General features: G+C 40.2%; 1 protein-coding gene across 1 annotated transcript; it reads left to right on the forward strand.

The window, feature by feature from the left end:
* The first annotated feature begins 22,170 nt into the window (after positions 1-22,170).
* Positions 22,171-60,718, forward strand: PRG4 (proteoglycan 4). The gene is made up of 14 exons (XM_029618766.1): positions 22,171-22,298; positions 27,569-27,709; positions 28,239-28,373; positions 28,644-28,796; positions 35,822-37,881; positions 37,913-37,988; positions 38,941-39,459; positions 39,646-39,951; positions 44,146-44,223; positions 49,224-49,363; positions 49,485-49,641; positions 52,821-53,018; positions 60,475-60,600; positions 60,690-60,718. The coding sequence occupies exons 3-14, from the start codon at positions 28,262-28,264 to the stop codon at positions 60,716-60,718; spliced, it is 3,954 nt and encodes a 1,317-aa protein (XP_029474626.1). The 5' UTR covers positions 22,171-22,298; positions 27,569-27,709; positions 28,239-28,261.
* Positions 60,719-61,926: the final 1,208 nt, after the last annotated feature.

The raw sequence follows: 61,926 nt of genomic DNA on the forward strand, positions 1-61,926 counted from the left end.
CAGAACAAACCAAGATGCATTGATTCCTAAATGCTAGCAGAATACCTCTCCTTGGTCACACATGCAGAACACAGGAAGACCCTCACCAAATACAGAAAAAAGAAACCATAAAATATAAATAGAGCTAATGCGGGGATCAAAATGGCCGCCACCTAGCGCACACGCTGATGCTCTCTCTGAGGGATTTCCTGATAGCTTTCCTTATACCTCTAAAATTTTGATTTCTTGTAATGCCTCATACAAAACGGAAAGCAAAGGTGAGAGATTCCCTCACATCGACTCCGATTCATGATTCCAGACAACCCCGGATAGAGATGCTGTTCACGGGGCCCATACAAGCTCTACCGGTGGGAGGTGCTGTAGGAAATAATGGTGAGAAGCAAATGCCGAGTTTCCAGACTGAAGAAACATCACTCAGACGTGGTGCGCCGTTAGCCCCACTGCCGCCATTCAAAATTATAGAAACTTTGGACAATAAAAACAACAATCGGGTGGAGGAGCAAATCGATCTAGCAAGAGTTTGGCTCTGAGAAGGAATGGTGAGACACCATTGCCTTCGAAGAGTCTTACCATTCAAGGCTCCACAGGCCCTTTGGTGGATAAACAGTTTTACCACGTCGGCAATGGAAACAGGAGGAGAAGAATCAGAGGTACGTGTGATTTGTCATCCTCCTTTAGTTAGACCACAAACTATCACCTTGGATACTATTTGGTCTGTTCTAGTATCATTGGAAAAAGCTATAAATTCATTAATAGGAATGCTGAAAGAGAATACTGCTAGATCACAGAATTTGGAATCTAAAGTTCTCTCCATAGATTCCTTAATGAAATATATGGATATAATGATTTCTCAAGTTGAATCTGTTCAGAATAATCTAGTAAGATTGGAATCTCTCTATCTGAATAAAATGGAGAATCTAGAGAATGCAATGAGAAGACCCAATTTAAGAATTCTGAATTTCCCGGTTTTGAAATTGGTGCAATCAAGAGATTTATTTAAGAATTATTTGGTGAACATACTGAAATTTCCAGAGGAAGCCATACCAACCATTACTAGAATATATTACCTTCCAACTCCTAAATAAGTGAAATCAGCTTTGCGATCTCAAGAGCAACTTCATGCTTCTTTAAATATTTCAGAAGTTTTGGAGTTAACACAAGAGACGGTTATTCAAACAAGAGCTACGCTCCTGGTCACTTTTGCATTTATTTCCGAAAGGGATTCGGTGTTGAGTTTATTTTCGAAATCAGTCCCAACATTTCCACGGTCAGAAAATATGGATATTCCCAGACATTACAAGAAGTACTCAGGAGGGAAGAAGGAAGTTTCTATTGATGAAAGCTGAAGTAATCTCGAGGGGGGCTGAGTTTAATCTGCGTTATCCATGTAAAATAAATAAATTAATGTATCAAAATACTAAATAACTGTTCACTGAACCTAGTCAACTCAGGACATATCTGGATTCACACTCCTAAAGTAATAGTTCATGGGGGGCACAGCAACTGAGATGTAATTGTAATTATGGTTTATTTTTCTTGTTATGATTGCTCCTTTACATCTTGATCTCCCCAATATTACTTATAATAATAGATATGCTTTGCCTAAATTTAGATACATATTTTCTTTGTATTGCATTATGTTCTTATACAAGTAATTGTATCTAACTTATTCTGAACAACTTTATATATATATATATATATATATATTAGAGATGTGAATCGGATCCGATATCGGATCCGATTCACATCCGATATTGGATCCGATTCACATCTATAGAGATGTGAATCGGAACCAGAATCGGATCCGATATCGGATCCGATTCACATCCCTAATATTAATATATATGTTTATATATAAAAATTCAATAAAAGTTAAAAAAATATTTATTTATTTATTTATTTATTTATTTATTTATTTAAGTTTTTTTATATACCAACATTCAAGACAGTGGTCCCATCATGCTGGTTCACAAGAAACAGGGGTGAAATTATAATAAACTTTACCATTTAAACAATAGTGCAGAAAAGCAGTTACATATAACAAGGAAAACAATAACTTGGAATGAGAAGGGAAATGAAGATTAGAAAGTTATATATGTATAAATAACATTGTGAGAGGTGGCTATTAACGCTAATACTAGCGGAGCTTGTTGCATGAAGGGAGTTAGATGGGGTTGGAGTTAGGAAAGGCCAGCGTGAACAGCCACGTTTTGAGTCTTTTCTTGAATGTTGAGATGTTGGGTTCCATTCTAAGATCCGGGGGAATGGAGTTCCATAATGTTGGACCGGCTGTGGAGAATGCCCGATCTCTAAGCGTGATGTGTCTGGTAGTTTATATATATTATATATATATAAATAGATACATGCAGGCAAACTGAAACAATGAAAAAACAGAACCATCACCAATCCTCAGCCAATAAAATTAAGAAAAATAGTAAATACATAAATCAATATAGTATAAACATACTAATAAAATAATTTTTCAAAAAAGCTGATGAATGGAAGATCCAGTAATTAAAAACTCATATAAAATTTGTTTTAAATTGCACAAATACCAATAAAATATTTCAAAATAGCAGACATTAAATGATATTCAAAAATTAAAACTAATAACTAATAAAGAAAAGGATTTATGTTCTCCATACTTGGGAATTTTTTTTATTTCCAGTCTCCCTGGGATTGTTGATTAATGGGAGAGGAATGAACAAGCTTTCTCCTCCTCCTCTCATAGATATAGCTACATAACTATATATACATACACAAATACATACATACACAAATACATACATACACAAATACATACATACATACATACATATGTTCTCTCTCATGCACAAGCTCCCTTTCAAACCCACACACCGGCTCTCTTACACATCACACACACACACATACACAAGATCCTCTCACACCTAAATGCTCAGACACACACATATGCTCTCACACATGCTCACTCTCTCAGACACACACACATGCTCACAAACACATACATGCTCAGACAGACACACCCACACCCTCTCTCTCAGACACATGTGTTCAGATACACATACAAAAAGAAGTGGCAGACCTGGAGTGCCACCCTATGCTTGGCTACCACAACCTTTCCTGATATAATCTGCATAATCTATTACTCAAAAAGGAGAGGTGGCTGTCAGTATAAGTTAGGGAAACGGACGCTCAATTTTACGAGCATCAGTTTTCCTAACCTGTGCACAGCCATGGGTTAGGAAACTGGATGCTTGTTTATTGAGTGTCCGATTTCCTAACCTGACCACCGATGACATTTTTTTTCCCCTTTCTTTTTTGGTTCCTCAGACTTAATATTTTCTGTTAACAATTTGGAGCTCCTCAAGAATTAACACCTGCTCCTGGGCAGGCATTAATTTTTGAGAGTGAAAATGTGGTTGTCGGGCACACTTTGTTTTTGTTTTTTGTTTTTGCATCGGGGGATAATATCTGATAGCCTCATTTACATGTGATAAGCGTCATTAGCTACGCACTGGTTTGGATGTGTGTTTTGGACACCCTAATCCCCTTATTGCATGAGGGGTTTTGGACGCACAACCAAGCCTGCTGAGCGCACTATATCGCATTGACCTATTAATGCTCCCTTTCACACACATACTCAGACACACACAAAACACATGCTGAGACACACATAAGACACACACACACACACACACACACACACAGATTTATTCCTGCTCATACATATATCGGCCACAAGCCCTCCTCTTCTTCACTTCCACCACGGGGCAGACTGGGAATTGCCTCATGGCTTTTTTCTTCTGGCTGCTTGGCAGGTTGGATCTACTGGGCGGCTCTGCAGCTCCTTCCTCTCAGCTTCATGGTGGCTTGGGAGCTGCCGGGCAGCAGCAGCCTCTTCCTGATCTTGGCCTCCTGGTGGGATCTGGTGGTGGAGGCATCAGAGGCGTTTCCTCTTGGCCATGCAGTGGGTTGAGAACCACCATCTTCTTGCCACCTGGCAGGTTTGGGAGTGCCAGCTTGGCAGTGGCCTCTTCCTGATCTTGGCTTCCTGTTGGAATGGGGTCTGGGGGTGGCGGCATCAGCCGTTTGTCTTCATCTTGGGGCTGACTGTGCCCCAGGCCACTGCCCCGTGTAATTGCATGGCTTGCACAGTAGGTTGTGCTGGCCCTGAGTAGGTGCCACGGGAGTTTACGGTAATTTCATTTGGAAGAACAGAAGAAAAATGATGGCGAGAAAAGAAATGGCTCGTTAATGTTATTTTAAGGAGAATACCATGTGACACAGGACACTGCAGAATTGTAAAAACATTGCATGAAAGTTATGACTATGTAATTATCCCAGCTGATTTGCAATAAAAAAAAAATGTGTGAAAAAAATATTAGCAATTGAAGGTTAAAGATAGTTGACAAATTTTGACTGAGTTTTTGTTAATCATGAATTAGAAGCAAAAACTTTTTTTTTTAATTAAATGGATAATTTTGAAAAGGATTTATGTGCATAAGTCCTCTTTGAAAATTATGGTAAAAGTCTGTGGGTACTTTGTATATGCAGATGTTAGCCCTATGTGGCTATCTCTGCTGTGCCCCCAGGTCACAAGGATATTCTTAAGCCCACAGGTGTATTAGAAAAGTTCACTGCATACAAACACGACAGCAGAAAATTCCCTTTTAATACAGAACCATGCAGTACATGGTTTGCCAATCCTTTTATGATTGAGCAAGGAAAAAGCACTGCAAATTCAGTAGCTGCTGAAGCTCGGACCCTCATTACTGGAGAATGTAATCCGCCTTGAGACCAACTTTGGGAAGAGACTAAATATCAAATGGACAACAATAATCCTCATCATAATCTCATTATCATCTTACACAAGAGAAAAGTGTGAATCGTTCTTATTATCTGTAGCTTTTGTATGATTTTTGTGTCTTGGTACTTTGCATAGATCATGAGACCTCCATGTTAAAAGCATTACATTGGCTATTTGTCGAGCTGAGGATAAAGTTGAAGATCCTTTGCTTTGTTTTCAGAGTCATTAATCAGGATGGGCCAGTTTATCTTGCCAACTTATTGACTCCATTCCCTCCCCCTGCCGGGTTTGTGCTCTGCTGGAAAGCAGCTTCTTCCGGTTCCATCTGTAAAATATGCACCCCTGCAGGCTACTCAACATCTGGCTTTCTCAGTCATAGCTCTGGCTTGTGGAACGGTTTAAGAAGACCTCCAATCCCTAAAGGATCTTTTGGAAGCTGTTTTTGGAAGCTTCTGCTTCGTATGATTCAATTGAGGCAGACTTTTGCTATTGTGCTATTGTGCGCTGAATGCATTATTTGGGTTATTACTTGCTGTTTTGTCAGTTTGTTTTTTCAGTTATCTGTGTTTCCTTTTGATATGTCTAGCATAGCTGGCCTGCTATAGGTGGAATGTAAGTGTTTTAGAATATATTCACCTTGGGTCTTTGCGAACGGGTGAATAAGAAATCAAAGAAAGGAATAAAAAATATATAACATCTGAGCAAAATGCTCCTGCAGGAGGTATTCTTAAAGTTCCTTCTTTCCCTTCTGGAAATTTTGATATTCATGTTTCTACTATTACTCCAGAGGAAACTGATAGAGAAACTCAAGCAGATCTCCCAGAAAAAGGGCAGCTCTTTGCAGAACACAACACAGGAACTACACTTTTAACTGAAACCAACAAACACTTTTACTCCCGTAAAAGAAAAAGCTAAAAATATTACTTTACTAACCACCACTGCAGTGTGTAGGCAAGGAGGTGGTAGTACTTTTACTAAAGACCCCTCCTTCAGCAGTCAAGGAATTAATATTACTCATTTCTCCAGAAAGAGAGAGAGACAAATAATCCAACATTTATCTCAGATAGAAGAGCAAAGCCTCTAGGACCAGTTTGGGAAACACTGTAATGTCATTTAGATGAAGCTACCTCTTCACTTGATTCGTAGGTGGTACTAACTGGACTCTTGAAAAGGCTTTGATCTGGCTGTTGGGTCACAACTCAATCTGCAGGGCCTGATTTTCAAAAGCCTTTACACAACAATGGGTTTTACACATGTAAATGTACTTTGCCCTTGTAAGTGGACTTTTGAAAATTGCAACAATATATGCCATTCAATTGTCCATAGGATTTACCCGCATAAGTGCACTTTACTTGGCTAAATGTCTTTTAAGAAAAGGCTTCCATAGTAGTTATATTTACCCTTGTAAATCTCTTTAAAAATTACCTCTTTGGTGTTTAGTTTATTGGAAAAAAAGGGATTATGAAAGGTAAAAAAGGTCAGGATACATGAATGAAATTCCAATGGCAAGGAAGCCTTGGGTCCCCTGATATGGTAAATACAGACTGGGAGGATCAGTGCAGGCTTGGAAACGCGTGGGCGCTGATGATATTAAAGCACTATAAGGAAAGCTGAATGTAGCAATGTACAGGGCGGATGTTCCAACTAAAACGCTCCAGAGGGGAGAAGAAAGGCACAAGAACAAGGCAAAGTTTTAGGAGAGAACAGTTTTTTATTCTGTATGGAACTAATAATTATCTACTAGGGATGTGAATCATTTTTCTAATGAATTGAAATATAGTACGATATTTCTAAATTCGTTAGAAATTGGTTAAAAGAAAGAAACAATCAATTTTAACCCCGATTTTTCATAAAAATTGTTTTTCGGGTTAGTGCGCGCTAACGGGAGTTAGCGCGCACTAACAAAAAACCATTTATTTTTGTTAATTTGTTATTTTTGTTAGTGTGCACTAACATGAGTTAGCGCGCACTAACGGGGAGTTAGTGCGCGCTAACTCATGTTAGCGTGCACTAACCCGAAAAACGATTTTTCACTAAAAAAAAAAAACGGGGAAACGCGGGAAAATGATTTTTTCCCATGGCCAGACGATCCCAAAAGCGGGAACGATTGGGCACCCAATTCACATCCCTATTATCTACGCATTGTCTTGCTCAGTGCTCTAATGAACTCTAATTAGGGTATTTTGATTTACTCCAGAGCCTCCAGAGGAACTACTTCCATCCCTATCCCCCTCTTTATCGTCATCATCATCTGATAATGGCAGCAAATCTCCAAGGCCACCTGCACCTTGGATTCCAAAGAAGAGAATAAGAAAAGTGATTTATGAAGATGATACAACAGAAGGTATAAATATCGTCTATAAGCAGTCATGAGTACTTGATCATAAGATGGCATTACTGAGGAATGATAAATACATAAATCAGATAGGTTACCAGACAGGTGGATTAGGAAGTATTTTTAAATAGTTGCTGGCTTGGTCATTAAATAGATGAGGGATTCAGGAGATGTGTCAATTGGCTGAAGTGCCTACATTTTTGGAAAAGATGTAGGTAAGCCTAGTATTGTATGGCAATTTAGAAGCTGATGTTGCCATGTATAAATAGTTCATCTTTTGTTATCTTTCTAAGACAGCATGATCAGACATTTTATAAATGAATTGCCTCCATGCATTATCGTAAATGAATTGGCATTTCAAAAAATTATCTTTATCTCCGCCATACTGAAAGACCACACTGGATAAGAGGAATTACAAGGAAGAAAAAGGCAATTTATATTCCATCTATTTGAATCATATAGGACAGGTCACACTGTGGGGCCAATGTACTAAAATTAATTAAGAAAAATCAGTGTTAATGCAGGTTAAACGTGTGCTAATATGGATTTAATATGTGTGTTAAACATGTGTTACTTTTAATGTATTCCACTTTATTCCACTTTATTCCACTTTAATGCTGTTAATGCAGACTAATGCCAAAAACAATGTTAATGTACTGTTGCAAAGCAGCTATCCATTTTCAGCTAGGGTAAACACAAATTTCATTAGGCATTGCAATTTATGTTAACCTCTTGGTAATACAAAAACTTAACCACACTTTTTTGAGATATATTTAACTCTTTGTATTCGCTTCCAGGGGCTAACAAAATGCCCAATGTGGGCCATGATGCCCCTTACACCACAGTCACAAGCATACTGAAGATTCCCCTTGTGGATTTCAGGAGCCCCACCATCCAATTGAGAGGATTCCCATATGCATGTAATAGAGCGGTTCCCATGGGCAGAGCCGTAGCCAGGCCATTTGGCGCCTATGGTCAAGTTACAACATTATGAGCTGGAAGACTCAGTGTCGCTCGTATACTCTCTAACACTACCTCAAAGGATCATATTACCCCTACCCTAAAGGGATTACACTGGCTCCCCATTCAATATCGCATACAATACAAGGCACTATCCCTCATCCACAAAGCCATCCACAATCCTGAAATGAATTGGCTCTCTAACTCCTTACAAATGCATACATCTAACAGACCAACTAGAAATCCATACCTAGCCACATTGCAAACCCCTTCTCCCAAACTATTCAACTATGCATTTACCAAAGCCCGTGTCCTTTCCTTAGCGGGCCCCATGTTATGGAATTCCATGCCTACTGAACTACGTCTTGAATTATCCCTCAAGATATTCAAACAAAAACTCAAGATATGGCTATTCACCCAAGCCTACACATGATCCCTTACATGCTCTTATTATGCCACTCGCTCATGTTCATTTTTGCTACCCTTGCACCCCATATAACCCTTTATATAATCTCTACACCCCTTAACTATGCTTTTCTCTCCATTCATAATGTAATTGCTACGCCTTCTTACTCGTGTTTTTTTCTCTTCGCTCATATGCGTTCTCCAAGTTTCAACGCCTTTCTTAGCCAGTCACCTCCAATTTATTTATTTTTCCTCCCATCCCCATCTATTCTGCCAATCTATGCTTTACACGTATTCTCTTAAACATGATTTAAGTTATAGCTCTGTTATTATTAATTGCTTTATACAAGATTTAAACTATTATTTTTTCCCTCCCAGCCTCCCCACCTTTTTCCGCTAATCTTTGCTTTATATGCTACCTTATAAATATGTTAAGTTATAGCTCTACTTTAATAGCTGCTTTATATAAGATTTAATTTGTATTAGTTGTTTTGTATAAGATTTAAACTATTATTCTTGTTCCATGTATAACGCTCCGGCGTATGTTTTTGTTCTATGTACACCGACGCAATATCTCTGATGAGCGGCGATATATAAAAACCAATAAATAAATGCATGGGGCTTTGTAAATCTACCATACTAAAACAGCATTAACTGCCAGCACCTTACCTGTGAAAAGACAATACTGCAAAATATTATACCAAGTCCTAGAACACCAGTACACCTTCTATTAGGAAAATAGAAAAAGCCAACTACAGATCCCTATGTAGAAATAACAAGCTAGCAGAATCGCTCACCTCTGTCACACCTGCAGAACATGGGGACTCTCAAATACAGAATAAAAAGACCATAAATAGAAATGTGCAAACAAACACTGAATTAGAAACCACAACAAGTAGTGCAACAATGGAAAACCAGATATATCCTCTTCATTAGACTTAGTGTACTGCCTCTACTTAGACCTTCATAATAGGCATCATCGAGATAGATATGTGCAAGACATCTATAGATCTTCTGCCTTATTTATAATCATAGGTCTCTTACCACTATATATATAGTGGTAAGCCTCTCAACCTTCAAGAAAAGACTCAAGACCTGGCTGTTCATGCAGGCTTTTCCTAACGCCAATATATTTAACTCCTAACAATCAACACACATCACCATCAATATCACTATTAGCTACCTCTTACAATGTAATTATATGTAATTAGCTGGTTTCCTTTCCTTTTTCCTTCTCACTCCAAGTTCTATTTTTCCTTGTTACATGTAACTGCTTTTCCGCACTATTGTTCAAGTTTAAGTTTATTTTGCACTCCTGTTTCATGTGAACCAGCATGATGGGACTTTGTCTTGAATGTTGGTATATAATGTTGGTATATAAATGTTTTGAATGTTGGTATATAAAATGTCTTGAATGTTGGTATATAAAAAACTTAAATAAATAAATAAATAAAAATATATATTTTTTTATAAGTTTTGTGCTGCATTTAAAACCTTGTGACATTTCCCAATGCTATTATAGTTCGGAAAAACACTTATCTTGAAATCTGAGGCTCCACACCGAACAATGCATGAATCTGCCAAATGGGAAAGCCTAGTGACGTTCCCCTTTGGCAGATTCTTGCATTATTCGGCGTGAAGCCTCAGATTTCAAGATAAGTGTTTTTCCAAACTACGGGCTGGATTTTCTAAGATTGCACCGGTTTGTGAATTGTGCGATAATGGGGGCGGGGGGGGGGGCGAAGCAGGGGGCGGGCCTGCGAAAGCCAGCAGCAATCGCACCACCGCAGTGTTATCGCTGCTGGCTTTCACACCCAATAGCGCCACCATGAAAAGTGGTGCTATTGGGCGCATACTGGTGGCGATAATGGTCTTACCTTTTTGCCGCCAGCAAAGTTTCCATGGCATCTTCCCCGATGACGCCCCAACTCTGCTTCTTCCGGTCCCGTCGCCACCACGACTCCGCCCCTATCTAGCCATCGCATGTGATAGGGATAGAAAAGGACCCCCTATATTAGTATTGGGAAATGTTGTCACAAGGTTTTAAATGCAGCACAAAAATTATAAAAAAAAATATAGTGGTCAGACCTATGATTATAAGTAAGGGAGAAGATCTATAGGTGTCTTGCACATATCTATCTTGATGCAAGTATAAAGGTCTAAGTAGAGGCAGTACACAAAGTCTAATGAAGAGGATTTTCTGTTATACTGAATACTGCTCTCTTCTACCATTGGAAAGTTTTGGATTACAAAACAGAAATATCACCATTAATCATAAAACAAACAATAAAATCAAGAAATAAAATATCAATTATAACAGTAAAACCATACTAATAAAAATATTTCAAAACAGCTGATGAATAGAACATTCAATAATTTAAAGTTTATAAAACTTTTCCAAACTCCAATAAAATATATAAAAAGAGTAGACATCAAATAACACCTAATCATTACAATTAATAAGGATTTTTTAAAAATCCCCTTTTTTCCATACCTGGGAACTTTATTTCCAGATGCCCTGATACTGTCATGGATTAACATGGGGAGAGTAGAGGAGTTGTTGCACACAAAGGGGCAGATCTTCAAACCTGCACGCAGGCATAAATTTGTTCGCCCAATCTGGCGGGAACAAATCTACGCCTGATTTTATAACATGAGCGTGCTACCACATGCATGTTATAAAATCCAGGGTCGGCACGTGCAAGAGCGTGCACAATTGTGCAACTTGCGCACTCCGAGCTGCGCAGGCTTCCTCCGTTCCTCGAGGGAACTTTCCTTCCACACCCCCCCCCCCCCCCACTTTCCCCTATCTAACCCGCCCCCAGCCCTATCCAAACCCCCCTTTCCCCTATCTAACCCGGCCCCCAGCCCTATCCAAACCCCCCTACCATTATTGTTGAAGTTACGCCTGCCTCTGGGCAGGCGTAACTTATGCGCACCGGCCAGCTGCCGGCACGCCATCCCCCAGCACGGCAGCTGTTCCAGAGGTCTTGGTCCCGGCCCCCGGAATACCCCTGGCCGGCACCCTGCCCCCGGAAAGCCTCTTTTTTCAGAGCCCTGGTACATACGTGCGTCCCGGGGCTTGCGCGCGCCGCTGAGCCTATGCAAAATAGGCTCAGCACACGCAGGGGCAGATTTTTCTCGGGTTATGCATGTAGCCTTTGAAAATCTGCCCCAAACTTTCTCCTCTCTCCCATGTTCCGTCTCTGCCGTGCTCAATCACATGCACACTCGCTCTCTGCCATGCTCAGTTTCACATGCACTCACTCGCTCTCTGCCATGCCATGCTCAGTCACACATTTTTATTTATTTGTTTGTTTTTCTATACCGATGTTCATCACATGAACATACACACACTCTGCCACGCTCAATCATCACACAAACACACATCTTTTTGCCACACCCAGTCATTACACAAATACACACTCTCTGCCATGCTCACTTGCACATACAAACAACATCTTCTCGTTGCCATGCTCACTCACACACATATATACACACACACCTCACTTTTACCTGTTTTCCCACTCTGGAAGCAAAAGGAGCAGGAGCAGCAGCCACCTCCTTCAGTACTATAGCCCAATCTTCCTCCTCCTCCTCCTAGACTCGGGCCTGCTGCTGTTTGTGGCTAAGAGAAGGCTGATGCTGCATCTTCACTGGTGGCCATGTAGCTCCTCCTGCTTCTGACTGCGGGGGACAAGTAGAATATTATTACTTTTCTGATGACCCCCAGAGATTGCAGCTGCACTACTCCTTCAGCTGAGTGCCAGGCAGGAAATGCAGACTGCTCCAACTGCAGTTGGTGGGAGACCAATGCATCTTCTTCCAGCCGAAGGGCATGGGTGGGCAATGATTCTTCTTGCAGCCCCACAAGGGCTGGCGGGACATGCCTTGCTCACTTCCTGCTGTTTAGCGTGGGACTGCGGAAGTGCCAAGTCCACTTCTGCTCCACTGAAACATTTCATTTGCTAACACTTGGAATGGGAAGCCAACGAAGCTGCCATCTGAATGCTGGTAAGATCCTTGGGTCTCCAGAGTTCCTTTTTGTAAACAAGCAGATGGAGGCATTGAAGCTGGCAGAGCCAAAATTCAAGAAGTAGGATCATAAATGGAGAAGTATTAAAAAAAAAAAAAAAGTATTGCCTGATTGAAGAGGGTCTTGCGATGGACAGCTTCATTTGCATTTTTGCCCCAATTTTACAAGGAGGGACACTAAGAGCAGGTGCAACAATTAATCTTTTCCTGCCCTCCCCCATCGATGATAGCATTCTTGAGGGACCAAGAGTTGTATCAAGAGGAAGGGAAGCAGCTTCTCAGTCCCATTGTGAGAGTGGTGGTGCCCCATGCTGGATGGTGCCCATGGCCATATTGCCCATAGACTAGCTATGGCTCTGTCCATTGAACCGATACCCTTGTATCCCCATCCTTGACTTATCTTCTCAAATGTCCAGGAAGTGCAGTGTGGGCTGGAGGAAGCTCTCCTCCATCCTGCCCCACTAGTGCCATCTGAGGAAAGTGTTTTCAATGACCTCCACATGGAAACCTCATGCACTTTGGGTCACAGATCAGTCTTTAGTGTTTGTGGGAAAGAGGGGATTAAGAAAGACAAAGCAGCCAGGATACATGAATTAAACTCCCCTGGCATTGAAGTCTTTCATTCCTTGGTATGGAACAGTAGGGAAATACTATGAATGTCAGTGCAAGCATGGAAACTTGTAGATGCTGTCCTACAGTGACAAAACTATTATTCAAGTATTGCAAGGTAACTTGAATGCAGTGGAGTTACAGGATAGACATTTCATGAGGTCACCTATGCATGATGTCACTGAATGTCATTTCATCAGATGGTGCCAGTGAGGCAGTATGAAGGCAAGCGCCGTTCTCCCAACCATACTTCCTGTACATCTAAGCCTGGGTGGTAGGATAGGGGGATTGACCCCATGGGAGTGACAACTTGACTCAGGAATATCCTTTTGATAGGAGATACTTCTGGGGTCTCCAAGGAAGGATGGAGTATTAATGTCCCCGATGAAGGGATCTCCTGAATTCTGAGGGGGCCAGGGTTTTTAGTACTTTGAGAGTTTGGTGTGGAAGACATCATGGCACACACTGGGCCTTACATACCTGGCAAAGTAATGCTAATGCATTGCCCCTGCCACTAACACATGTTAACACCTGCAAAACCCCTTGTTTAATGCATGTTTTTCCAGCAGATAATGCCCTTGGCAAAAATCAACCAATAATGCACGTTATTGAGCAATTTTATCGTGGCTTAATACTTTGGCCTCTGATTTCATTTAAATAAGCATCTGTGTTTTATATTTTTTATGCCAATAATAAGAGGTTATTTGTTTTTAGGTACACAGAACATTTATCATCTCATTTACTTGGTTGTATTATTGCAGTATTGCCTTCTAGGTTAATGTGTTGGTTCTGAAGAAGGAAGGAGAACAAAGAAAACATCAGTAATAGAAAGTATGCATTCTGGAAATAGAAAAGTTGATTTTTTGCATATATTTAATAGGACTTTAATTCTGAATTTAATAATCCTCAGAAATTGATTAGAGAAGTGCTCCTGGAATACTGACTAGAATTCTAATTAAAACAGTAAATTGTGCATCATTACAGAACCTGTGGAAGACCCATCACCATCATCTACCCCATTATCTTTATCATCTCCGGGCAGCAAGATTACAACAATGCACTCACCTAAAACCCCAAGAAAGAAAATAAAGAGAGTGATATATGAAGATGGTACAACGGAAGGTATATATTTCATAAGTTCTATGCAATTAGTACAGAGATAAGTATTCTAAAATCTCAAATAAATAAGAAAGAGTTACATCAAAACAGCAGATTTATGATATGGCAAGACATGATTTGTTGGCCATCTTGAAAGAGTTGATATTTGGTTGTTAAGGGTATGGGATTTGCAAGAGGACAGTTAGGAATTCTTGTGTTATCTGCTTATCTCAGTGCAGGGTTTAGGGAATTAAGATTTTGACAAAACATTTTTGCATATTAGTTCTTCAGTGTAAACTGAACTCTTCCATTATCCATATCAGATACCACGTTGCTGGAGATTTAGTGATCTACACACACCAGATTCCGATAATATTTTCATAGAAACTTCCCAAGAACTTATAAGAGTTACTGTAATTTCATTGTAAAGGTTAGAAGAAAAGTATGGGAAGAAATGGCTTGTTAAAGTTATTTTAAGAATACCACATGACACAGGGTACCGCTAAGTGGTGAAAAATTTGCATGAAAATTTTGACTATTTCTTCTGGTATTTATATACCACCCATTCAGATAGACTCTGGGCAAGTTTACAGTAATATATGTCATTATCTGGAGCTTTTAGATATGGAAGATTTGTCTCGGGGTAAACTAAATTTTGGCAGGCTGTGATAGCTTTTAGTGGAGTTATATAAGTATTGTCCCAAAATACTGTATGCGAGCTATTGAGACTTTATAGGACCCTGCCATTGATGTAAATCTCTGATATGACACCTGAAGAAGGAGCATATGTAGTTTTAAAAGCTCTTGTACAATATTTTTAGGTAAAGGTATTTAATTTGCAGGTATTTTTAGGCAGCCTGGCTTTACTTAATAGGTGGTGTATTGGTGTTTTAGGGCCTGATGTAATATTTGTATTGTTGCCTTTTTTATACATAAAGTTCTTATGTTTGAATGCTGGCAGGTAGTGCTGTTTCGATATGGAAATTTTACTATATTGTAATTGTTTATTCATGACTTTCTGAGTGATAAGCCCACACCCAATGAATATTACAAAAAGCCTAATTCCATGTGGGTTCCACCTGTCTTTTGTATGTTGGGGAAAGGGGTCAGTGAGAGCAAGACTGCTGAAGAGTTGGGGAGGGGGATGTGGAAGGGTAGAAGGAACAGAGGGAGGAAGATTGTTGGTGACTTGGGGGTGGGGGGGGGGGGGAGAGATGAAAGGGGAAAGTGGACTGAGAGAGCAAGACATCTCCTATGTGTCACCACATGCCATTGGCTGCTTGGAACCTAATCATCATCTGCTCATTATAATAAAACTAAGGCTCGCGTGCTTAATACTCTAATTGACCCTAAGGTATTTTGATTTACTCCAGAACCTCCAGAGGAACTGTTTCCATTCCTGTCCCCCTCTTTAACATCATTGTCACCTGATAATGGCAGCAAATCTCCAAGGCCACCTGCACCTTGGATTCCAAAGAAAGTGATTTATGAAGATGATTCAACAGAAGGTATAAATATCGTCAATAAGTAGTAAAGAGAACCACTTATTTAATTATCATAAATTGGCCTTACTGATAAATATGACAGATACATCACCAGACAGACGTTTTTAAACAGGTGATGCTTTCAGAAGACCTGTCAGCCTAATTTGAAGTGCCTAATTTTTGGGATATAAAATGGTGGTAAGCATGTTAGTGTATAAGGTAATATGGCTATGTTCCCATTATTTATAATCCCATTTCCTGGCATAATCACATATTTTATAAATGGGCTGCTTCCATACATTATCACTATTAATTGGTATTTATGTATTTACTCATTACATTTTTGTTCGCGATTTCCTTCAGTTCAATGCAGATTATATCATAAAATACAATATTTATACATACACCATAAAACCCAATAAAAGGATCATAAAAAAACTCAATCTAAATACACTTCACAAACTAAAATTTCAAAAACATTTCCTTTATATGGTCCATTTTTAAAGACAGGAATTATGAAACAACTCACGTAACTTAAACATTGCCAAAGCACATAAGATATGCCTATTTCAAAGCTTGCTTTGAAAATTATCCCTAAGAATATATACAAACTTACCCACACAAGAAGTTGCACCTGCTCTTTGCGGGGCATAACTTGACTATGTGAGTTGATGTGGATACGTTTTAAAATCGAAATTGTGCACATAGATCCCAACTCTACCCCCTCTCCTCCAGAGCAACCTCTTTTGTGCAGTAAAAGTATGTGCATGGTCAGGTCACACTCACACACACACACACACACACACACTTATGTGCACAATCCTCAGGCAATATCATAACTCGTGTTTTATGCTCGTAAATGGCTTTGAAAATTTCCAAAGACTACACTGGATAAAAGAGGACAAAGGGAACTTATATTTCATCATATGGACTTCATTTAAATAGGAAACTGTGCTTTATACTTTTCAATCCAACAATAAGTATTTTCTTGCTTTTAGACACACAGAGGATAACTTTCAAATAACTCCACACTGCCCCATATACATGCATAGGGTTTAATTTGTATCAAAAAGGAAGTGGAACTATGGCGGAGGAGTGAGATGGGCAGACTCACACTCTCACACACATACATGATTCAAAGCAATGTGACTGCCCTTGTCTCAGCCTAGGCAGCCACAATGGTACAAATGGAACTGAAGGTATATCACCAGGTATCAATACTATACGAATAATAAATTTAAAAAAATACCTGCTAAATTTACAGAAATGTAAATCAAATGTATTACAAAAAAATTGTTAAAATTCAACACAATATACAAAATCAATAAGCAAAACATACAGTGAATCTCTTATATTAAAAAACATGATATTTAGTTACCCAAACAATTTGTTACTCTTGTATTACTCAAAGGGTCCTTGTTTCGCCAAAAATACAGACTTCATCAAGGGATATTAATACATTGTTGGGCCTATTACAACAATAAACCAGTAGACATAGTATGTGTCCCAAACATAGACATGTATATTAAATGTATACTTTATTCTGAAAATTTATTTTAGTCGTGCATAGTTATCCATAGATTGCTGTATAACTGGTGTGGTGCTAGATGATTTTTATATCTCCAAACTTAAATCATTCATCCTTCCACCTACAAAAACAAACAAAATTATATTAATAAAAAATATCATTGCGTACCTAACTATAAAAATTCTTTTAAAATTGTTTTTCAATCAATTGAAAGGATATGTGTATTACTTGTGTATTTCCTTCTTCAAAAATTAAAAGCAACCATAACTTATACCATTTATCGGGACACCGTATATCAGCAATCTAAGGGAAACAAATGTAATATATTCTAATTCATTTGTCAACAATATTTAATCAGCCTCCAGAATACTCATTTAAAATGTAACAGTACTTACTTGAAAGAAAGCTTGACAACCACAGCATTCCCCAGGTTATTTCCCAATGTGGAGGCAAGGGAAATGGCGCCTACACAAAGTGAAAACATCATCCTTTACTTTATATTCTCAATCTTTTCTACATCCCTCATGACATCAATCTGATATCAACCAATCCCTACCAAAGTATATATATATATATATATATATATATATATATATATGCATACAACTCCATTCCCACTCAATGTCCCAATTCAAAACTTTTGGGTGCAAAGTATCCCATTCAAATATAAACCATTGTTCCTTTTGTATCAACACGCTGGAAATATCACCATCCCATTGTAGATCTATATGGGACAACACACGTATTCAGCAACATATTAGTTGCATACCTACAAATAAGGAAAATGCTGCTTTGGTAAAACATTAGTATGGTACACAGCACAAAATTGAAGAATTACGTTTCTGTGTTTTGTCCCATATAGATCTACAATACTTTGCACCCAAAAGGTTTGAATCGGGACATTGAGTGGTGGCATTTCTTTAAGAACGGAGTTGTATGTATATTATATATATATATATATATATATATATATACACATTGGTAGGGATTGGTTATTATCACATTGATATCATAAGGGGTGTAGAAAAGATTGAGGATATAAAGTAATGGATAGGGTTGTGTGTAGGCGTGGCATTTTCACTTTGTGTAGGCACCATTTCCGGTGCACCACATTGGGAAAGAACTTTGGAATTGGTAGTGATTGTCAAACTCTTTTTCAAGTAAATAATGTTATATTTTAAACGCGTATTCTTGTCACTGATTACTGTTGATTAAATATTGATGATAAAGGAAATAGAACATATTAAATTTGTTTCCCATAGGTTAGTGATATACGGTGTCCTGATAAATAAGATAAGTTATGGTTGCTTTCAATTTTTTAAAAAGGAAATACACAAGACAGACACATATCCTTTTAACTGAGTAAAAAATAATTTTAAAAGAATTTTTATAGTTAGGTATACAATATTTTTCATCAATATAATTTTGTCTGTTTTTGTAGATGGGAGGATGAATGATTTAAGTTTGGAGATATAAAATCATCTAGTACCACACCAGTTATACAGCAATATATGGATAACTGTTGTGAGCGCAGAGGTGCGGTCGCTTCTCTAGGAGGATTGTGAGCCCTTGGATCATGGTGTGGCTCAGGAAGGAGCCCCAAGACACACCGCGAGAGGTGAGCAAGCATAGGCAGAGCAGGAGCAAGGCTGGACTGAAGGCAAGGCAAGGAACATCTGGAACAGGAACAAGGCAGGCTCAGCCCTCCACTGGACCTACATGCACCAATGAGACCCAGCTATGCAATGCTGGTCTCGGAAGTAGCTCACAGACCACAACAGTGGCATGCCAGGAAAGGTGAACAGACAAGGAACCTGGGAACTGGACGAAGAGCTGGAGATCAGGAAGACAGATTCAGGGCTGGAACATCGAATATCAGGACATCGGAACATCAGGATATCTGGAACAAGCAACGATGGAGCTCCGACAAGGGACGAGGCCAGGAACATCAAGACGAAGGAAACCAGGAATATGAAGACCATTGAATGAAGATCCATAAAGACACAGGAAGACCATGGAGGACTTGGACCAGAAGGAAGGCCACAGATGCTGTGAAGACCAGCTACAAAGGCCCTAAGGAACTGAGGCAGGGACCTTTTATAGGGTTGATCCAGGCAAGGGTGGATGACATCATCGGTGAGGGCCATGGGGCTTTTCCCACTGCTAGCCCTTTAAAAGTCAAAGAGGTGTGGCCGCATGCCTAGAGAGGGGGGCAGGACCAAGGACAGCGTTGGCAGCGTCCACGCTGTGAAGAGGAGCAGGCAGAAGCTGCACTAGGCCGCGAAACGAGGGCCTGATGTCGGTGGCTTCCTGCCACAAGGGAGAGGAGTTGATAAAACAAGGAGGAAGGTGATCTAAAAAAGCGCTTTATTAGGAGAGTAGGCCAGCAGCAGCTCCTGCTATGAAAAGGCTCAGCGGCGGTGGCCTCTAGGCCGCACGAGGGATGGTGTCAGCAACGGCCTAGTGCGAAGGTAAGGGATTGCCTGCTGCTAGACCCGCAGGCAGGATCCCAACAGATAACTGCACGACTGAAATTAATTTTCAGAACAAAGTATACATTTAATATACATGTCTGTGGTTTGGGACCCATACTATGCCTACTGGTTTGTTATTGTAATAGGACCAACAATGTATTAATATCCCTTGATGAAGCCTGTATTTTTGGCGAAACAAGGACCCTTTGAGTAATGCAAGAGTAACAAATTGTTTGGGTAACTAAAAATCCAGTTTTTTATTTTCAAATCTTTTTATTGAACCAGAAATTGTAAACATTACAAAAACATGGGAGGGTGCAGGGTTTCTGAGACTCTACCACAGGTTACAGAACTTCGTCAAGTTTATAATTCCCACCCTCCCCTCCCTGCACCCACCCCCACAATATCCAGCTTCATTGTACATGTTTGGTTTTTGTTTTTTTTGCATATGTCTTGAATTTTAGCAATTTTTTTTTATAATAAATTTGATTTATATTTGTGTAAATTTAGTGGGGGGTTTTTTTTTAATTATTATTATTCAGCATAAGCAGCTTAAAAACTCTCCGCTCTGCTTCCTGCAAGGGCTGGGGGAGAGATGGGGACATAAATAGTCCATGCAACTATTGGCTCTGTTTTATTTTCCTCAGTGATATACACTGCTGGCTCTGCTCCACTTTCTTGGGTCCCAGAAAAAAGGTGGCACAATGCCATTCCAGGCTGTTCCGCCAGAAATTAAGCCATCAGTAATGGACAAGAAAAGGGGTTGAATTAGCAGAAGTTTGAAAGGCGTGAGCAGTAATGCCATTCTTCAAGTCCAGGGCACTACTGCACACAAGTTTCAAACTTGTGCTAAATCCAATCCTTTTTGAGTCCGTTCTTTGCTCTGCAGTGTCTGCTTCAGTATCACCCCTTCCCCTTCTGTTCCCTGCAATAGATGAGAGGTAGGGGAGATCCAAATGAGAGGGGTTGGATTAGGGAGCAGAATGGCCGTTCTCTTCTCTTTGTACTCCAGGCTCAACCCCCTTTCTCCTGCCTGCTGCGTGGAGGGGAGGGGCTAGAGCAGGACATCCTTGCTGTTCTGCCTCTTAATTCTGAAACGAAGGGCTGCAAATGCGTTCCAGGCCATTCCCCTATAAAATAAGCCTAGTACATGTGTACATGGCTGCACGGAGATCTACTACGGTATTTTAAAATGCACATATCAGGTACACACAGATTATAAAATAAATGTATGTCTATCCCCCCAACATACATGTACATGTATGATTACGAGCAAATACCTGCAATGCATAGTAAGTGCATACCTTTTCTATCTATTTTATAAACATACACATGAATTTTTTTATGAGAAAAATATAACTTGCTCACATAAACCCTGATATATATGTGGAAGTTGGTATATTTTAAAACTTGCACATAATTTAAATCACCAGTTTACCGATACCTCCATGAGTTCTCTCATTTCTTCTCCAGATCATAGAGACCCTTCTAGTACTCCACCCTGAACTCCCCCCACTTCACCCAGACCTCCCACCCAACCAATAGCAGACAACAGATGAGTCTGATATCAATTGTGTGAGGCAAAATTGCACAAATAAGTTGCCTATGTACTCATGTAAGTCTCTTATAAAATAGCAACTTACAGGTGCCTGACACAGAATGTCCCTAGATCGTCCCTGATTTGCACATGTAGATGTGCATGCAAAACGAAAATTACGCACGTTTATGAAATAGTCTCCAGTTGTTTTGAATAATTTCAGCTGGTTACAGAGTTTTGTTAGCACACTAAGTTCAACTGGGTAAAAAACCATGGACTCTTCATGTATACTGAATTTTAGACAGCAGTCCCATTACCTCCATGATAAAAGATAAGTGTTTTTAATTGGAAGTAAAAGTTCGATTTTGAAAAATGGTTTAAGTAATACAGGACTAATGATTATATCTTGGGCACTGCAACAATCGTTGCTGTTTGAATGATATACGATGCGTTAAGTCCTTATTATGAAGGTCCTTCTAAATAATACAAATAAAACATTGTAACATGTTGTTCAGGGTATAGTTAAGAATATGAACATTGAATAATGAGAGGCAATATATGTAGAATAGCATGCATAGGAGTTATCCTTTCGATATTAAATAGTATGTACAAGAGTGCAAGCTACTTACATGCAGATATGCTAATTTTTACGAGCATAACTCCTTTGAAAATTCACCTCCTATCATCTTTATGCTCGGTATTATATTCTTTTCTTAATGCTATTCATTTGGTAGCACCATTTATGCATGTGTTTGTCGAGAGAAGAATACACCAATAAGAGAGAGAAACAGGAACATTGATATTTCATGAAGAATTAATAAGGCTGTAATTTTCAATTTAATAATACTCAGAAAATGATTCTAGATTGATTGTAGAATTCTAATTCAAACAGTAAATTGTACTTAATTGCAGAACCTTTGGAAGACCCATCACCATCACCTACTATCTCATCATCATCTTTACCACCACCTCAAGGTAGTAAAATTACTGCAAAGCGCTCCCCTAAGACCCCAAGAAAGAAAATAAAGGATGGAACAACAGAAGGTATATACTGAATTTCAGATAGTACCATGCAGTTCTTGTTCGTACCCCAGATCAGTGCAGACCCATGGTTTTTTCATTTTATTTATTTATTTAAAGTATTTATTTCCTGCGCCCTCCAAAGTTCAAGGCGGGTTACAAATAAAACCATACATTATGTTGTCCAATACATGTAACTAGGACAAGAGTTAAACAAAATAAGTGATAATAAAATAATGCAGAGAAATAAAATAATAAAAAATAAAATAATAAAATACTTCGATGGTATATCATGGAGATAAGGTGAAAGGGAAAAGAAAAAGGATAATCATGATATGCATAATTCTGGAATGCCTGTAAGAAAAGATGATGTTTGAGAGCTTTTTTGAAATCTTTTTTATTGGCGGTTAGCCTTAGATCGGGAGGTAGTATATTCCAGTGAATAGGACCTACAATTGAGAATGCACGCTCTCTGGTTATAGCTAGTCTTGTTGTTTTAGGGGACAGAATTTGTAAAAGGAGCTTATTTTTGGATCTGAGATTTTTGCAAGGGGTATATATGTGTAATGCAGCAGATAACTAATCTCCAACTACACCATGGTTTACCATATCTTCTATCGTTTACCTGTGTGAATTAATAACCTGTCCTTTCTCTTCCTTCTCAGCCAAGTTCTTATCACCCTGTTATATGTAACTGCCTTTTTCAGCACCATTGTTATAGTTATGTTTACTATGCACCCCTGTTTTATGTGAACCAGCATGATGTGACTTGACTGCTGTCTCGAATGCCGGTATATAAAAATCTGAAATAAATAAAATAAAATAACCAGGTGGAATTTTTATTATAAATCAGGCTATGAATAATTGTCAGCGTTTTGTATTGGATGCACCATTTAACCGGTAACCAATGTAGTTGATGAAGCATTGGTGATATATGATATTAAGGCCTGCTGTTGGAAAGAAGTCGTGCTGCAGAGTTTTGTAGAAGCTGGAGTGGTCAAATAGTACATTGGGAGAGGCCTAGATATAATGAGTTGCAGTAATCTAAGCCAGAAATAATTAGTGATTGAAATGGTTCGACATTGTGCTACTTAAGATAGTGTGACACCTGCAGTCCCTCAATATTTCTCTGTCTCCAGCAGATGGTAGAGGTGCAAAACCTGCAGACTGGACTTGGAGAAAAAAAATGCAGTAATTTAAATAAAACGTAAGGAAAAGTGCTTAGGTCTGCAAAAGCTACTGTCCTTGTTTGAGCTTGGGCAAGCAGGGGGTCAGTAGCCCTTGGTGTGCTTCTGCCCTGGGAGAGGTCTGAAAACTGGTGGTGCCAGTTCCCTCATTCCTTCCTCCTTCCTTCTAGGGTGTGCGCCCTCTGTGGCTTCTCAAGATTGGGAGAGAACATTATGGCACCGCAGGATTTGTTTTCCCTCACTTAATGGGCGTGAACAATATGGGGCCACAGGACTCGTTTGCACATGCTCACTGGGAGATAACATTAAAAAAAAAAGGAAATTGAGATATAAGTAGCCTGCTTTTTATCACTGGCTGGGAGTGCAGAGGCAGCTTCTCCAGTGGGGTGGGCTGGTGGCAGGCTGAGTGTTTGCCACAGAAAGGAGGAGCTTGTAAGTTTCGGGGCTGGAATGGCTTTATCTTGCACTGGGCATGGGAGGATGAGACCAAAGCACCTTTGTCATCGTGCCCCTTTAGACACTGGCAGTGCCGGGGTTATTGCTCCCACTGAGTACAGGATGAAGAGTCCTAGGACCCCATTGTTTATGTTCTCGCGCAGTGCGAGTGGATATGTTTGCAGTGGCAAGGTATTCATACCCTCTTTGAAAGGGAAGACAAGTTCAGCAACACCAGATGGTTCCCTTCTAAGCATGGGAAGATAATTCCTCCATTGCCGTGCTGTTTCCCCCGCTCAGCACAGGAAGACGTTTCATCTAGTGCCATAAGGTTCACTCCTGCTAAGGACGACAAGATGCATTCGCCTATTGCCTGCTAAACACAAGAAGGCAAGTTCTGCACATATATATTATTTGCTCTCGTTAAGGGTGGGAAGGTGAATTTTAATGTTATCTCCCACCGAGCATGGGCAAATGAGTCCTCGGGCCCATATTGTTCGCTCCCACTAAGTGAGAAGAGACGAATCCTGCGGTGCCATAATGTTCTCTCTCGAAAAGTGGCTCCCAATCTAGGCCTTCAGTCAGGGTGAGAAATATATACATAGCAATCGGTGGGGGCTTCCCCTTTCTGACTGCAGTGATCAAAGGGTCACTGGTCATTTATAGGCAGTAGGTTCCTTGGCCAACCTCTGCTGGAAGAAAACAAAAGCTTCCTGTCTGCGGGACCTGCTACAGTACCAAGGAGGGATAAGACCAGCAAGGACCACATAGTTCATTCAGTTTTGGTCCGGCCCCTGGGAGAGCCAGCACTTACTGTGTGTTGTGCACAAAGGTGCCTTTGGATACAACTGCTTGGCAATGGATCCGGCACCATTTCATTGGGTCCAATATTCAAAAGTATCGGGTATATAACTTAGTTGGACATGACTTATCTGGCTAAGTTATAAGGGATATTCAGCAACACGGCTATGCCACTGAATACCCACGTACAAGCCGCTGCCTAGCCAGATAAATTATATCCAGCTAAGTTAGACCATCTCTATGGCTAATCTAACTTCCCCTGCACACAGGCAAATCAATCCACACTAGTGGGTTATGCACCTCTACCAGCAGATGGAGACGGAGTAAAAGCTGACGCCACAGACATATAGCCCCGCCCCTGACAACAGCCTGCCAGTATTCTCCGTCTCCAGCAGATGGTGGACATGAATTTCCCTTCTGGGGATTGCCTGTAGGAAAAAATAAATGAAAGAAAAGGAGAAGATGGAAGATATTTGAAACACCGCTTGAGTTCTTGAGGTGACACCAATAGGTCCCTCCCTCAGTTGAATGTTTTCAGTCTGGGAGCCTGCCTCAGACATGGACTTAAAAAAAAAAAAAAAAAAAAGTGGTTGGAGCCAGGAGGAGTGCTTGGCGGTGATACCCCTGTACCCCGTAGCCGGAGACCCATTCATGTTCTTAGCCAGGAGTGTTGAGCTCAGGTACGAAAAACAAAAAAAGGGAAGAGAGAGATTTTAGGGAGGTTTTTTCCTTTCCTTCCTTACTGGGACTCCTTCCGTCGATGCTAAGTGTTCGGCATCCCTTCGCCCCTTCCCTCTCACTTTCCTCAGAGGTTAGTGTAGAGCGGGCTGTGCCAGCTCAGCAGGTTGATCAGGCCCCGCTTGTAAGGCTCGATTTTCTTCAGCTGCGTGGAGGCCCGCGGCAGCATGGTTTTCCCGCATGCCGGTGTGCGCACGCGCTGCACAGCAATGAACTGATGGGAATGCGCAGGTGTGCACGTGCTTGTGCACGTACGAGTGTGGCCTATATAGAGCGGGAGGTGTGGTGCGAGCGCATGCTGTCTGCACGTTGTGTGTGTACTATCTGAGTGCATACTGAGCACCTCCTGTCTGAGCGCATGCTACCTGGACACATTATCGCTTTGTTTGGGCATGTAACGTTTGAGCGCGTCCTGTCAGAGCGTATTCTATCCGGGCGCTTCCTGTATGGGAACGTGGCCCTTTTGCGGGCATGTGATGGTGTATGTTCTCCTGGGATAGTTATGGTGCTGGGCACAGAGAGGTTTCAGCGTCTAATTAGGCTAACCTAGAGGTTACGACTCCCGTCCTCAACCTTGCAGCAGATGCCATTTCAAGCCCGATTGGGGATCCTTTCTGGACAAGCAGTTTTTGCAGGAGTCTTCAAGGGAATCTGTTCTAATGAAGTCATATAAAGACAGCTTGCACTGTGTGTGTATGATGAATTATGTTTATGTGGCTTGCCATAATAAAGACAATGGAGCCATCACCTTCTCTGTGTCTGAGTCAGTGCTGGTTGGACAAGATGATTTACCTACTATGGCTTTTTTTTTATGTTGACCATCCCCTTGGTCTGAGGGGAGTGGGTAGAAGGCGATACATTCATTGTATCTCCTTCTTGATTTCCCATGACCGAGACAGAGAGATGTGGGTCATTCCGACAGTGTTAGTGTTGGTCCTATGAGCTCTGGGATGGATCCATCCTCCCTTTCCTGGTTAGAATCCCAGGGTCTTCAGGTTTTCTGCAGGGATGCTGGGATTTTCCTCTCTAAGTAACTTAGCGCATGTTTTGTTAGAGCTCTAGTGGTATTGGTTATTTTCTCCTGTTAAGATTTCCCAGGCAGCAATGGGATATTCTTTGCACACCTTCTCAAGCATTGTCACTTGGAAGTTCGGGTTCCGAAGGGTGCAGCCTTCACGTGTAGGGTGTTGTCTGCACCACAAGCATCCTTCCACCCTGATCAGGAATAACTTTGGTACATCCCACTTGTGGGGATTAACCTGCCTGAGTGCAGAGGAAGGAGAAATTTCTACTGACCTGATAATTTCCTTTCCTCTAAGGAAGGCAGGTCAATCCACAACCCGCCCTTGGCTGTCTACTTGCTTTTTGTTCATTCCTTCTTGCGGACGATGCAGACAGTTATTCTATTCATTCTTTGAAGGACTGGTAAATGACATAATCAGTCTCGGAGATTAGTGAATGTTAATGCTTTTGGCTGAGCTCTGTGTTTCTGATTGGGTGAAAACATGACTGGTTAACTGTTAGTAATCATGTTCTCATATAACCAGTTTGTCCACAGTTTGGATTTTCCAGAGAACACTGGTGGGCTGATGTCTGGGCAAGGCTATATATCCGTGACGTCAGCTTTTACGCTGGCTCCATCTGCTGGTAGAGGTGCATAACCCACTTGTGTGGATTGACCTGCCTTTCTTAGAGGAAAGGAAATTATCAGGTAAGTAATAATTTCTCCTTATCTGATTAACTTAACCAGTTAAGAGTAATATCGCTACTGATCTGGTTAAATTACCCACAACAGCCCACCCACAAAGTTCTCCAGCTAAGGCACTGAACATACTTTGGATATCGGGCACTATAGGGATGCTGCGTGTCACTGGCATTTTAGATGGAGAGATTGGTGGGATAGATCCTGCATCACACCTCTGCTGCTGCTGACAACACTGACCTTTTTGGACAACAGATTAATCTGGTTTTCAGGATATGCACCATGAAAAGACATCAAGATTGTGATTATCTTGAAAACCAAGCCTATTTTAGTCCTGTGAAGGTCAACCTTTCTACCCCTGCTCTTAGGCTTAGGAAGTAGAGCTGACTGTATGTTGCTAGTGAAACAGTGTGTGTCTTGCTTCCCTCCAGAACCGTTATTGCAGTCTTCACCACCCACCTCATTGGTATTGCCATCACCATCCCACAGTGGTAAAACACCAAGGAGACGTGTACCTAAAACTCCAAAAACGAAAAGAAGAACGGGTATCTATGCAAACATTACAACGCCAGGTATGCATTTTCCCAAAACTAGGAGAAGTATTACCCAAATGAAAGCTTACTTCCTATAAATAAATTGTCATAAATCCCAAGGAAGACAGTCTGTTGGTCTGTATGATAAGATCATTCAGATAGTAGGGTTCTATCAACTTTCAAATTCAGGCCGTTCTTTGAACCAGAGCAATTATGAATAAGGTGATCTCTAGTAAACAGTGAAGGAATTTAAAGGAAGTCAAAACACAACAGCCTTATATCATCAAAAACTTTACATAGCCTTCTTAAGTGTGCTATAACAGATTCTGGAAAAATGTAATAGGTTTAATCTGTTTCCATTTATACTGCTAGTAAAAAAAAAAAAAATCAATAATGCAAAACTTAGGAAACCCTACAACAAATAGTCTGCATGCTTATATCATATTTTAAAATATAAATTCAATATGCTGGAAGAATAATAATGAAAAATGGGAATAATGATGATCAGCAAATTTTAAAATGGACATGGTATTGCTGAAGGATAGAGCTTGTACTTTCTTCATTCTAGAGCCTATTTTGGACCCCTCACCTATGCCACCGGTGTCCTCCACACCTTCAGAGGTCAAAGCGACAACAAAACGTTCCCCTAAAACTCCAAAGAAAAAGAAAATAAAGAAAGCGAAAAGCTCAGAGGAAATAAGAGGTACGGAGAGGTGTGGGGAGTTGGACACAATAGTGCAGGACTTGCCCCAGACTATAGTAAATATACAAACGGGGCAATTACTCCAACTGCTCTGCTTTCCTCTCTCTAGCATTCCCTTCTCCATCTAATGCATCAGCCTCCGTTAGTGCTTGTATTCTAGCGATTGCCAATTGCACTTCTCTCAATGTAAAGCATTTTATTTAACACTTAACTGTGAATCAGAGGAACTGGGTTAGCCACCAGGTTCACTAACAGTTGTCTCACCTGCAGAATCTTCAAAAAATGAGTTTCAAACAAAATCACGCTCATCATCATCTTCTGAAACATCTGAGAGGAGGAGCAAATCTACATCAAGACGTTTGTCAAAAAATCAAGAGGAGAACGAATCAAAGAAAAGGAAAATTCCAAAGAAGAAGCCTAAAGGTACAAATACTTTATAAAGTGGATATCAGTAATTTGAGATGCAAGTAAAAATGCAGAAATAAGCTCAGAAAGGACAGATTTTCTACAGAAAAAGGTTGACACTCAGACACTGAATTAACAGATTCTTTGCTAGGTTATGTAGGGTCCATATTCAATGGCATTTAGCTGGATAACTTGTGAGTTAAAAGGAGCGAGACAGACCAGTCACCTTAGCTTAGAAATATTTATTTGCACATATTTTGTAATAAAAATCGCCCAACTTCGGCGAAGTTTCGCACAGCGGCTGCTTCAGGGGCTAAAAAATAAACCAAACACTATATAAATAAGAACAAAAATAAAATAATTATAAAACAGACATAGACCACAGGATATGCATCTATAAAATATAATAAACTCACAGACAATAATAAATAATGATAAATACATTCAAAAACACATATATTCCGAAATAAAATCACCTTATATAAAAAAACATATTTCTGCTACCTACCCTGCTAAATTTTACCCATATAACCCATTATCCATTTAGTTGGATAACATAGGGGTGTTCTGGGGTGGAGTTAAGCTGGATAAGTTATCCGACTAAATTTAATTTTCAGAGTTAATCAGATAACTTATCTGGCGAACTCTGGTCGAGCTATAGAGTAGTCCAAAAATTAGCTGGATAAACTTTTCTGGCTAACTTGAATATAGTCTGGTGTATTCAGTGGTATGTATTTATTTTATTTATTTATTTTAAAGTTTTTCTATACCGTCATTAAGTTATTTACCATCATAACGGTTTACAAAAAGGCACATATAGTAATAAATAGCTTAAACTTTACAAAAGATGCCATTAATAACTGGTAACAATTAATTCATTATATACTATTTGATTTCTGACTTAAATTGTACGAGTGTTAAATTATAACGAGTGTTGTATACGGGGTTATATAACCTTGTATTTAACGAATGTTTTGCTAAACCCTGTACATAACCTTTCCCTCTGTGTCATTGTTTTACTCCTTCCTCGCCCCCACCTTTGTCACTCCTAGTTGAATCCCTCCTTTCTAATTTATCTAGTTTTTGCCCTGTTACTGCGTTCTATTGTTTACTGTTCTTTGTAAAGGCAATGCCTATATATACATTGGTTGTAAGTTATATGTAAACCGACACGATGTGCAAACGGTTGTCGGTATATAAAACCATTTAAATAAATAAAATAAATAAATAAATTGTCCTTTTATACATGTCTCTTGGGAGATTACATGCGGTTCATTGTCAGTATTTAATTGTTATTTACGTATTCGTTGGGATAAAGATAATTTCCAGGTAGTCACTTGATTGTGTGCTGGGTGCTCTGTGCCGTCTTATCCTTACATACTTTCACTGTTCTCTTTGTAAAAAGCCTGTTTGAAAAGCCAAGTTTTCAGATTTATTCTAAACATTTTGAAATTTCTCTGTAGTCTTAGTTCTAGGGGCATAGTGTTCCATAATATGGGCCCAGCCAGTGATAGTGCACGCTCTCTGACTTGGGTTAGTCTTGCTGTTTTTATTGATGGAATGGTTAAGAGCGCTTTGTTTGCTGATCTTAAATTTCTATGTAGTGCGTGTACTCGCAGTGCTGTGTTCAGCCATTCTGCTTTTTCGTTGTGGTTCAGTTTATGTATTGTGCAAAGTGCTTTGAATTGAACTCTTTGTTTGATAGGTAGCCAGTGTAGTTCTGCTAGTGTATCTGTAATGTGATCCTTTTTTCTTTTGCCTGTGAGAATTCTAGCCGCTGTTTTGAAAAATTTGCAGTGGTCTTATTGATGTATAAGGTAATCCTAATAGTAGTGCATTACAGTAATCCGTGCTTGCAAATATTAGTGCTTGGAGCACTGTGCGAAAGTTTGATAATGTCAGTACAGCTGCCCTTCTGAATATCCCATCAAAGTTAGCTGGGTAAGCTTATCTGACTAGCTTTGTAAGCCAGCCAGTGCCTGAATATTATCTCCATAACCTATAGCTAGATAAAATCATGATGTGGGTTTCATGAGTGGCCTCACTCATGTTATTTACAATTTATGCATTTACAAAACATGTTTAGGCAGCAACTGGTTAGATCCTTTATCTCCCTGCATATGCACACCTGTTCGGGCTATGCTCTAAATAAATGAATACTGAGCTTGTGCCTAAAGTGGAAAACCTGAGGGGTAAAGGCTGGTAGGCGCCATTCTGAAGGTCTCTATAATAGGGTACCATCAAGCTAGGGTGAGAGAACATAGTACAAAATTTCATCTTTTTGAGACTTTCCTCACTCCAAATGACGTCAAATCTTCACCAAAGTGTACCGTGCTGTTCATATGTTTATTTATTTATTTGTTTGTTTGTTGTTTTATATACTGTTATTCGGTGAAGCCATCATAACGGTTTACAAAATTTAAAATGTAACTCTCTTAACAATTGAGTAAAAGTATAACAAGGCGTGTCATAAGCAGAGGGTAAACATTATTAGACCGAAAGTAGGGATGTGAATCGTTTTAGGACGATTAAAATTATCGTCCGATAATTTTAATATCGTCTTAAACTGTTATGGAACACAATACAATACAGATTCTAACGATTTATCGTTATAAATCGTTAGAATCGTGAGCCGGCACACTAAAGCCCCCTAAAACCCACCCCCGACCCTTTAAATTAAATCCCCCACCCTCCCGAACCCCCCCCCCAAATAACTTAAATAACCTGCGGGTCCAGCGGCGGTCCGGAACGGCAGCGGTCCGGAACGGGCTCCTGCTCCTGAATCTTGTCATCTTCAGCCGGCGCCATTTTCCAAAATGGCGCCGAAAAATGGCGGCGGCCATAGACGAAAAAGATTGGACGGCAGGAGGTCCTTCCGGACCCCCGCTGGACTTTTGGCAAGTCTCGTGGGGGTCAGGAGGCCCCCCACAAGCTGGCCAAAAGTTCCTGGAGGTCCAGCGGGGGTCAGGGAGCGATTTCCCGCCACGAATCGTTTTCGTACGGAAAATGGCGCCGGCAGGAGATCGACTGCAGGAGGTCGTTCAGCGAGGGTTCCGGCGCCTCGCTGAACGACCTCCTGCAGTCGATCTCCTGCCGGCGCCATTTTCCGTACGAAAACGATTTGCGGCGGGAAATCGCTCCCTGACCCCCGCTGGACCTCCAGGAACTTTTGGCCAGCTTGTGGGGGGCCTCCTGACCCCCACGAGACTTGCCAAAAGTCCAGCGGGGGTCCGGAAGGACCTCCTGCCGTCCAATCTTTTTCGTCTATGGCCGCCGCCATTTTTCGGCGCCATTTTGGAAAATGGCGCCGGCTGAAGACGACAAGATTCAGGAGCAGGAGCCCGTTCCGGACCGCTGCCGTTCCGGACCGCCGCTGGACCCGCAGGTTATTTAAGTTATTTGGGTGGGGGATTTAATTTAAAGGGTCGGGGGTGGGTTTTAGGGGGTTTTAATGTGCCGATTTTTCGATTTTTCGATTTTTAACGATTTTTCACGATTTTTCACGATATTTTACCCCCCCAAACGGCAACAATACGATTCCCTCCCCCTCCCAGCCGAAATCGATCGTTAAGACGATCGAGGACACGATTCACATCCCTACCAGAAAGTATCGTTATGAGGGAGGAGGAGGGTTTGTGTGGTTCTGGTTGGAGACAAGTTATTTTGAGGTTTTTGGATGAGAGTTTGATTGGGAGTTAGGATGTTCTGAAGTATGAAAGTCTCACTCTACATGCGAAACTGGCCCCTAAACCAGCACCAACACCTCACCTTGACCTATTAGAGGGCCTCCTATAGAGATATAAATAGGTGCACACAGTGAGGCCCTCCCCAGAGGCTCTCTCTCCCACTCCCTCCCACACTTCACTCTCCTCAAGCCCAAAATGGCCAAAATGCAATTCCAAAAACTTTATCGCGAATTTCGTTATGGGCATATCGCACAGTCTAACACCAGGAAAAAAGGTGTAGTTATTTCCAGTGTTAAAACCATGCAATAGCATGCATTGTGCTATCACATCGTGAAATATTGCCCCTAATTTAACTAAATCCCACCCAAACTCCTCCTTGATCTTGCCCAGCCCCAAAAATTGCATTCGTGCCATGTGTTAGTGTTTTTTGCATGTGTTATGGCATTAACATGTTATCGCATGTGTTAACTCCATAACACATTTTGATGAATGATGGGGTGAGTCTGTGCAGCGTTCCACATCACTTGTGCTTTACTTCCAAGGTGCTTTCAGATCGAGGGAGGAAAAGTCCACGCAGAGATCACATTTTCAGATTTTTGTTAGTTCTTTCCCAGCAAATCTCTACCCACAAAAAAAGCATATGAAAGTTAGCAGGCGTACTTTGTATCTGCGACAACTTTCAAAACTAAAATGTGTTATAAGGGGACAAGAATGTGTGCTGCTGTTTGATCAGGAGCCATCTGTGACAACATCTGCAAGCTGATTAGAGCCAAGCTTAGAGAAGTATAGTAACCTGTTAGAGATAGGAATGATAAGGGGGGATTAGTGCATTGGCAAACATAGTAGGGGTGGTGAAGGGAAATACAAACATTGTTTCCCCGTGGCTACAATCTGAGTTGTGCCCCCTTGCTGTATTTCTCTGCAGTATTGTGCACTGTTCATGAGAATTCTCGCGGAATAAAAACGTCTTTCCGACTGCCAGGGTCGAGAGTTTATTTATTGCTCGTAATACCCTCCACACCAGTTGTTGGTGCCCCATTGTGAAGAGGCTGTGGCCGGTCCCTGATTGATAAAGTAAGGGACCTTTCATTTCCCTTGCATGGGGAGAGCCTCTGTTTCCTGTGCCCACACCTAAAGGAAGTGCAAGCAATGTGGACATTGCCCAGAGCTTGCTGACAGTGGGTAAAACAAATTGGGACTGAGATTTTAAAAAGGGGGTGTGGGTGGACAATTTGTGGGGAGAGAGAGAGAGAGACAACATAGAAGAATGGGTCAGTTTCCTATTTATTGCACTGTAACAGGGGGAACGTTAAACTCTGGGTGAGGGGGTCCAGTGTAAGAGGCACTGCTACAGGTACGTACAGCACAGAATACACCTGGGAAGATCTGCTGTCATTAGGAGTGCTGAACGTTGAAATAAAAGGAGATTTGTTGACTGTATTCTCTACCTAACCTACAGGCAAAAAAGGATTTGCCTTGAATAGGCAGAGGGGAAAGGCATAGCCTAACTACATAGGGTGGCTTGTTCCCTGAGCAGAGCTTGGCCAGAGAACAGTTTTCCTCCGGGGGTGGTGGATTGTGTGAACTGTTTCTTTGAAAATTGGCTCAAAGCTTGAGGTAAAAATTATCTGCAATCTTTGTCCTAATGAAGACAGTTTGGAAATTGGCCCCTTGAAGTTGAAAAGAGCAAATGTGAGGAAAAATGAAGTCTCATTTCAGGGCCTGCTGTATATGGAAAGTACACCCAAGTGTTTTATGTCACCAGCGACATCACTGTCAGACAAACTGCCCCTCTCTGCTTTTTTTTATTGTATATGGAAAGTACACCCAAGTGTTTTATGTCACCAGCGACATCGCTGTCAGACAAACTGCCCCTCTCTGCTTTTTTTTATTGTATATGGAAAGTACACCCAAGTGTTTTATGTCACCAGCGACATCGCTGTCAGACAAACTGCCCCTCTCTGCTTTTTTTTTATTGTATATGGAAAGTACACCCAAGTGTTTTATGTCACCAGCGACATCGCTGTCAGACAAACTGCCCCTCTGCTTTTTTTTATTGTATATGGAAAGTACACCCAAGTGTTTTATGTCACCAGCGACATCGCTGTCAGACAAACTGTGCCCCTCTCTGCTTTTTTGGCGGATTAGATCATTACTAACATCTAATATAATGTATTAAAAAATAGAAAATATCGTTGGAGTTATTTTCAGAGGTTTCCAATCTTCTAAACAAGTATTCCCTATCTTTAGCTACTATAGCTTGAAATTCCTGGTTCTTTTTCTCTCTATCTTCTAACTTTTGAATTCTATCGGCAGATTTCTTAACTTCCTCTTTTATCTCTGTCACTTCCTGAGAGTTATTCCCTGCCATGCTATCTATCTTTTTCTCCAGCCCTTGCATATTCCCATTCATTTTTGTCATTAACTCCCACAACAGTTCTAGCGTCACCACTTGAGGAGGCGTTATGATCTCAATTGCCTCTCCACCAGTCACAGCATTTCCCCTTCCAGTCTCAGTAGTATAACAATCAAAAACATTTTCTGTTATAGCAAATTGCTGATCATAATAAAAATAAAACAAGCTGTATTATATCTACACCCCACAAATGCCTATATTACATTAAATCACTAATTACATTAAAAATCATTAATTACATTAATATCACTGCCAAAGCCTTAACCCTAACAATTAATCATGCTATTGATCTATTGTAAATAAGTACCTCGCCTTAACTTATAATTTTAAAACAGTTACAATTATGTTCCTTTTATTATATTTATCAAGTTGATTGTTCCTCTCTCTCCTTCTGCCCTATCCTTCCTTGCTGCTCTTCCCCTGCCCACCTCTCACCATTTTCTTGCCTGCTCCCCTTCTCCCCCACCCTTGTTCATTGTATTTTCTACCTGCTTCAGTTATTTGTAAACCGGCATGATATGCCCTATGAATGTCGGTATATTAAAAGTTTCATAAATAAATAAATAAATAAATAAATAAATCCAAAACACAATGGATGTCCAAAATTGTAGAAAGTCTACTGACACCTTAGAGGATTACTGCAAATTTTATTGACAACTTCAAAGTAATCAAAGTGCGTTTGTAATCTGTCTTACATGACTATGATTATTTTGAAGTTGTCAATAAAATTTGCAGTAATCCTCTAAGGTTTCAGTGGACTTTCTACAATTTCAGCTGTCCTTCATTGTGTTTTGGATTTTCCATGATTGGCTTGCTCTTCAACCTTTTTTTTGTATGCTGGACTCTATATAACATTAAAACCATTCGCTAGAAATAGGATCTTGAATAAAAGAGAATTGATTGAGGAAAAGTTATAAGTATTTTCTTTCTTTTGTTACTAGTCACAACAGTCCCCTCACCACTAGTGAAGACAACTATTGCCATGCCTACGTCCAGGAAAGATTTAAACCCAGAGGATGGCAGTGGCATGGACTTTCTGGAGAACACACCTGCTTCTACTTCTGAGCCTTCCACAGCACAAAGTTCAACAACAGAAACTGAAGGTATAACTGAAACACTTTTGCCGAAAGAACATTTTACCCAAACCCCTTCACCCCAGCACAGTACAGTTACTCGGTCCTTCAAGACCATTACACCAAAACAAGATTCCTTTGCAAAGGGGAATCGCACAGTTAAACCCTCGTCAGCAGAAACGCATTCGGTGGGCACTCTTGCGACTTGGGGAACAAGTCAAAAGGTCTCCACTACTGTGAACCCTCCAAACAAGCAGCTCAGCACTTCGGAGGGAAGCAGTTTGGCGACTACCACTTTAACTGAAAATGTAAGCAGAAGTGTCACGACAGAAGCCACAAAGGAAATGCCTTTGAGCTCTACAGCAAGTTCAACCACCAACCTCCTAAAAAAGGGTGATAGTACAACAAGCATGCAGAAGCTTTCAACATTGCATGATATGGCTTTAACGTCTAGTGTCTACGGAGTACGAGAATCCACAACACTTTTGCATTCTTCCAGTGGTCCAACTGGTGAGATTTTCCTTAGTTCTACCCTGGGTACAACAAAAAATAAGATATTTACTGGACTAGCAACAAAAGAATCAACTACTGCTAAGCAAGACCAGGAATATTTTGCTTCTTCAACACAAGATGATACAAAAACATATACAACTCACCATTCAGTCTTTCCTTCTGTTAGGGAGTCCACAACTGGATCATCAATGAACATTACAGACTCTTTTACAATATCTGAAAAGTCCCTTTCTAATCCCGTTTCTTCAGAAGCTACACAAGCCACACCTGTTACTGTGTTGAAAACCACAGGTACTCCTATGACTAGCCCAGGACGGAGACTGATCAGTACAGAAAACACCAAAGAACCTCCAACTCCATCTTCTGTTTCTCCATGGAGTAAAGGAGATAAAGATGCATCCTTGCAAACATCTACCAAGGAAGCAATTTCACTACAAACTACTGTGATGTCCCCGCAAACATCAATTTTGTTTGCAAATAATACAAACAAATCTACTTTTGAGAACAAGACACCTAAAGATATTAATGATCTTCTTCACAAAGAGAACAAGAAAAGTCTTTCAACTACTTTACATCCAGATCATTTCACCACATCAGAAACAATCACTAGTCCTATAACTAGATCAGTTACGAGTCCAGCATTTGCTGGCATCACTAAAGAATCTTCAAGAACTAAAGAACCTAATAAAATTGTTTCTCCCACATTTCCCCAAAGTGCAATAAATCCAACCACTCTGCCAGAATGGGAAAGTCCTACAGCAGAAAACACAACACAAGCTTCTTCTTCAACTCGGAAGCCCACGAAGCCAAAGCAAGAAGGCAGCACTAAAGGTATTGTTACTAAATCACCCTCGATCACGCCTCCCATAATTGGTATTACTGAAGTCTCTATTGTTACCTCAAGACAGAGGCACACAGTTAATCCAGCAGGTGGCCCCAAATATGTAAGAAACGAAAGCATAACAGAGACTTCCACTAGAGTTCAGAGTATTTCCTTCTCTACTCCAGTAAATGAAGAAAGTAAAAATATTACTACAGTAAAAGCTACTGCTACATCTGAGCAAGAAGATCCAGAAGGTACTAATACTACTACAGGTTCCTTGATCACTACTCAGAGCTCTACCACTGCTCCAGAACACAGAGCTAAACCAACAGGTGCTTCGGAGAGAAGCTCCCTTCCTCCAGAAACTACAACTGAAATGTCCCGTTCTAAGCAGAACCACACTAAACACGTTTTGCCAACCAATACCCCTGACGTGGACAGGCAAAGAGAAAGCACCACAGATACAATCACTGCCAAGTCTCACAGCCTTATTACTGGTGGAATGAGTGTTACTCGGGTTTCTAGTGCTGCTCCTGAACAAAGAGGTATAGTGACCCCAACAGGTACTCCAGAAAGGTTAAAAGGAAACACAGCAGAACCTTCTCCTTTATCTTCTGCCTCACAATGGAACCCCTGTTACCGGAACCGAAGAAACTAAAAGTATTACAGCAATGTCTGAGCCAGAAGATGCTGCGGGAGGTAATGTTACTAAAGTTCCTTTTCTCACTTCTTTCCACTTAACTCACAGAACAGCTGCTTTTACCCCAGTAAAAGAACAAATATATGCGCTCTGTTTCTCAACACTTCAGGAGTTAGCAGTACTAAGCCGAGAAATACAGATTAGTTAAGAGGTGTCCAAAAGAAAATACCAGAGAAAGATCTTTCCTTTAGACAGATAGCTCAGACTACGGCTCTCCATCTGAAGGAAAAAAATAAATATGTTAGTGCTTTGAGAGCCACCGCACTGTCTGGGAAAGAAGAAAACATTGCTGTGAATTGTGTTCCTATGCTGGTGGAGATTTTAGTACTACTAAGGTTCTTACTTTTCCTGTAGGCATCACAACCAAATTTTCTCTTGCAACATTAACACACAGTTCATCCCCTGTTATTCTAGGACATGGACAATTAAAACAGCAATGTCCTTTCTAACAAAAGATCTTGCATATTGTACTGCTTAAAAAATTGAAAGTCCTCAAGTTCGTATTCTTACTTCTTAATAGAGAGATCCAGTTAATCTAAAAAGTTCCCTCTCCCCAAAAAAACATAAAGGAACCAGAGCAGAAATGTCTCCTTTAGCTCAAAAACACAGTATGATCTCTTTTATTCCAGCAAAGAACAGGCTAAAACTTTAACTCCAATAGAAATGAGAGCAGATACTATTGTTGTTCCTAAACCTTCTCTCCACACTGGAAAAACTAGAATTTGTATGGTTTTTGTTACTGCTCCAGAACCAAGTGTGATATTATATCGAGTGTAGTTCCATTTCACTTGACAAAGAACCAGGAATGTCTGTTTCTGTAGGCCAGCATGCTTCTACTATCGTAAACAACACTCAAGGAAAAGGATCCAATGTAATGAGAACAGTTTGCTTTTAGACAGCAGAAAAGGTTCTCCTGCTACTAATGTATGTTTTAACTGCTTTTTTCTCTAGGGACAACCAGAACTAAACATATTTCAAAAGAACCACATGCTAGTGAGATTCCCACACCAATGACGGCTTTGACTCCTACAACTGATCAAGAGGGAAGCTCATGGTTGGAGGATCACAACCAAACTACAGTTCTTCCAACCCAAGGGTCATACAGAACACTTGTCTCCACAAACACAAACGAATATGAACATGCCACAACGCGTTCAGATTTACGAGAGACAACAGCAAGCTCTACAACAAGAACACAACAAAATGTCTGGGTTACTACCCCAGCTCCAAAATTAAATAGTGTTCATACTACATTAAGTTCAATTACTAGTCTAGGTAATTCTTCCCCAAGGACCTCTGAGTTTAGTCATACAACAAAACCTAACTCTAAAGGTAGAACTAGAAGTGACAGTCTTGTTACTTCCAAATGGAGTAATGGAGGCTATGTACAAGAAACATATACAACTTGGACTGCTCCATTTAACAGCACACAAACGCCAATGGTCAAAGAAGAAAGTACTACATCTAAAGGTGATGTTTAAAAATTCTTTGTGGCTTTGTAGTGAAAATTATATTTTTGTGGACTTTAGGTATTTTCAAACCTATGATTTTTATTTTTGTTAAAAAAAGTTATACCATAAAAATCTAGTCTTCCTCTCATTAGAGAAAACACAAACATCACATTAACTAATCATCATAATATGAATCTTGTTTCAGGAAAAGAAAGACAAAAGAAAAATATAACAGAATCAGATCAGCCAATGAAACAAAAAACTAATCCAACTCGTAGCCCCGGGAAAACTATTGTTCCAGCATATGTACGGCATAATTTCACATTACCTGAAGAACCAACTAGCAAACCATCTCTGCAATCGATTGAAGACAGGAGAGAGGTTACTTTCCAAGCACCAAAGACATACTCAAAAATGGCATCAACCATCAGCCCTACAAGAAAATCCCCTAAACGGACAGTCTCCACACCATTACATCACAACAAAACTAAAAAGGCATCGTTTAGCAAAGGTAGGCTTCCTTTTCATGATTATACATACACTACGGGGTACGTTTTCAGTAGGAGGCTTAGCTGGCATTCTGAATGCTCACTATTTCACCTGCACAAAGTCATCGGAAAACCACATTGAAAGAACACTCATATCTGGGTTTGTATATTGGCTTATGCAGCTAAAAGTATGCTTTCTAAAACAATGGTGTAAAATAAGTACATCCATTAGGGATATGTGTGGCAAAAATGTTTGGTTTGATTCCTTATTTTGGTTTGTTTGGCTTGGATCAAAACATTTCATTCATTCATTCATTCATTCATTTTTTTTTAATTAAATTTTTTTTTATTTTTGCGTTTTCAGATATTTATTTATTTATTTATTTGAAAGTTTTTGTATACCGACATTCGTTAAGAAAACATCACATCGGTTTCCATAGAACAATAATTAGCCAACAGGGCTTTACAATGAACCTGATAAGATAAACTAGGGAGGGGGAGAGCAGGGAAGGGGCGGGGAGGAGGGGGTGGGATTAGGGTGTGAGGGAGAAGAAGGTTAGGCTGTACAAATAGGTTAACAGAAAACATAGTTAAATACAATTATAAATTGCGTACAAGATAATTATAGTTAATACAAATATAGATAATGTACAAGAATTGATAAAGTACATAGAGTACTTGGAGGATAGAGTAAGGAGAGGGGTATTTGGTAGGGGACCTAGGAGGGGTGAAGGGGAGGGGAAGTGAGCCTAGGGGTGGGGAGGAGGAATGGGAGGGGTAAAGGAAAGAAGGTGAGGTGGGAATAGTGGGCTCATGAGTAGGATCGGGCGAACATGAGTAGGGTCGGGCTCATGAGAAGGATCGGGTTTATGAGTAGATATATTTACAATATCCAATAATATAAGAGAGAGAGATTATGCAGATTATACATCTTATTCATATCCGAGAACATATCAAAGAAAAACTCATTAACTTAAATCTCTAATCATTAAGGAACAGGGAGCCATAAATGAAATAAGGAAAAAATGAGCTCTCGCTTTTAACCAATAAATACTGGAATTACCCTCACATAAGATACAATTCATGCCAAATTATGCCCCAGATTTACACCTCATTACTTCCCTTCAAAAACCCTCTAAACTGTTCTGGTTCTAGGAAAACATATTTCTCATTATGATATTTTAATAGACGTCTGCAGGGATACCCTATACAACCTACAGTTGCAATAAAAAATAATCAAACCATGGAGTTAACAATAAAAGTATGGAATCTAGGAGTAATAATCGACCCTGAGCTAAATATGAAACAACACATTTCACAGAAATTAAGAGAAGGTTACGCCAAACTAATGGTCCTTAGAAGACTGAAACCCCTGCTAACGCTGAACAATTTTCATACAGTCCTACAGGCAATGATTTTCGCGAGCACAGACTACTGTAACTCTCTGCTATTAGGGCTACCTCAAGTTACCATTAGACCACTACAAATATTGCAAAATTCCACTGCTAGAATATTGACAGGCAAAAAGAAAAGAGAACAAAGAATACAATATAAGGCACTGTGTATAATTCATAAACTAATCCATGACGAGAAGACCGACTGGCTCAACACTGCACTGCGCGTACACGTTCCACACAGAAACCTGAGATCTGCAAATAAGGCTCTACTAACTATCCCCTCTGTCAAAACAGCACGCCTCACTCAGGTAAGGGAGAGAGCACTGTCACTGGCTGGACCTGTTCTATGGAACTCCATGCCACTCGAAATAAGGCTGCAGAGGAATCTGAAACTATTTAAAACCAATCTGAAAACCTGGCTTTTTAAACAAGCTTTATATAAAGACAAAGAGAAGGAGGAAAACAATCGATAGATAAGGACGCACCAAGCAATCAGTTTTTTTCATTTATGTCTCCAAATATATATTAAATGTAGACTTGAACCACGTAAAAGTTTCCTAACAGATGTGTGTTCCAGCAGGCCCCGCCTGCAAACTTCTGCCTTGAGCCCTGTACCATCAAATTCAAGAAAAAATTAAAGACCTGGCTCTTCAAACAGGCATACCCAGATTAGGACCCTACTCCATAAACTCATCCCCTCATTTGTTGCCTCTAAACTACTAATAATCATGTTATGATGTTATCATGTTATTTCTCTGCAGTTTTTTTTCTTCCTTCGCCATCCTTTAGTTATTTCTCTAGTTTTTAGTCACTGTTATCCCATCCCCCTTCCCTGTTTTATGTAATTTTGGATTACCAATTCGTAGGGAACAAATGCACACCCCTATTATTTTCACTAGAAGAAAGTTTGAGTTTAATCACTCTTTAGATGATAGACTTCGAAGGCAGACTAAGCACTGTGCGCTTGGAAGTCTAAGCACTGTGCGCTTGGAAGTCTAAGCACTGTGCGCTTGGAAGTCTAAGCACTGCACTTGGAGGTCAGAAATACACCTAACCAAACAAATAACTACCAGAAAAATGTTTGAGAGATTTGAAAGTAGAATCCACCAGAGCTTTGAGAACCAGATTGAGGTTCCATTGGGAAATAACTGGTCTAAGGGGACTCATTTCACTCCTCGAAGGACTATAGAAACATTTAGATGAGAAATGACCAAGACACCCGGATTCTCTCTCTTTAATACGAAATCCATCAGAGACCATTTGATCCATCAGAGACCTTTAAATTCTGCTGAAAGGAGGTCAAAACATGAGAAACATCTGCCATACATGAACATAAACCAGCAAAGTGGAGTTCTTGTAGGCTTTCAAAAGAGTAGATGTTACCAAGGAATATCCTTTTCTGCACAGGTGTGTTCTCTCAAGAGCTAGGCTGTAAGTAAAATGAAGATGGATCTTCCATGAGAATCGACCCTGAACCAGAAGTTCTCAAATTTCCTGAAATCATAGTGAAAGATTGATCTGCAACCTTATCAGATCCATGTATCAAGGTCTTCTCAACCTATCTGTAGCTACTAAAATGACTTGTGACAGTTCCTTCTCTATCCTTTCTCTTCCTATCATAGGCCAGGGAGGAAACACATACATTTTCTCCTTTGGCCATGGTTAAACTAGGGTATCTATATCTTCAGAACAAATTCCTTGAATCAGCTGAAGAACAGATGCAGCTGGGCATTCTTGGAAGTTGCCATGAGATTTGAGGAATACCCCATTGGTCTAGAATCTTCCAATACATCTTACCATCTGCTGGAGGCAGACAATACTGACTTTGTTCTGGACTGCATCATATGCAAGTACAGGTGATGATGTTACAGAAAAAGTTTTGTTCTCTGCCTCCATCTGCTGGTAGGGGGGAGGTAAACCCACTTGTCTAGATTGGTTTAGTAGGGTGAAAAGAAAGATGATCTTTGAACATATTAAGGAGCTCTCCTTCCATTTAAGCATTGAGTATTTTTATTTACATGTCTTTTAGGACACTGACCAATGCCAAAAATAGTTTGGCAAGTCTTCTTTAAGGATATGCAAATATTTTGACAGATATTTCGGATTTTCCCAGAAATCCATTACATTTTCCTTTATGGATCTGCCAAATGTCAAATATTCAAAGGTTTTTGGTTCTACTTTTGGAATTTTCTTAAAAAAATAAAAAATATTTGCCGAGCCAACTCAAAAAAACCTTTAAAATTTTTCTGAGTTCATCAAATTGTTCAGCAACCTGATTTTAAAGAAATGTTTACATTGTTAGTCATGTTGCCATGGTTAAACTGCTATAAACTAACAGTCTAACTTACTATAAAAATATGAAAAAGCCACTTAAATAAAATGTTTCAATACTAAATGCACTGGAAGAAAATATTGCAATTATAAACATCATAAAGTATTTGTAATTAAAAAATAGTAGTATATGACTGCCTATTGCATTGGACAATGCCTTAGTTGTGGTATTTATCATCAAAAATAATCTTTTAGAGTAGTGGTTCTCAACCCGATCCTCAGATCACCCAGCCAGCCAGATTTTCATGACATTCGTAAAAAAATATGCAGGGGCTCTATTTGTATGCATTGCTTGCATGTATGGAAACCCATCTCCTGCATATTCTTTGTGGAACCAACCCGGTAGTCTTCAAAGACCAGGTTGAGAACCACCGTTTTAGAGAACTCAGAAGTCCTTTCCTTTGTTTTGATCCGACTGTTCTCTTACTGATTTGTGCAAACTAGATTACATGACATATTTATAGAATTATTTTACACATAATTATTTAGATGACAAGGATTTGTGCAAAGGCGGAACAGCAGATGGGATGACCGTTTTACAGAATGGATCACTGGTGGCATTTCGAGGTGAGTTAAGCAAAGAATTAGCTTTACTGTCCCAGCTTTATTCCATCCTACATGATGCTCTCCTGTCTTGTAAAAGTCTTTACACTTGTAAAATTTTCACATTTTGTCTAAAAAAAAAAAAATCAGACATAAAAATGCAAAAACTGCACAATCCCTCTGTGCAAAGTTGGTAGGCACCTCCTAAATGCCTCATGGCTTTTGTTGCTGTAAAAGGGGCTTCCACCAAGTATTTAGTCAAGGGGTAGGAAGACTTGTGCAATTAAGATTATGGGGATTTTATTCTTAATTACTTTCTGAATATTTCTATAAGCTGGTTTTTCACAATGAAAGTCTAGCATATATTTTGTAGATCCGTGAAATAAATTCCTAATTTAATGCATTTTATTTGTATTTTTAGACAGCAGAATGCAAAAAATGTACAAGGTTGTGAAGACGTTTACTTTCATGTGTACTGTGGCTTTAACAGGACATCTGTGGTTTTTTTGTGCTGAGTAGAAACCAGGATTTCCAAAAAATAAATTTCAGTATAGCTTTTGCTGGCTTTGTTAGGCAAATGTTTGTCCATATTTATCCTAATTTCCTTTAAGGAAACTAGCCTTGTAAGATCATATCTGCCCCCATTATTAACTTTTGAACTGTGCATCCAATTTCATTCCAGTTCTGCCTCAGAAAGTAGAGAACCCGGTGCCCTCGATGACCCCCAACACTTAAGACTCCCTCCTTTTATTTTCTATAGGAAAACAAAACAGTTAAAATCTCAGGAAGGTCAAAGCAAATTGTGATGCTATCAAGGATTTCTAAAGCTGCTCTGCTGTTACTAGTTGTCAAAAAATTGTGATTTATTATGGGATTGTCCGTACGCTGGAAAAAGTTGTTAAATAGTTTAAAAAAAAAAAAAAAAAGAAACTAGGCATCCTGATTTGTTCACATAGTTCTGTGTTTAGTGTGAGTGGACGTTTAAGCATCCTGATAACGTTGCCTTTGCAATCAGTTTCTTTGTACGCGAAGATCCCCAAGGAGCAGAGATATTGGCACACTAAGTGGGCGCAGTCTTCCCTCTGAAGCAGTACCGAGCCAATGACAGAGTACGTAAGCACTGTGCTGCAGAAAGTTCTGGTTTTCCAGTGAGATGCCACCTGAGATCCTGCCTACTTTTCTGGACATTAAAGAACGCTTGTGTGTTTGGTTTTTTTTGCAAGAACACAATCAATTCCTAATACGAATTATAGCATCTAGCTTCCCAAAAGTTCCCCTTTAAAAGAAAAAAAAATGCAAAAATCCCCATTTAGGTACCTCTTATACATATATTTTTATAATCCTAACAAGTTCTCTATATGATTTCAAATATTGGTTGTTTACTAGAGTGTCAATTTTCAAAACATTTACCTAGTTAATTTGGGGAGTTAGCCGGGTACACTTCAGACTTTGAAATTGTTCTGCTGACCAGCTAAATTTCTTCACCCAGATTCCTGCAATGTATTTAATGTTAATTTGGTGATGACCTGCAAGGGGACAATTAATCTGATAAGGGCTAGGTCACTCCCTTGTTCTAGATAAGAACATAAGAACATGCCATACTGGGTCAGACCAAGGGTCCATCAAGCCCAGCATCCTGTTTCCAACAGAGGCCAATCCAGGCCATAAGAACCTGGCAAGTACCCAAAACCTAAGTCTTAATAAATCCCTGATTGATGTTTGATGTGGAAATCTCTCTTGTCCTCTTATAAAGGACGAGTTTATAAATCAAAGAATGAGGTTGGGGTGGTTGGGAGGGAAGGAAAGACACAAAAATTACCTATCTCCCTAGTTGGTTTGTTTTTTGTTTTTGTTTTTTTAATCAAGGCACACACGCAGACACTAAAAGAAATTACCTACTTCCCTAGTATTTTCTTTAAATCAGGCGCACACACACAAAGAAATTACTTACCTTTCCTAGCTTTTAATCAAGGCATTCACACTCTTGAAATTTATTTTCCCCACAATTTCTCCTCTCTCCAAACTTTTAAGTCCCAATGTTACCCAGCAAACAATACATCTTCAGCTGCCAGCCACATCTTCTCCTCTCAATACTCCCTCGGATCCTTTTGAATGTTCTCACTGCACTCAGTATGCCATTGAGTCGCCTTAGGGAAATGGGTGTCAGGAGAAGAGTCTGAAGTGGTTTGAATCAGTTTTGATAAGCAGAATGCAATGTATTCACTGGGAGGCAGCCTGTTCAATGCCTATGCAACCTGGTTATGGGGTCCCTCAGGGTTCCATGTTTATCATCCCCTATTCTTTTTAATGTCTGCCTTAGTTCACTTGTTGACATTATTAAGAACCATAAGATTGACTCTTATTTGTTGATATCCTGCAATTGATAAGGATCAGACCATGGCTATAGAGAACAAATACTTGTCTTGCCTCTCTTGCTGTCTGGCTTAAGCAGCATAAGCTTTAACTGAATCCCAAAAAATGAAAATTGCTCTGGATTAATAGGAAAAAGCAAATTATAACTCTCTTGCCTCTTATTTGGAGAGTAAACCTGAAACCTGTTTCCTTGTTTGCTTCACCTGGAATTATCGTCGATGGTTAATTTTGAGTGTTTTATTTTTTGTTTTGTTTGTATTTTACTGCTTATCTCTCTCTTCTGGTTTAATTTCTCTTTTCCAATCAACTCACTTTTCTCTTAATCTACAACTCTCCAGATCCCTTCTTTACTTTTCTCCCAAAATAATGGAATTTATGGCTTATATTACCACATACCGCCAAAAGTTGATAAGTGATTTTAATGTCTATATAGACAATCAAGACTGACCCACAGACAAAATGTCTCTTTCATTAGTCTCTGATCTGGGTCTTGCATAACAGGTCAACTTCTCTACCCATGAAGCTGGCCATATATTGGATCTCATTTTCTCCTCTATCAACAATCAATTGATTCCTACTCCCTATTCCATCTCACCTCTCACTTTTATATGGACTGACCTCTTGATTACATTTAAACGTAATTATGAGTTAATAAACAAGCCAAATCTAGGCATCTTAAGCAGATTGATTTAGATATATTTGCTTCCAAATCCTTTCCTCACAAGTTTGGGACTCTCCCCCGGACCATCAATTTGATATTCAGAACAACATCCTCAGCTTTGCCATTAATAAAATGGCTCCTATAATTCAATAGCCACTTTGTCACCATTCCTCCAACCCCTGGACCATCCTGGTTTAAGAATTTTACAAAGACATGACTGTCATTTCGAACATCTCTGGTGCAAGCACAAATTGACTGAGAACAAGAAAAAGTTGGTAGCAGTCAACAGGAACTACCAATCTGAAGTGCTATCCTCAAAGAAAAATGTATTTCTAACTTAAGTCAGCAGCATCTCCATTCCCGATAACCATTTGAGACTATTGCTCTTCTCTCCAACAGCCCATTCCTTTGTTTCGGGTTAACTCTTTATGCCCTGCTAATGGCTTCCAACTATTGTAAACATTTCTTTAGCCTCTGGTTTTTTCCTAAGCAATTTAAGGTTGCTAGAATTCATCCCATCTTAAAGAAACATTCATTAGATCCCATTGTTTTAGCTAATTACAGGCTAAAGTCTAACCTTGCAATAAAAAATTATTGAAAACATTTTTGATCAGCTTAGCAACTGTCAGTCAGGATTTCAAAAAGGTCCTGTTTTACTTGCTCTAATCAATAATAATAGGATCCAAGCCAACGGTGGCAAGGATGCACTCATTGTCTTCCAGCTCCTCCACAATATGGCTGCCAGACTCTTGCCAGGGAAGATGAGTTCTCACCACATTTTGCTGATTTTGGAGAAGATGCATTGGCTGCCAATTGAATAACACATCAAATATTATGTACAAGTGTCTAAATCATTTGGGGTCCAAATATTTGAGTGATTTATCATCTCATCATCAGCAGACTAAATTGAGCATCTCTTTCTAGTATACCATCCTTTTAGTTCCTTCAGCAGGAACAGTGAATTAGACTTTGACAAGGCATTCAGAATTTAATATTTTATGCTTCAATGTTATAGAACTCTGTGTCCCAAGAGATGCAACTGGAGACCAATTACTTAACTCAGTGGAATTCACTTTCAGCCCTTGAGAGCAGCAAATGGATCGGGTTTTCAGGATCTCTCCAATACACAAACTAGATTAGGATGCACACTGCCTCAACCGTTATGAACTAGTGATTCTCACATGGAATGACGGTATATAAAACATTTAAATAAATAAAATAAATTGATGGCAAAACTCTCATGCATATTTATTAAGGATAGCCTGAAGAAAGCCACAAATTTGTCAGGTTAAGTAGAACTTTTTTGATTTTATAGTGTATATTATATAGTTCATTACCCAAACACTTCTTAGTTTTTTGGTACTTGCCAGGTTCTTGTGGCCTGGTTTGGCCTCTGTTGGAAACAGGATGCTGGGCTTGATGGACCCTTGGTCTGACCCAGCATGGCAATTTCTCATGTTCTTATGACAGTTGCAATTTTATTTTTGTCTATGTAGATACACCCAATTAACAGTAAGCTGCTTTGGTCTTAAAATGGAATTACGATTAATACAATTTTAGTTAAATGAAATAAGTAAATACATTTGGCCGGATAACTCCAATTGCACAAACAACTGGCATAAGTCTAGCCAGACAAATTTTGTACGACTAGATTTAAGCCAGTGTCCAGCTGCAAACCGAACTGATTAAATGTGGCTGAAATTGACTAAAGATAATGGAATAAAATGACTCCATTATTTTTGCCGCTCAGCAGTTTATTGAAAATTGACCCGCAAATGTTTCTGTTGATATTTGGTGAACCTGGTTTCTGCTTGTGTGGACGTTGCAGCCTTCTATTAAAGCACATAATACATTTGTAACTTTGTGATTGAAATGAAGATCCAATACCAGACTTTTGATTGTTTTCCTTTTATCACATAATTGTACAGCCCTTGGATGAAAGTGCTGGACAATTAATAGTTAATAATGACGCCTTTTTGCATGCACACAGGTCATTATTTCTGGAGTCTCAATCAGTTTGGTATAGTGACCGGAAATCCTCGCAGAATCACCGATGTCTGGGGTATTCCTTCACCTATTGATACAGTTTTTACAAGATGCAACTGTGACGGCAAAACCTTCTTCTTCAAGGTTGGGACATTGCAGTCATGCAAAGCATTTTATTTTCATGCCTAGAGCTCAGACTATTCTGTTCTTAAAACCACCTCTTTATGGTAAGCTTAAGAATTATATTTTGTGTTTCAATTTCCAGGGGTCCCGCTACTGGCGTTTCACCAATGACATAATGGATATAGGCTATCCCCGGCAAATTGTTAAGGGGTTTGGTGGACTCGCAAAGAAAATCTCAGCCGTGCTGTCTGTGGCAGCGTACAAGAACAGGCCTGAATCGGTGTATTTTTTCAGATCCGGTATGCTTCCTATAGGCTTTTACTATAAGCAAAATAGAAGCAGAATGTCATTCTGTGGGAATTAAACTTCAACAGATGGCATGCTAGGAATCCAAAAGTAATTGGATTTGGTACTATCTGGTGCCAGTTTTGGGCTATTTCATTACACTCAAAAGCTTTGGAATGACGAAGTGGCTGGATGGTCACTGGTTCAACACAAGATAGATGGGACTAGCTTTGAGCTCACAGCAGCCATATTTGTTTATTTGAAATATATCTTTATAGAGGATTTAGTGACAATGGTCAAGCACAGTTTAGGGACAAAAATGATAGGAAGTCAGTTGACACCTTATAGACTAACCAATTTATTGAATCATGAGCTTTCAAAGACACAGAGTCCACTTCATCAGATGCATGAAATGATGTACAGGAAATGAATGAAATATATACAGAAGAAAGACAAGGCTTTGAATTAGGCAGGACATGGTCTGGAGAGAGTGTTAATTGCATTATAGTATAGCCCAGACAACTGTGGTAAGAGTGAAAAGCCAGAAGGATCTAACAGTTAAGTTCATAGATACTTGTAGTGAGTCATGAAGTCATTGTTAAGTGTAGGGACATGTTTCCAAATGATTCACTGTTGCTGTATATAAAATATAAAACATAACTGTGATTAGCTTCTGAATAGAAAAATATTGGTGGGGGAGAGCAATATTCATAAAAGCCGAGCTCTGTTAGCCTTGTCTTGTTCTGAAAATCATTGCTAAGCTCCTCTCTTCCCTGCATTAAGGCCACCTCTAAACCCGTCCACTTTTTAGGACCTAAACTTAGAATCTAAATCTAGGGACTCAGCTCTAGTAAACTTTCAAAAGGGCCAAATTAGGATCCTAGCTACAAAAATTAGGAGCCTAAACCCTTTGAAAAGAGGCCCCTGGCTTTAAATCTAAATAGAAGTGCAGGCTTAATGCTGTCACTAAATCCAGTTTTCCTTCTGCAGTTATAAGTGGTGGACTAAGCTGTGGCTGCTTTTGAAAATGCAGCAAGACTAAGGGAGGAGTCGCATAACATATTTAAAAAAGAATTTGTATAAATCTTATCAGTAATACTTCTTTCACAGCTCTATTGTGATTCTCTTGAGGGGCACATTTTTAGTAATGGTGCCTGACTGAATCTGTGTGTCTACGTTTCAGATCACACAAACTCAGGTAAACCACATACACTTTTGTCTGAATATCGGTTTGCAATTTGCTTGCAGTTACATTATCTAAAACAATGGCATTAGCAACCCATTAACCTTACCTGTATTTACATAGTTTTCAACCATGTGTCTTTTTGCTATACGGCCAAAAAATGCATATTTTCATACAGTTAAAATCAAATAAGCTCGATAGGGCTAATTTAGGTGGGTCAGCACTTGCTTTATATAGATGCAAATCTTTGAAAATTTGATCCTCAAATCCTAAAGCCATTTCAGGTAGATCTGTTGGAAAGCTGGTAATATGCTCTCTTTGAGGCCATTATGGATAAAAAGTGTGTTTCAAGACAGACGGCAGTCCTCCTTGCAGTCACAGCTAACAGCGCAGAGCTGTCTATTACAATACCAAAGTATTTGTCAGCTATCTATGAATATTTATTCTCGAAGTATGCAAGAATTAAAAAAAAAAAAAAATCCATTTCCAAAGTTTCAACCTTTTCTGCATCAGTTACTGCACCACAACTATTAGGCTTCTAATCTGTGAAAGTCGGAGATGAGTTATGCACAGGAATATCTCTCTAAGCCATCCCAAATAATATTTGCAGCATGAAGAAAAACACAGAAACATAGAAATGACAGCAGAAAAGGATCAAATGGTCATAAGAAACATAAGAACATGCCATACTGGGTCAGACCAAGGGTCCATCAAGCCCAGCATCCTGTTTCCAACAGTGGTCAATCCAGGCCATAAGTACTTGGCAAGTACCCAAACACTAAGGGATAAATTTAAAGAGCTACACATGAGCGTACATGTGTGCACTCTACCCGGTGTGCACACATGTATGCCCGATTTTATAACTTGCGCGTGAAGTTATAAAATTGAGGGTTGGCGCGCGCAAGGCGGCGCACCCTAGTGCACCTTGCGCATGTCGAAGCCCATGGGCTTCCCCCTAACCTAACCTTCCCCCCCAGCCCTACTCTAACCCCCCCCTCCCCCAAAATATGTATCTAACCTTTTGCGCCTGTCGGCACGCGATCAACACAGCAACTTTACGTGCATTGCCGGGCCTCTTTAAAATAGGCCCAGCGCGCGTAGGGCTTTTAAAATCCGGCCCTAAGTAGATCCCATGCTACTGATGCCAGTTGGGCAGACTGGTTCATCCAGTCTGCCCAACAAGCTTATAGTAGTATCTGCCATGTACAGGTCACCCCCATACTTCAGTTTCCCAGACCTTAAAAGTCAGGGCCTTTCTTTATTGCTGTTTGAGTCCAATTCCCTGTTATCTCTTGCTATCTTGTTATCTCTTTTTAAAATAGACCCAACGCGCTTAGGGCTTTTAAAATCCGGCCCTAAGTAGATTCCATGCTACTGATGCCAGTTGGGCAGACTGGTTCATCCAGTCTGCCCAACAAGCTTATTATAGTATCTGCCATGTACAGGTCACCCCTATACTTATCAGTTTCCCAGACCTTAAAAGTCAGGGCCTTTATTGCTGTTTGAGTCCAATTCCCTGTTATCTCTTGCCGTTGAAGCAGAGATCAATGTTGGAGTTGCATTAAAAAACCCACCATGCTTCATATGTGCTTTTTGTATTTCAGCCATCATTTAGAATATAGACCCATGTGTTTCCAATGCTTTATACAGTATATATGCCCAATAGTCCTGGGTGGTGACTCCACATCTCTGCCTGGCAATATCAGTTTGCTATGAACTATAGGTGTCAGATTCATAAATAAAAGATGGTCAATTTCCTGTTCTTATTTTAATAACACAAGAAACAGAGCAAACAAGGTAGCAAAAAAAAATATCAAAATACCCGAGACTTACTATACAGAACATGGATATGTCCCTTAATGAGTGCTCTATTTTCTCAATATCTTGCATAATTTGCCAGATTATATCACTTGTCTCTTGTACCTTACGTACCTCAACTAGCATTTCAGTTTATAGTAAACAAAGCATATATGACAAATCATTACATATAAGAAATCATTTCTATTGCAGGAGTAGTACAGAAGTATACCTATCGGCAAGAACCTTCTCGCAAATGTAACATGGAAAGCCGTCCTAGTGCACATTATCCTGTTTACACCTACAGCAATCAGCCCAGGAAGAGACGAATTGAACGCAGTATCATTAAACACAAGATGAAAGCAAGGCATCAATATGCCCACGTCAGTAACAGCAATGGAGCTACAACAGGTATGGAATATAGGGGATCACATGAAAGTTTGAAATTTCATGCAGTCTTTCGTACTTATGTTTTTGAGATCGATGATTGAAATTTCTGCAACAGATCCGAGAATATCACCTAGGTGGGGGTTATACGGGAAACCATTTTGAGTATGTTAGAACTTAGGGGTCAGAATGAAGGTGCATTTAAGGATACTTTCCTTCTAAAGCTAATAGAAGGATAAGCTCTTGATTTTAAAGAGTTGTGATTCTCTGGCCACCACCAGATTGCTACATTCTTATCAGACAAACATCGTACAGTGTTGGCCTATCCAAATAGGATTTCCTCAGTCAACTATCACATGCTGCTAGGTTAAGGTTATGGGACATTCCAAATTGATACTTTGGTGGTCATCCTGTTTCTTTGTACTTGCTTCAAAATGCACGGTCTACATATTCTGTAAGGCTCTCTAATTGTCTACACTTTTGTTTTCAAAATGAAAGAAAAATGAACAAAATCTCTTATGTTTTGGCCGGTACAGCCAACCCCTACCACCTGCCTACCCCCAACTCCCTGGACTCTTCCCCTGCCCTTACCCAATCCACAAGTTTAAATGGGGTAGGCACAATTGCCAGTTGCACCTTCTCTACTATTTTTCAAAATGGTACCTGTTGACCTGAGAAAAATAGAAGCACTGGATAGAAGTGACTGGGGATCTCTCCTGCCCCATTTAAATCCACAGGTGGGGTAAAAGGTACGGTGGGGTGGGCTTTTATTTTAAACTTTGGGAGGGGGTAGAACTGGGCAGTTTTAATTGTTTCTTTTTGATCGTGCGTGTTTTGTTTCATAGAAATGAATCAAAACAAAAAACAAAACAAAATATATTTAATGCACGCCCAACCTGAAGGTGGAACGATGTGCTTCCATTTTATTTAACTCTCCCACAAGCCGATTTATTTACTGTATGTGCTATAAACATGACTCAGAAAAGGCAAAGGCAGTCTTTTTGCTTTCTGCACGGCTGGATTTAGGGTGAAAAGTGCCCCTCTCCCAAGTCCTCTCGTTGGCCATGGTGGGATGAGATCCGCCATGGCCACATGATTCATCTCTTCAGTCACGGCAGGATGGGATCTGCCATGGCCATGCTAGGCCTCTCCTCTTTGTGTCCGTCCCCCCCCCCCCCAATGGTATTCAGGGTGTCCCTCAACTGATGGCTCACCCATCCCAAAAACCGGCCCTGGCTTCCTGTGCAATTCTTCATGAAAGTGTCTAGGGCAAATCACTGTGTGCTGGCACGAGGAGTCATCCTCTCATGGCTAAACCACAGACAAACTTAACACAGGAAGGGATCTTATAGGTCTTCTATTTAGAAAGTTAGACTTAGAAAAGGTACAGAGAAGAGCGACAAAAACAGTAAAGGACATGGATCAGCTTCCTTATGAAGGCTAAACAGGTTAGGGCTCTTCAGCTTGGAGAAACAGATGAAAGAAGGTATATAATAGAGGTTTATAAAATCATGAATGGGGAGGAACAGATAAATGGGCAAAGTTTATTTTCCCTTTTAAATGGGACTAGGGGACACTCCTAGAAACTCACATGTAGTAAATTTAAAACAAAGTATTTTTCCACTCAACAACACACCATCAAACTGTGGAATCTGTTGAAACATAGAAACATAGAAATGACGGCAGAAGAAGACCGAATGGCCCATCCAGTCTGCCCAGCAAGCCTCACACATTTTTTCTCTCATTCTTATCTGTTTCTCTTAGCTCCTTGTTCTATTCCCCTTCCACCCCCACCATTAATGTAGAGAGCAGTGATGGAGCTGCATCCAAGTGAAATATCTAGCTTGATTAGTTAGGGGTAGTAGGGGCAGTAACCGCCGCGATAAGCAAGCTACACCCATGCTTATTTGTTTTACCTAGACTATGTTGTACAGCCCTTGTTGGGTTTTTTTTTTTTTCTCCCCTGCCGTTGAAGCAGAGAGCCATGCTGGATATGCATTGAAAGTGAAGTATCAGGCACATTTGGTTTGGGGTAGTAACCGCCGTAACAAGCCAGCTACTCCTCGCTTTGTGATTGCGAATCCTTTTTTTTTTCTTCACCCCTGTCGTTGAAGCTATGCAGGATATGCGTGAAGCATCAGTTTTTTGTTTTTGTTTTTGGGTTTTTTTTTTCCCCCTGCCGTTGAAGCAGAGAGCTATGCTGGAAATGCGTGATTTATCTGTCTTTCTCCCATGCCGATGAAGCAGAGAACCATGCTGGATATGCATGGAAAGTGAAGTATCAGGCACATTTGGTTTGGGGTAGTAACTGCCGTAACAAGCCAGCTACTCTCCGCTTTTTGAGTGCGAACCCTTTTTCTTCTCCCTTGCCGTTGTAGCAGAGAGCTCTGCTGGATGTGTGAAGTATCAGTTATTCTTCTCCCCTGTCATTGAAGCAGAGAGCTATGCTGTATATGCATTGAAAGTGAAGTATCAGGCATATTTGGTTTGGGGTAGTAACCGCCGTAACAAGCCAGCTACTCCCCTCTTTGTGAGTGCAAATCCTTTTTTCCATTACCTCTTGCTGTTGAAGCTTAGAGCGATGTAGGAGTCACAGTAAGCATGTGTATGTTTATTTAATAAGGGTATTGTGTCAATAGCCATCATTCTGGCGAGTCACCCACTCTTCATTGGCGGCCTCTTGACTTTATGGATCCGCAGTGTTTATCCCACGCCCCTTTGAAGTCTTTCACAGTTCTGGTCTTCACCACTTCCTCCGGAAGGGCATTCCAGGCATCCACCACCCTCTCCGTGAAGAAATACTTCCTGACATTGGTTCTGAATCTTCCTCCCTGGAGCCTCAAATCGTGACCCCTGGTTCTGCTGATTATTTTCCTATGGAAGAGGTTGGTCGTTGTTTTTGGATCATTAAAACCTTTCAAGTATCTGAAAATCTGTATCATATCACCTCTGCTCCTCCTTTCCTCCAGGGTGTACATATTTAGATTCTTCAATCTCTCCTCGTACGTCATCTGATGAAGATCCTCCACCTTCCTGGTCGCCCTTCTCTGTACCGCTTCCATCTTGTCTTTGTCTTTTTGTAGATACGGTCTCCAGAACTGAACACAGTACTCCAGGTGAGGCCTCACCAAGGACCTGTACAAGGGAATAATCACTTCCCTTTTCTTGCTCGATATTCCTCTCTCTATGCAGCCCAGCATTCTTCTGGCTTTTGCTATCGCCTTGTCGCATTGTTTCGCTGTCTTCACATCATTAGACACTATCACCCCAAGGTCCCTCTCCTGCTCCGTGCACATCAGCCTTTCCCCCCCCATCGAGTACAGTTCATTTGGATTTCCACTCCCCATATGCATGACTTTGCACTTCTTGGCATTGAATCTCAGCTGCCATATCTTCGACCACTCTTCCAGTTTCCTTAGATCTCGTCTCATTCTCTCCACTCCTTCCGGCGTGTCCACTCTGTTGCAGATCTTAGTGTCATCTGCAAAAAGACAAACCTTACCTTCTATCCCGTCCGCAATGTTGCTCACAAAGATATTGAACAGGACCGGTCCCAACACTGATCCTTGCAGTACACCACTTAAAACCGCTCTCTCTTCAGAGAAGGCTCCATTTACCATCACACATTGTCTTCTGTCCGTCAACCAATTTGCAATCCAGGTCACCACCTCGGCACTCACTCCCAAGCTTCTCGTTTTATTCACCAGTCTCCTGTGCGGAACCGTATCAAAAGCTTTGCTGAAATCCAAGTAGATGACATCTAGTGCTCTTCCTTGATCCAATTCCTTGGTTACCCAGTCAAAAAAGTCAATCAAATTTGTCTGACAGGATCTTCCCCTGGTGAATCCATGCTGCCTCTGGTCCATCAATTCTCCAGACTGTAGATAGTTCACTATTCTCTCTTTCAGCAGTGACTCCATTACTTTTCCCACCACCGAAGTGAGGCTAACCGGTCTGTAGTTACCTGCCTCTTCCCTGTTCCCACTCTTGTGAAGCGGGACCACCTCCGCTCTTTTCCAATCACTCGGCACCACTCCCGTTTCTAGGGATCTATTGAACAGGTCACACAGCGGACCCGCCAGAACATCTCTGAGCTCCCTCAATATCCTTGGATGAATCCCATCAGGCCCCATGGCTTTGTCCACTTTCAGGTTCTTTAGTTCTTCCCACACATTTTCTACTGTAAAAGGATTTTCATCTATTCCCCAGGGTCTTCTTTAGTGAACACAGAGCTGAAGTATTCGTTTAATATTTCTGCCATTTCTTCGTCTCTCTCCACACATTGATCATTACCACCTTTCAATTTCACTATACCACTTTGGACCTTTCTCTTTTCGCTGATGTATCTGAAAAATGTTTTGTCACCATTTTTTATCTCCTTGGCAATCGTCTCTTCTGCTTGACTCTTTGCCAACTTTGTTGCTGGAGGATGTGGTCATGGAAACTTGCCGAGCTGGATTTTTCAAAGGGTTTGGATATATTCCTGAAAGAGAAGTCCATAAGTGGTTAGTAACCAGGTGATTCCAGGAAACCCATTACTTGTTGCTGGGAACAAACAAGAAACTGGATCGACATTTTGGGATGGGCTGGACTTGATGTACCTGTGGTCTGACCCAGATTGGCACTTCTTATGTTATTTTGTATACACAGTTTGGATTTTGTTATTTAACCCATTATGCCCCAATTTTTTTTTTAAGAAGCTATCCTCTAAATAGGAGACTATAACATCATGGATTATTGAGTTATATTGCATAATACTTTCTTAAAATGTCCATGTTTGCATTAGTAGTGCCGCATATGAGAAAACTTGGTCCACTTTCTCCTCACAAAGGAGGGGGAGTGGATAAAGTGAGCTGAACAAAGAGAAGCTAAATTTGATTCAGCCAAATCCAAACCAGCTGAGGGCTGCTGGAGGACATGGTCAACAGTGGGGTTCAAAAGATGATCGGGCATGTTCCTGGGAGTTTGATACAAGAAATAGATCAATTATCGGGGATCTGATTGGCCAATGTCAGACAAAGACTGCTGGGCTCGATGGACCTTGGTCCGACCCAGCAGAGCATTTTTAATATTCTTATGAACAGTAGGAATACATAATAGCAGCTCTTATCAGATAATAAATGAGGACCATGGGACTGAGTGGGGTGATAGCTTGCTGTTGGATAGATATGCGAGAGATCTCTGAGGTCGTGAAATTAGTAAACCTGACAAGTAAAACTGTCCGTCTTCCAAATACTTATCCCAAGAGATGTGGTTAAGGAGTGTGAGAACATGTGCACTCATCTAAAAAAGGCAGTCTTACTGGGGATGAACTGTTATGAAGGTTTGTTTTACACATACAAGAAAAGGAAAAGATACAAAGCCCTACGTGAATTCTTAGGCATTGGAAGAACTGCAGTTGATCGTTTGCATACAATTATATTGATTTGTAAGTTTGTTGGTGAATCCGCATCAGAAACTGAGAAGAGCGAAAATGTATGTTAACTCTAAAAACAAAGAAGCCCCCTACCCCCAAAAAATATTTTGCAAAGTATAAAGATGTCCATAGATCTCCTGGAATTGCAGTCAACATGTAGCATATCAAAGTTTCATGCAATGGTCAGCAAACCCATTTCTTGACTTTAAATGTGATGCACTGAACTTTGACTATGGCTGTTTGAAAATTTGGAGTATAGGGTCTAAAAATGCATGACATGGAAGTATGTTATAGGGGTCTTAAAAGGCAACAGAACAGCATTAGGGCATTAGAAAGTTTAATCTATAACATTAATAGGATATAGTGAATATAGCAGGTTAGTTATTGAGATGTCTCAAGATCTGGGAGGATTGCTAGTCTTACCAATTTTGCAATAGTTGTTTATATATTTGATCTGAAGAATGGTGTGGAATTGATTCAGGGACACAAGTATGGGAAATGGTTCATATTATATATGTATAGTATGTAGGTTTAAAGGTGCATGAAAGAGCAATGCAGAAATACATAGCAATATAGTAAATGATGGCAGAAAAAGACCCAACACTCAATCCAGATTGCTCAGCAAGCTTATGTTTTGCTTTGTTTTAAGGTAGTAACTGCCATTCCTTGCAGTTTACGCCAGGAACATAAGTTACCCCTTTCCTTCATTTCCATCCTTTGGCTATTACGGATGAGCTGTGTTTATCCTATGCTCTTCGGAATTCCATGACCGTTCTTGTCTTCTCTACCTCTTCCGGGAGGGCATTGCATGCATCCATCTTCCCTTCCATGAAGAAATCTTTCCTGACGTTGTTCGGGGGTTTATCCCCTTGCAGTTTCAGATTATGTCCTCCAGGGTCTACACCTATTGAGCTTTCAGTTTCATAAGTCTTTCAGTGCAGACCCCACACCATTTTGGTCATATCTCTCTGGACTGTTTACAACCTGTCTCTATTCTTTTTGAGATATGGTCTCCAGAAGTGAACACAATATTCCAGGTGAGGCCTCACCAGGGATATATAGGGGGGCATTATCACCTCTTTTTCCTGCTGGTTACGCCTCTCTGTGCAGCCCAGCATCTGTTTGGTCTTGCTCAATGCCTTGTCACATTGCTTCACAGCTTCATATCATCAGACACTAATACTGCGAGGTCTTTTCCCTACCCATACACAGTCTTGCACCGCTATCACATAGGACTCCTTTGGATTTATGCACTCCAAATGTGTGGCTGCATTTCTTATTAAAGTAATCCAAATCGCATGGAACAAGTGAATAACAATTTATAGCTCCTGCTATATAAATGAAGACGGGTTAAATCAAATTTATGTTTTCATAGTGACCTCATATAGCGTGGCCAAAAGCTACTGGCAGTGGCTTATAAGCTCTAGAGCGTGCTAGGCCTTTTTAATCATTGGTCACCATGAATGGTTGAATGATGCTTCGAGTAGACGCTACTGTTATTGCATTTAAAGGATTCTTCAAAAGAAATTCTATCAAAGGAATTGCCTTTGGGATAGAATTTAACATCTTCATTATCAAGCCCAGCCTGACTGAGTTGTGGACTTCATACCGTCCGCCATTACTAGCAACATGGACAGGATGGCCTGATACCTACAGTAACAAGATAAGTGCTTCTTCTGATAGCTTCAGTTTTGAAGAATCCTTTAAATGCAGTATGTTCTAGATGGTGGTAATGTTCTCCTAGATGTGTACATTTTCTGATGTTCAAATTGTATTTAAAAATTTCTCATGAATTTAATGAAAATATATTAGCACACACACAAAAAGAGGGGGTCTTTGTTGCATTATATATATAACGCTTGGAGAGACAGATCTTCTAAGGCTCTTTCTGGAAAATATTCACAGAAAGTTGTTTATTTTTCCAAACTGAGGCAGGTTAAAATTGACTCAGGCTGAGTAAAGCCAAGTTTGAAGATCTGAACTATGCAGGGAAAGGTTCATGGATTCCCAGTTAGTCCTCAAGGTGGCTGTCACTTGTATGACCCCCAACTCTCCTGTCTTTAGGCATCCTGAATGAAGAAAGTCCAATTCGTTCCTACTGGAGAGGATTTCCAAATAGCGTAGTCTCTGCTGTATCATTGCCAAATCCTCAAAAACCGGACGGCTATGAATACTTTGTCTTTTCAAAGGGTAAGTTGAATGCTAACAATTCAGTTATTCACATACTTGAAAAGCTACATAAAACTGTCTCTGACTACCTAATTAAAGGTGAATTACAGGCAAAGTATCAAAATATGAACTTGCTTAAAAGGGAAACAATTACCAGTAAACCTTTTCAGATTTTCCATTAGAAAATGCTGTAATATACATTATAATAATCAAGCATTAATTTTAGGTCAAAAGCATTCTAGCCAATTACTCTTGTTGTGTGTTTTCTAGCCCTGTCCTGGAGGGGCAATTTGTCACTCAGGTTTTCAGTATATGAAAATGCATGAGAAGGATTTGTATACATTGGGGTGACAGAGCACTTATTTTGCATAGGACGCTGGCAGGTGTAAGTACAGGGACTTCGTAAAAGGGGTGGGAGGGGGTGTGGCTATGCTTTGGGGGGTGGGCCAGGAGGGGGGTCCGGAGTCCCCCAGCACTGAGAAGTAACTTGTACAACAAAGGTAGGGGGCAGGATTTAGGTAGGGCTGGGAGGGGATGCAGAAGGAAAGTTCCCTCAGAGGCCACTCTGATTTTAGAACAGCCTCAGAGGGAATGGAGGCAGGCTGCGCGGCTCGGTGTGTGCTGACACTGGATTTTAAAAGATAGGCAATGCTATGCGTGTATCTTTTAAAAGCTGGCGTACTTTTGTTCATGCTGGTTGTGTGAACAAAAGCACATGTGCATGTATTTTTTTAAGATCTACCCCATTGACTTTCTAAGGCAGAGCTCTCCAAAGTGTGTGTTGTGCAAGCCTGGTGCACGGATCGGGAACCTTTTTGGCTAAGAGAGCCATGAATGCCACATATTTTAAAATGTAATTCCATGAGAGCCATACAATATGTTTAAAACTAAATACAAGTAAATGTGTGCATTTTATGTAAGACCAACACTTTTAAAGTACAATAAGTCTCTGAAATCTTTTTCATAATGTCGTTGTGCTGTTGCTAACCAATGATGAATAAAGTACTTCTTACCATTAATGTGACTTCTGGTACTGCATGGTTTTGCTGCTGGGTGTTGTAGTCTGGTTGATGCGTGGTGAGGTTAAGCTTCATGCAGGAGTTGAGACTTCCATGGGTTAACTGTGCTGGTAGGTTGGTCTTAATGTCACTCTCTCGATAGATTACATTACATTAAATTACATTACATTACATTACATACAGACAGTAGATACATTACATACAGACGATAGATACAGACGATAGATAGACGATAGATACAGAAGATACGATACAGACGATACAGTAGATACGATACGTACGATAGGTACAGACGATAGGTACGGTAGATACAGACGATAGGTACGGT

The sequence above is a fragment of the Rhinatrema bivittatum genome, chromosome 10 (genome assembly GCF_901001135.1).
Source record: "Rhinatrema bivittatum chromosome 10, aRhiBiv1.1, whole genome shotgun sequence".
In the NCBI taxonomy this organism is placed as follows: Eukaryota; Metazoa; Chordata; class Amphibia; order Gymnophiona; family Rhinatrematidae; genus Rhinatrema; species Rhinatrema bivittatum.

Coding starts and splice junctions, on each gene's coding strand:
- PRG4 (XM_029618766.1), top strand. CDS start 28,262: ATGCCACCGGTGTCCTCCACACCTTCAGAGGTCAAAGCGACAACAAAA. Junction 37,882..37,912: donor AAAGGTTAAAAGGAAACACA/GCAGAACCTTCT, acceptor CTTCTGCCTCAC/AATGGAACCCCTGTTACCGG. Junction 53,019..60,474: donor CAGCAATGGAGCTACAACAG/GTATGGAATATA, acceptor TCCTGTCTTTAG/GCATCCTGAATGAAGAAAGT.